The sequence below is a fragment of the Hydra viridissima genome, unplaced genomic scaffold, assembly GCF_058129835.1.
Source record: "Hydra viridissima isolate aposymbiotic clone 2 unplaced genomic scaffold, HvirCarnegie_v1 scaffold_10, whole genome shotgun sequence".
In the NCBI taxonomy this organism is placed as follows: Eukaryota; Metazoa; Cnidaria; class Hydrozoa; order Anthoathecata; family Hydridae; genus Hydra; species Hydra viridissima.
Genome location: NW_028324309.1, coordinates 12,019 through 84,107, shown reverse-complemented (window position 1 = coordinate 84,107; position 72,089 = coordinate 12,019). Strand labels below are relative to the sequence as shown.

The window sequence follows — 72,089 nt, the reverse complement described above, 5'->3', positions numbered from 1 at the left end:
TTACATTTTGAAACTTTTCATTGTGGAATAAAATGTTTTATAAAAAGTTTGTGTAAAGATCGTATAAATATTGTTGATTCTTGGTCAAAGTTTGAGGAAACACTACATTTTTTAAATGTTATGGAAATAGATCATAAGAAAAATACTATTCAGCAACAAATAGCTATGTAAATATTTACTAGCAACAAGTCATGATTATGTTCTTCTTGGTATGTTTACAAGTGACCACTTAGAAAAAGAAATTGGGAAATTGAGACAAGGTTCTGGGGGTGTCTACTTTATAAATGTTCAACAAATTATAGAGAAATCACACATCACTGTTGTTATCTTTAAATATTGACAAAATTCTTTTGATTTTAGTGCAGGTCATGAGTGTGCTTCTTGTACATATGTTTTATGTGAAGCAGTTAGTGAAATATTTGACAATTTAGAAAAACTAGAGTCATCAATTTTTGATACAACCAAATTCTTTGATTTATATTTCTGGTTATAAATGTAGAATTGAATATAATGAAAACAATTTGTTCAATCAAACATTACTTTATTATGAAAAGTTTGGTGAGTACCTCAAGTCTATAGATCTTGGTGGTCTTAAAATTCCACCAGACAATGTTTGCCAATGGGTGTTTTTTTTGCTTTGTCTTATTCCATTTGATATAAGATAAAGTTTGTTGTAAGTCCTTAAGTGACATCTTTTTGCTGGTTTCTGAATTTTACTATTTTGAAATTAATCAAAAACATTGCAACACACTTGCTAATATATTTTTAAAAATTTTTTTTGCACAAATTACACCAAGATCTAATAAAGAACCTGCATTAAAAGTTTTAAAGTTATTATAAATTTGTTTAGAAAAGAATGATTTAATCTGTTGTTGTTAAAATATATGCAAATATTTTCTTTGTTTTAATTTTTTTTTTAATTTAAAATTTAACTTTTTATTATTTTAATATAAATATTTCTAAATAAACTAATTAAACTCATTAACATTCATATTTTGACTCCAAAATATAATTTTATTGCAGAGTTGCTGATAATCCGTAAAAATAATAGGCTTACGGTTGCGAGATGAATAGGCCTTCAGTATAGAGCGCCATGATTTGAATCGATGCCAAAATGTAGCATTGGCGAATCTATGCCAAAATGTAGCATTGCTATCAATTTTTGTAGCAAATCTACGCATCAGTCTGATCCTCATCATCATCACCATCATTATCGTTTTCGTCCTCACCATCATCATCGTTATATATGTCATAATCAGGATCTGTATTGTTTCCCCGTCTTCCTAATCGCCTTCACTATCACCTATAAAGTCACCAATAACATATTTGCATCTTTTTAAGAAACATTAGATTTTTTCTTTGTTTTTAATAATTTGGTCTCCCGTTTATTAAAGATAACTATTCCGTCTTAGGAGGAGAGGCCCATAAGTAAGTTACTGAGTCAGTCCTCTCGCGCGAAGCAATACATTGCAAGAAGGAACTTCCAAACATATTCTTCAAAACAGGTATAACATAGGTTTCTTTTTTTTTTTGTCATTGTGATTATCTTCTTCGATACAAGTTTTTCTTTATTTTTCTTTAATAACGCGTTTTAAGAAGTATCTGCGTTTTCAAAGAAAAATGCGCTTATCATCATCATCATCATCTTTATCATCCATAACTTAATCATCATCAACATCTTTATCATTATCTTAATCATCATCAACATCTTCATTATTATCATTATCCTTCTATTCATTATAATCATCATGGTGATCATGATCTTCTTCATCATCATCGTCATCATCATCATCTTCATCATCATCATCATCATCTACATCATCGTCATCATCATCATCATCTTTATCATTATCATCAGTATCCTCATCATCATCATCAATGTAATTATTATCATCATCAACATCCTTATCGTCGTCAGCATCATTATTGTTTTCCTCATTTTCATTGTAATCATCATCTTAGTCATCATCATCTTCGTTAATTTTATTGCAATCATATAGGTGTTTTTTTTTTTTATTAATTTAACTTTCTGTTGTAATGGAAAATTTAATTTGTCTTAGAAAATTGTTTTCCGAAAAACAGTTTAGTTTAATTCGACAGTTGATGTTTTTTCCTAGGTAAAGCATACGCCTCAAGTAGAGACAGTTGAAGGTAAAACTGATATACTGGTAGTTAATATCTCATCATTTTTTTTCTTGTTGTGCTTGTAACTAATGGCTATCTTCGTTTTATTTTTCATTGTTTTTATTACAATTCTCATTACCATCATCATCATCTATTAAATATTCGTTTTCATCCTCATTTTTTTCGTCGTCATCATCTTCATCATCATCATCATCCTCATCATCATCATCATCATCATCATCATCATCATCATTATCATCATCATCATCATCATCATCATCATCATCATCATCATCATCATCATCATCATTATCTTCAATACCGTCAGCATCGACGTTATTATCATCATCATCATCATCATCATCATCATGCTCGTCGTAGTTTGTTCCATGGTCATTTTAATCTATTAAAATGACTTGAAACAAACATTTTATGTAAGAAGATCTCACCAGTTAATATTTCTTATGTTTTTCTTTTTCTAGACTCAACACTGATGGATGAGGGGGAAGAGGAGGTTCCTCCATTTAGTTGGCGTAAGGTAGCACAAGTAGTAATTCCCTTTATATTATGCCTCGGCTTGACTTTAACATGTATCTAACGCCTGGAAGGAGCATTGATGGTATAAAACGCTTTAAAATACGTGTATATACTTCACATTTTTCAATTTCAAAACGCTTTAAAATACGTGTATATACTTCATTTTCAATTCATATCTCTCTTGAGAAGAATCTTTACACTTTGGATGTTTAATAATTTTCACTAAATAATTTTCAGTACTTTCACAAAATTTTTCAAGAATCCTTGTTTTATGTGTAGAGGGGGCAAAATAATAATTCTCGGCTCGACATGTGGTTCGTGTGCAATATTGTTCTGTCCAGGAGCTAACTTTTTGCGGAGTGACCAGCTTTGTCGACAATAATGTGACTATTTGGCACAGTTGTCCTGTTCACAGATGAAACAAAAACGCTTGTTTTAGCTGAGCTGCTGTCTCAGTAACAGAGCAACGACATGCAGGACATAGATTCCAGTTGTATCTGCTATGCTGGATGTGGTTCCTTCATGTGTGCTGCGTAGCCAACAAGTACTGACTGATAAACGTTGCCGTTGTGTAGCAGAACAGCTTTGAGGCTAAGCATTAATGAATCAATGAAGAGACACCACTCTTCGTGATTAGGGATGGCACTTTTACTTATTTTAATGTAAAAAAAAAATTACTTTAAAAAAAAATTACTTTACATAACTTAGATTAAATTATGAAATATATTTACATTTTAAAGTGATTCATTTTTTAAAAAATAACATTATATTACATATAAAATTACTTACATAAAGTTAATTTTAAAAATGCGTAACTTATTAAAAACTTATTAAAAATGCGTTATTTTTTTATTACAAGTAAAAGTAGTTTACATAAGAGAGTTATTTACTTTTTGTAAATTACTTTTAAAAGTAAGCCGTGTGAAAGTAATTTACTTTAAAAAGTAATTTAGATTTATACTTATACAAATAGTTTGTATCGAAATGTAATTTACTTTTTACATGTAAAAGTAAATTATTTTTGAAAGTGATCTTACGTAAATATAAGATTTTAAAAAAGTCATATTTACTTTAAAAGGTAAGAGAATACAGCATCGTAATATGAAATTACTTTTATGCGTAAAAGTAACAAAATTTAATATAGGCAACTTACATAAAAACTATTTGAAAAAAAAACTAGTTACCATTACAAGTAAATGTAAATTTTTATTATTGAAATACTATACTATACTTAGTAAGTAAGTAAAAAGTAAGTTATTTTATTTACTTTTATCAAGTAACAAAGTCATTTTATGTTGTTTTAACATACTGATTGGTAAGAAAAACAGCGTATTAAGGAGAATTGCCTGCTTCTGGGAACTTCTGGGTTAATAACCCTAACCCTAACCCTAACCCTAACCTTCGACCTTAAAGTCGATTTTAGCCTTCTGTGTGGCTCTGTACCACTTTTGCGAGTGTGTACAGTTATTTTGATAACCATCGATCTTAAAGTCGATTTTAGCCTTCTGTGTGGCTCTGTACCACTTTTGCGAGTGTGTACAGTTATTTTGCATCGAAAGCCGACCGGTGGCCGAATGCGACTCTTCTTTTCACTCGAAAATCCGAACCTGGCCATCAGTCTTGTATCACCATCGAATGCCTAATGTTGTGATTTCTCGAAACAAAAAAAGCTTATAAAAGCTTAGAGTGCACATTCGAAAGAAGGAAATCCGTTTAAAAATAATTTCTTGAGACTACGCAATTAAAATATAAGTCTTGAAAAAACACCGGCTAAACAAAACCCTCAAATTTTTTCAAAAATTGGATTTTTTTTTTTTTTTCTTATAACTGTTGACCAAAATTTTATGTAGATTTTGAATCTGCTAAAAAAATTATATATTTTTTCATAAGCTTTTGTTTAATTTATGTTTTTTTGAACCCAAGTGAAAAATCATTGCATAGCAACGCGTTGCTATGGGGTTGAATCTTTTGTTGGTGAACTTCTTTTGTTGGTGAATCCTGGAGTACTGTTTCAAATATGTGTGTTGATTTACATCTTCTTTGCAAAATAATATTCTGTTCCTTATTATATTCAAACATAGACCATTTACAATTGCAATTTTATCAAGCTATCAAAGCTAATTTATCCAACAGCAGAAACAAAAAAATGTGATAAAATCCTTTGGATGTTTTGGATCATTTGGATGTTATTAGAAACATAAAAGTGAATGATAGAGTAAAGCAGAGAACAGAGTACCACAAAAAAAGAAGAGTATTTAATGTGCAGAAAAATAAAAATGCATGTAATATAAGTGGATGTGAGTTTAATGACAGTAATATTTTAGGCGCATCTGCTAAGAAAGTTAAATTCATTACAAATGTACCAAGTAAAAACATTAAAAAAATTAGTGGTTACAGAACAATAGAGTTCTTTGATTGTTAATGTGTCCTCAATGTGAAATCTGTGCACTGTACCTAGGTGATCATCATAAAAAAAAGAAAAGTCTAGCATCGTTGCTATATTTGAAGTGAACTACACTATCTTGTGATTATAAACATGGATTTTATACATCAGATAATTGTGATAAAGGGTTTGATATTAACAACAGGACAATATATGCAATGAGAGTATTAGGAAATGTTTATACTGGAATTGAAATATTTACTCAGCTCATGAATATGCCTAAATCCATGACACCCAAAAACTATACAAACCTGGACCAGGAATTCCTATTGATACTATTCACAAAATCAAGCCAATATATGGTGATTTAAGTAAAGATTCTGAATTAGTAAAGTGTCTGCATGGTAAAATCCATTGTAATGAGAGTTTTAATAATTTAATATGGAAAAGATTACCAAAAAGTAATTATGTTGGTTTAGCCAGTTTAGAGTTAGGAGTGTACGATGCTGTTGCCAATTATAGCATTGGTATGAAGTCTTTTATTTTGATTTACGAAAAACTAAATATGAAACCAGGACACTTTACTTTAGCTGGTTGCAGACTCACAAACAAAAAATGAATAAATCTATCATCATTTAAATCGAGTGAAAGTTTTAAGATTAAACGAAAGTTGTTATGACGTCAACGATTGTCAAAGAATGATCATCAAAAGTCAATAGAAAAGTCCAAGGAATATAATGAATCTGGTAGTTTTTAAAACATTCTTTTAAAAAGTAATTTTTTTAAAGATATATTTATGAAATGAACAATAATCTATGATTTTATTTTTTGTTTTGCGTTTTCTGAGAATTTGCTTTTTAAACACGCCGGTAAAAAAATCTTGAAAAGTATACATGCTATCATGATGAATTTTTCAGGGATTGTTCATTTTGCTAATATTTATGATATGATCGGAGTAGAATTTTTAATATGACTTAAGATTTTGAGTTATTAAGTTTTTTTCTTTGCATTTTGACCTTTTTTTGAAAAACCTAATTTGTCTGTAGCCTCTTAGGGAAAAAAAATATTTATTCAAAAATCTGCTTCGTTCTTATCAAAAATTTAGATATTTAGAAAAGTTCTGCAAACTTTCATTGACACACCTTTACTTACAAGCCTTTATTTTTTTACGGCGTAAACACAGTTTTTGTGGTATTTTCAGCTATTTTTTTGTTTACCATAGCAACAAGCTACTATTTTATGTGTTTTTGGTATTTTTAATGTCAGTATAATATTTCCTATGTGACTAAAGAGAAAGTTACGTTATATGTGTAGTTTTAAAATTTGAGTGTACTTTATATACACAGGCGCTTTAGGTCGTTTCTGTAACTAACTCTGAAATATTACTTAAAAGTTTAAATTGTAATAAATACTTGAACAGAAGAAAATCCTTTTCGTAACGTTAAAATGTAATAAGAACATTTCATCTTTATAAAAAGCGCTCGTAAAATTAGTTTCACAAAATATCTTTTTTAAAATATGCATTGAGATAAAAAAAAAAACAAAAAAAACAACACAAATCTCATAAAGATAAAATAAAGTAGAAGAGAAACATAAAAGAAAGAATAGGAAAAAGGAATAAGAACGACGCATAAAAAAAAAAAAATTCCATGCCAAACATAAAAGCTGTTGTCTAGAGAGAGCATTTTAAGTTCACTTCTTTGTCATTTATTTTAGTGCATCGTTGCTGGGTTTTTTTAGGTGCAATTATTTCTTAGTTGCTGTGTTTTTTTTTTAAGTAAAGGTAATCAGGGCCTTTTAGGCAGCTCCTGTTGCTTAATCTTCATCAAAAAATCCTGTTGTATATTTTTACATTAAAATAAATGAAACATTTAAGTAAAATAGAAAAATTAGAAAGTAACGCAAAACAAAAAGTGCCTTATTGGTTGGCTGAGGAAAAAAAGGCATGTTTAGAGACAACATTTTAAATTCGTGTACTATCTCTTTCGTTTAAGGTACCTTTTGAATAATTTTTCAAAGAAAAGTTCGCGTGGTTTTTTTATTTTTAAGTTCAGCTTATGTAGCTTGACATCGCAAAACTCAAAAAGGCAAGATGAAATGTAAGAGAGACTTAAAACAAAATATAGATGAAACAAAAGTTAGGTTGCATAAAAACAAAAACTGCATTGCCTAACATAATAACTGTTGTCTATAAAGAGCTCTTAAAGTTCGTTCTTTTTCTCTTATGATTTAGTGAATCGCGATTTGGATTTTCTTAGGCGCACATGTCTCTTTGTTGTTTTTTCTTAAGGAAAGGGCACCAGAGGTGATTACGCAGCTCCTGCAGTATAATCTTTAACAAAATGTTCTTTTGTAAATGTTAACATTGAAATAAACAAAAACCATTTGCGTAAATAGAGATAGATAAGACAGTAAATGTGCATAAAAAGCCTCGCTACTTTAATGAAGAAGAAATGAATGACTAGATGCAACATTTAAAATTCGACGGCTAACTCTATCGATTGAGGTACATTTTGAATATTTTTTCAAAGAAAAGTTAACGTAGTTTTCCCTTTTTAAATCAAGCAAATGTTTAAGGTACTTTTTGAATATTATTTCAACGAAAAGTAAGCATAGTTTTCCCCTTTTAAACGTAGCTTATGCTAAACATACTGTTAGAATATTATTTAAAAGAAGAGTTAGCGTACTTATCCTTTATTAAATCTAGCTTATGCTTAAGGTACTTTTAGAATATTTCTTCAAAGAAGAGTTAGCTTAGTTATCCTTTTTTAAATCTAGTTGATGCTTAAGGTTCTTTTAGAATATTTTTTCAAAGATAAGTTAGCATTATTTTCTCCTTTTAAATTTAGGTTAAGGTACTTTTAGAATATTTTCTTAATAGATGAGTTAGCGTAGTTACCCTTTTTTAAATCTAGCTTATGCTTAAGGTTCTATTAGAAAATTTTTTTAAAAGAAGTGTTAGCGTATTTATCCTTTTTTAAATCTAGATTAAGATACTATTAGAATATTTATTAAAAGAAGAGTTAGCGTAGTTATCCTTTTTTAAATCTAGCTTATGCTTAAGGTACTATTAAATTATTTATTAAAAGAAGAGTTAGCGTATTTATTCTTTTTTAAATATAGCTTACGCTTAAGGTACTATTAGAAAATTTTTTAAAAGAAGAGTTAGCGTATTTATCCTTTTTTATATCTAGCTTAAGATACTATTAGAATATTTATTAAAAGAAGAGTTAGCGTAGTTTTAATTTTTTTAAGTTTAGATTATGTAGCTTGACAACACAAAACGCAAAACTCAAAAAGTCAAGATAAAATATAAAATAAACGTATAATAAAATATAGATAAGGTAAATTTTAAGCTGTATAAAAACAAAAACTGCATTGCCTTAAATAAAAACTAATGCCTAGGAAGAGCTTTTAAAGTTCCTTCGTTATGTCTTTTAGTTTAGTGAATCGCGATTTGGATTTTCTTAGGCGCACATGGCTCTTTGTTGCTTTTTCTTAAGGAAAGGTCACCAGAGGTGATTACGCAGCTCCTGCAGCATAATCTTTAACAAAATATTCTTTTGTATATCATTACATAGAAATAAACAAAAACACTTTTCAAAGAATAGTTAGATATCATCGAAGAAAATTACGGCGGCCAGATGCGACTCTTAGTACTAACTCTACAAATATTAGTACGTTAATCATTCCAGTCGAGAGATCAGACGTTTTTTCGTCACCTAAGAGACCGGCCGAGGCGTTTGCGACGCTGCGGAAAGAAAGAAGATGGCAAACCACAGGGTTGTTATCGTAACAAACCTCCGTGAATACCTCCATCTGGAGCGGCTTTTGGGGAATGGTTCGTTTTAAACTCAAAGGGATGGTTGTTAAAGCTCACAAACGCCTGGTTAACGATTTTCTAACGGCAGAGACCGTGTTTACAATGGATACAGACCAATTAACTGAGCCCAAAGCGCAAGACCTACCGGAAAACTCCTCTTGGTTGATACAACGAGACGACTAGACACGTGCATCTAAAGGCACTTTACAATTGAAGGACGCCCGTCTTGGGCCCTAAGCCTAACCCTAACCCTTACCCTTAACTTAACCTATCAACTTATTAATAATAAGCAGATTTTTGATTCAGCCAGCATTTTACCACTTTGATTATTAATCTTTTCAATTTGATAAAGAGTGGCTTGTTCAGCTATTAGAAGTGGGACTGAGCGGTCAATAAAATCTTTCATCATAAAATATTTGCATGTATACCAGAGATGTAGAGGATTTTCAGGTTTACATAAGGTCGAAATAATTGAAATCAACTGTCTAATTTGTCTTAATACCGCCTTAGAAAGAGTATTCTGCCATTAAGTGTCATCTTGCAACAAACTTTTCAAAACACATGCTTCATTAAACGTTTCAAGGACAATACCATTAATAGTACGCACATTTTTTGTTTGTTTGTTTGATAAATTTGATTAATCATCCTTTTGTTTTGTTTTTTTTTTGTTTTGTTTTATACAACTTCAATAAATTTACACATCGTTACATTAAAACTACATGTCATCATATAATGCAACGTAAATAAAAAGAAGAATATAACATAATATTACCACGTATAACATCATAATAAAAAGTGGTTTAGCAAGTATTACACATCATAATAAAACGTGGTTTAACAAGTATATTAAAGTATAACGTAAATTAAGAGAGTTTCTTATCATAAAGACTATCAGTATTTTTTAAAAAAAATATAATAAAGATAAGAAGAAGGTAAAAAGACAAAAAATATTCTTGTTACTTCAAATATATATATATATATATAGGGGAGATGGGGGCGCATTGATCGCCGTAGCAGTGTTTTGAAAATTGCGCAGAACCAGAAAGAGATGTAAAAACTTATTAACTACGAAACACATGTAGAACTATCTGGCTTTTGGAATATATAAATATTTTGATTTAAAAAAATGATAAACATGAATAATTTTAACTTTTAAACAACCCTCTCAAAAGATCAATGTACCCCAAACTATGGGGTATTATGATCTCCGACTTGGGGCACATTGATCTTATATGCGTAATATTATCTAAACGTTTAACACTTCTATAACTAAATCTTGTAAATAATTTAGTCAAAGGGTAATATTGTATAACATATAAGACATCTAAATTTTTTAATTATTTTTTAAATATAGCAGTTAAACCCACTAGTCTAATTTTTAATTAAAAAATGTATAAATCACAGCACCTATAAGCTACCCGCTTTATATACGTTTAAAACTTTACAACAACTTGAAATTTATAAGAACTGAAATATAAAGACTGAAATAAGAATACAACTTTTAAGTTTACAAAACTTGTTAAAAGTACAATATTTTGATTAAGAATATTTCATCATTTGTGAAAGTCAAGTTGTGAAGCAGCTTTTGGTTTACATTGTTTTTTATTCCTAAGCAAGTAATTCTTAGTTTCTTTCTTATCTTTTGTGGAGACTTTTTGTTGATTTTTTGTTTGCTTCAAAATTTTCTTTTCTTTTGACAAACGAATTTCATTTCTGACAGGAGTATCAGTCAAGATCCTTGTTTTTAACTGCCTACTTTTAACATTTTTTTTTCTGGCAGATACTTTTGGGTAAGGTTTTAAAACCTCAGGTGAGATTATAGAAGCAACACTTGTTGACACTTTGTTTAAAATACTTGTTTCAATATTTACTATAGTTATTTCAGACTCTATGTGATTAACATGTGCTGGTATCATTTCAGATTCCATGTTGTTGACAGGAGTGATAGTAACTGTATCTGGAGCAGCTCTATCTGTAACTGATGATGGTAAATATTCGTCATCTTTGAAAATTTCAGAATTGAATGGCTCAATGCCAGCTACTCTAAATCCTGTCTGTATATTAGATGGTGAGAAAGCTTTTGTATACGGTTCTCGAACTATTGAAACAATATCATAAATGGTCATTGGTCTTGGGTTTGAAACCATCCAATTATCACATGCAGAATGGTAAAACCTTTTCAATGGTCCAAAAACAGTTCTATCTAATGGCTGCAATTTATGGCTGCAATGGGGAGGAAAACTTATCATTGTAATTTCGTGTTGAATTGCAAGCTCCAAGCCTTTAACAGAAATATGACTTTCATGACTGTCGAGAAGTAACAAAACTGGAGATTCCTGAGAACAGTTTGAATATTTAACAAAATGTTTAATCCATTCTATGAAAATTTCTAAGTTTATCCAACCAGAAGGATTTGCAAATCCCACACATCCAGGAGGTCCTTCCTTAATCATGTAATCATGAAACTTTACCCTAGGAAAAATAAATAATGGAGGAATGGAATTTCCAATAGCATTAGAGGCACAACATGCAGTTACCAATGTTCCTTGTTCTGCAGATGTGATTCTTCCAACTTGTTTGCTTCCTCTACCAGCTAAAACCTTTACCGGCTTTTGAACGGTTGTTAAACCAGTTTCATCAACATTATATATACAGTTAGGATTATATTTATATCGATTTCTTACCGTTTTAAGATTTTGAAAAAAATCTTAAAACATCTCTTACAGTGTGTTTGTTAAAAGCTGTTGATCGTGCAAAGCTCGTTGCTTCAGGTGTTCGTAGAGACAACTCTGGTTGTCTTTTCATAAAACCTCTTTTTACGACAATATCTTTTTAAAGTCGTTCTATCTATGTTAAACTGACGTGCTACAACATTCAGTTGTGTTCCTTCTAAAACTTTATTAACAGCTACTTTCATTGTTTCACTTGGTATAGCAACTTTATTTGTTTTTTTAATTCTATTTCTAACCATTTTAAGATCTGTAAAAAAATATATCAATAAAAACATATGTTTTTAATAAATGCTAATATTTAACATAATAATATTATGTTAAATATTTTTTAATTATTATGTTAAATATTATTCTTTTGATATTATAAAATAATAGTATTATTATTACTAGCTTATAACATAAGTAGATTTAAAAAATGAAATGCTAAAAGCTATTGTTTGTTTATATATAGTTTTTTTTTAAATTATAAATACAATTCCATTCGTTTAACTGTATTGCTTATAAACAAAAACATGGGGCACTTCGTCTTCTATGGGCCACTTTGATCCTCCGATCAATGGGCCCCGCATAGTCAAAGATCAATGTACCACAATAGGTATAGGTAACATTGATAGCAATATCTACTGTATAAATTGCAGCCAAATAAAAATTATATATTATATTATACACCTAACACTTACAAATTTAAAATAAAATTGTTGTTAACCCATACAGACATCTAAATAAAAATATATTTGAATTATAGTACGATTTAAAAAAATCACTTTTTATGACGAAAAACAATATTTTCTTTATTTTTTTTGACGCTGATAACCTTATGAAAAAATATTACGAATAATCAATTAGGGAAGCATAATGGTTAATTAAATTGCAACCTCACTTCTAGTAAGGCAAAAATGAACGAGTAAAAGCCAAAAGATCATACTGCACCGGCGATCATTGCGCCCCCATCTCCCCTATATATATATATATATATATATATATATATATATATATGTTGTTGTAAAGGAAAACTCCTAGAAGTCTATGAAGACTTATCATGGAGTACCTTTTCAAATTGTTAAATAAAGTCTATTTCATATTTATATATAGTCAAAATACAGTCAGTGATACATATAAATATTTCAGTATAGATTCTGTTGTTAAGTTTAATACATATCAATATAATTGTTGATATTAAGTATGAGGTGTTTTATTTTATTTTTTAAGTTGGGAGGATTATTTAATACTTTATGTTCTATATCTTTTGATATTATTTTGTTATACAGGTGCGGATCCCGGAAGGAAATAGAAAACCGTGATAATTTTGAAGTTCTTTTAGGCAGTGTGAAATTGCCTGTTGCTCTTGTTATATATCTATTAGAGTTAACTTGAAAGAAGTTATTTAATCCTTCAAAGATGTTGCTCCTTTTGCTTCTCCAGTTAGATTAACTTTTTACATTCTTATTATCACCTTATTACCATCCCTGTCTAACCTTCCATTTACAATGTTTATCATCAAATATCAAGTGCCATCCAGCATCACCCCTCGGAAGCCAACCAGCATCTCCCTTCGGAAAAAATAGAGGATAAACCATAGGATTAAAGTTGGCAGACAGACTTGATATAGTTTTAAGAGGATGACCTCTTGGGTAAATAACAACTTCCCTGGAAGCAGGTGGCGCACCATCTTCACCAAGAAATACAACTGCAACTTCATTATGTGAAGGGAGATTACAGCGACTTAAAGCAAATATAGCAATTTATGCTGGAAAATTATGATTCCAAAATATTTACTGCAAAATCCATACGGAGAAAAATATATAAAGAGTGTAAGCAGGGAGTAAAAGGAAAGTTTGATTTTATATTATCTCATGATTCAGACAAAGTGCTTGATGAGACGAAAACCTCTAGCTTTTTCTGTTTGTTCTAACTCAATAATAAATACGCCGCTAAATGTGAAGCTGCTTTTCAAATGACTGAAAAGGTAAATAACTTAAAATAATTTTAAGAATCAAAATAAGAAACGAAATAAGAAACTGGATAAGTAGGCAAACATAAGCAGTGATTCAAATGAGTGTTTACATTATGCATCTAAAATATCTATCGCTTTAAAGTTTCATAACACAGTGAGTGTTAAAAGTTGTTCAAGATTTACTGGAACGATTCCCGCTTTTTTTTAGAACTTTTACAGCAATGGAAAAGGGTGAACCTTACAAGCCTAGTTCAGGTAGGTTTGCTTCACCTAAGAATTAGTTATATTTTATCTATAACTTGAAACATTAGTGCTCAATATTTGTATAAGCTGTCGCTAACGTTTGAGAAGGTACTTTCTTCAAACTAATTTTTTAAAGATTTAGCGACAACGTGGTCTTGATAATTAGTAAATTGCGGTAGGTTTTATTTAAGACTAAGTTTAACAATTTCATGAAAATGGAAATAGGTAGGTTGTAGACCAAACTGTTAAGGTAAGGGTACAGACGTCCTGATTCCACTTTTTTGCGTCACTTTTTAAAACCCCGATACAAGGCTGGAACGCTTGCCAGAGGTTGTGGTTCCATTTAACTAAAAAACGAACAAATCAAACTTTTTTAAGTTAAAATGGTTATCCACTTTCCTCAAAAAATCTCCAAACCTACAACCTCAGCACCAAAATCTTTTAGGAAATTTGAAAAGAAGAAGGACAGAGCCACAGGGAAATTGAAAAATGAAGACTTAGAAACAAAAAGCTTGTGCGCACCAGGCGCTCAAATAAAAAACGAAAATTAAAAGCTTTCGACAGAAACCTTTCTGAGCAGACTTTTATTACCACAAAAAGAGTTGAATGAAATCTGAACCGCTATTTTTAAATATAACCAAAGAGCTGTTTTTTTATTATTTTTTTTTGCAGCAATCGGAAAAGATGGTTTGTACAAATCTTACTCAGGTAGTTTTGCGTCACCTAAAAACAAGCTCCGTATCTTTGGTTATAACTTGAGACACCACACTTTAACATCACACTTCCAGTACAAAGATGTTTTTTAAAAAATGCTCTTTTTCAAAGATTTTGCCACGTCGTGGTATTGATAGTTAATAAATTGCATTAGATTTCATTTATGACTTATTTTGGTAATTTAATGATATTGGAACAAGAAATAAGAATCAGACTTTAGATTAATAAACATCACTTTCTGCAACCATATAGACTCTATGTACGAGTGAACGCCGTTATCTTTCCCATACGTTGTACACGAGGATCGTATGCAAATGAATACATTTGTGGCTATAATATGAAAACTTAGAAATTAAAACCCTAACGGACTTAATACTTATTGACAGCAGTCTAGCCAAACGGAAAAGCTCATTTTTAACCCTTGTTTATAAAACCTTTTTAATCTTTACATACTTCGTTTGTTTTTTTGTGATAATTTGTGATAAGATAATATAATAAGATTTTAAAATGAACCTCTTATCTACAAGCCAATAAGCCATTTAACCATATCATTGATATTCAGCGAATAAAGTCTCGCTCCAAGCAGTAAACTTTGCAGTATCTGAAGCAAATCTATTAGCTATCTCTCTCCATATCTGCTTATCTCTAAAAAAGATAGCATCGTTCACTAACTTTCTAATGATATGCTTGAGCGATATCAGGGTAATAAAACGCTTCTTAATAAATCGTAAATCAGACTCTGAGATGTTTGGGATGCAAGAATAAGTCTTATTAATTTCATTATTTGTTGCTACTGCAAACAAAGCTTTTAATAATTTTTGTTGTAACCACCCAATAATTCCGACTTTATCTGAACTAAGCTAGAATCACGCCAAAGGCATGCTCATCTTTTGCAACTCTATATCAATAGGGAGAGGCTGGGCAACATATATTTTTCGATAAATAACTCCATGTTGTACAGCCTCTTTAGCGGTATTTTAAACTTTATACCTATTCTGAGGTTTTTTTTTAGCGGTTTTTTTTTCATAGCTATTCTGAGGGTTTTTTTTGCAAAGTCAAATGATTTCCAAACTTTTTTTAATGACTGGCGTGATAATTTACTTTGCTTTAGTTTCTCTCTCCCGCTAACTTCGGGGAAATTCTTTCCTTAACAAAACCATCAGGATTGACTTATGAAATATTTTCGAAACTGTCAAGTAGGTCGTCTTTATTCTCTCTTTTATAGTGTTACCAAATTTCTTCTTTAAACTTAACCTTACCGAATTGCTCTAATTTCTCTAACTTCTTGAATAAAATTTCAATCAGGTTTTCGATGATTTTTGCACCCTTAAACTTACAAAAGCAAACTAAAGGACCGTAAAATTTATTTAGATCTTTTTCTCTAATCTTTAGCAAATAGGGAGAAATAGCTATTCTGTTAATGTATTTTTTCATTAATTTCCTTGAGAAGTTTCTGAAGAATTGCTTGTAAAGTACTCCTATTTCTTCAATTGGCTCATTTTTTCTTATTCTTTGGTAATAGTAGTTGTTGGTACCTTACAAACTGGCATTTTAGTAAAGTTTAATCATTATCATACGTTCCTATCAACTAATTTATTGCTTATTGACTGTTTAATGGCAAATGTTGTTTGCATTCTCTAAAATATTGGATCTTGAATTGGGTTTACGTACTGCTTATACACCTATTAAGCTCTTTACCAGCATAAGGTTCGATCTTACATATTCCAACGAGTTTGTTTACCTCGTCATTAATTTCACTTATAGATAAATCTTGAGTTAACAAATCAGTTTCAGCAAATTATCATTAGCAAATCAGCTTGCTCAAGCATTTTTAATAATCTATTGCAACGAAATGTATATCTTCAATCTTATTAGGCTAGTAACTTTGCAAATCAAAGAACCTTGCAAATTTAATTTTACAGGCATGTACTAACATAGTATCCTCCTTTTCTAAACAACTAATTCCTCTTTGTGGAAAAGACCAACTATCTGCTAACTCATTTTAGTCCAATATTGTTTAAAAGGTTCAGTATTAAAAACCTCTTATACAAGTTTTTTTGAGTATACTGGCATAAAGTTTAGAAAAAAAGTTTGCAGAAATGCTAGAATGAATTCAAATTTACCAAATAAAACTAGCCAATATTCAACTATCCATTGACAAACTAGTTATTAATCTTACTGGATCGTAAATAAGAAATAGTTCATTACATTTTATAGATATATTCAAGTATGCGGCTGGGATACGCATTTAAAACTCTGAACAAAATACTTTCAAGGATTTATAAACTAATGCTATATCTAGTTCATTCTATAGTTAACTTAATTTGTTTATATGTAACCTTTTGAACAAGTTTCATAAAAAGAATTGTGTGTGCAATATTAATCATAACTTATAATCGAAACTCAATCTATAACATTTTGGCCTCAATCGTAAGTAAATTTACAGTTTCATCACGAAAGTGTTCCATAGAAACAGGTTTTTCTAGTATGGAGAAGTATAGCTAATCTTGGAAGGTATGTAGTGACCTATAATATTTGTACGCAAATTTGCTTTTAGGTCTTGCCAGCAAAGATGATAAAAAGCTATCAACATTAGTAGAAGAGTTAAAAACTTTGAATAAATCAAATTCTGAATTTATGCAACTCATTGATAAACTCGCATGCCAAGTTGATGAAATATGTGATGTTCATTCAAAATCTTCAAAATTGATCTCAAATCCGATACTTGATAGTAAACCGATTAATGTTTGGAAAAAAGAAGAAATTCAGAAGTGGTCTGCTGAAATGCGCAGAGGAGAAGTAACCATTGGTGAGGAATCTTTATCGGAAGTGTTAGCGGTAATTAAACAAGCCGTTAGGTACAGCGAAGGTTTTTTGCCAAGAGACGTTCAAATGTTTTCTTTACTGTCTTTGCTATCCAAAAAGAAGACACATGGTAGACTTGCACAAATTTATACTGGAGAAGGTAAATCTACCACAATATCGATGCTTGCTGTCGTACAAGCACTAAGAGGTCATAGAGTAGATATTGTGACTAGTTCTGAAGTGCTAGCACGAAGAGATGCAGAAGAAAAGTCCAAGTTTTATTCTTTGTTTGGATTCAATGCACGAGATAATTGTGACCCCCATGAAGTTTCTTTTAAACAATGTTATAAAGCAGACATAGTTTATGGTGACACACTAAATTTTGAAGGCGATATTTTATATGATGAATATAAACAGTATGACACCCGTTGTAAAAGACCATTTAATACAGTAATCGTCGATGAAGTTGATTGCATGTTGATCGATGAGAGGTTGAGCATGACTCTTCTTTCGACTCCTATTCCTGGTATGAGTGCTTTAACTCCGGTTTTAGAAGCTATTTGGTTTATTGTAAACTCTATCATGTCTTCTGTCACAACATATACAACCAAGAGATTACAAAATGTAGACCCAGCAGTTCTTGTTAAACTTCATCTTAAAGATGAGATAGATAAACTAAAAAATTTTGCACAGTCAGCAACTCCAAAATACTTGAAAGACTATGCAGTCAGTCAAGTAATAAATTGGTGTTTTAATGCTGTATCTGCGCTTCTATTGTATAGAGAAAACGAACATTATGTAATAAACAAGAGAGATATTGTTCCGGTGGATTATATGCGTACAGGAGTATTTCAAGAAAATATGCACTGGGGTGAAGGGCTTCATCAATTTTTACAAATGAAACATGATTTGCGTGTAACACAAATAAATTTAACGACAAATTTTTTATCGAACGTGAGTTATTTTAGACGGTATGGCACTAATATTTTTGGCCTAACTGGGACACTTGGATCAATAAGTGAACAATTGTAATTGGCGGATCTTTATTCTTTAGATACTTTACATATTCCCTCTTTTAAAGTAAGAAAATTAAAAGAAATTCCTGGAATGATATGTAAAAATCATATCGAATGGTCAAGCGCTATTAAAAGTAGCATAATAGAGAAAACAGGTGAAGGAAGAGCTGTTTTGGTAATGTGCGAAACAATTGCAAAAGCTTGGAAATTTGAAAAGATTTTGAAAGATATAGAATATGATAAAACACACATTCATCTGTACGTTGAAGGTAGCCCAGAAGAGCAACAGATAACTAAAAGCAAATTATTACCAGGACAAGTCATTTTAGCTACCAATTTGGCTGGTCGTGGTACAGACCTCAAAATTTCCAATGAAGTTGAACGAAACGGTGGCTTACATGTTTGCGTAACATTTTTACCAGAAAATTTAAGAGTACAAGAGCAAGCTTTTGGTAGAGCAGGGAGGCAAGGTAACTTAGGTACTGCACAGTTAATTATTGACATTAATGACGAGAGTTTGCAGCATGCATATGCAGGATGCCAAACAATAGATGAAATTAAAAACATCAGGAATAAAAAAGAGGAAAGATCTCTTGACGTGGCAATCAGTGAGACTAAAAAGGTGGTTAATAAAGACATGTTGTTTACTGAGTTTTGTCAATTGACACAACGTCTTTCACGAGAAACAAATAGTAAGGACGTTATTGCAGCATTAGAAGAAAGATGGGCTCTATGGTTGTTAACTTTGAGTGATGAACAATTATCAAAACCTGAGCATAAGTTACTATTTTCTGAATTTAAAGAGGAAATCTTAAGAGACCATGAAAAAGATGAGATTATTAAAAACCCCAAGTATTATCTCAGACAAGGACATAAGTTATTTGAAGATGGAAAATACGAGAATGCTTCACAAGCTTATGAGATAGCATCTATAATGAATCCATCTGATTGTTATCCTATATATTATCAGGCTATTACAAATACTAAATTGCAAGAAGGTAATAGTGATAAATTACTGAAGAGTGTAGAGCAACTTAAAGAAGCAACTAAATTGTGTGCAGATGGTATAGCACTATATGAAAGTGTTGTAGAACGTCATCGATTGCAACGTACCGTAGTAGATAAGGAGAATGAAATTACAGCATCAACTTCATCGTTAGGTAGATCTGTGCAACAGATTGAAGTTGTAGGAACTAAAACATCTCGACTTGAAAGATACGATGACCTCAAAAGAATTAATTGTAGTGTTCTTGAGAGATTAAGTAAACTAACTAGTGACGCTGAATCTTTACATGCTAAGGGTGTCAAGGTAGTTTTTGAAGTTAAAGAAATTAGAGAAGTTTATAATGCTAAAGGTGATCAAAAGACAATAGAAGCCATGCGCATTGATGGGCTTACGAAAATAGCGTTTTTAGAGAAAGAAAGACCTTGGATTGGTATTGCAGTTACAGGAATACTTGGTGTTATTGAAATAATATCAGGGGCTGTATTTTGTGCTTCTTTCATAGGTGCGATTTGGGGATATGGGTTTATTATTGAAGGGGTATCAGACATTCTTACGGCGGGAGTAGCATACGGCACAAAAGATTTTAATTGGAAGGTTTACATTGGTGCAAAAGCTGTAAGTTTAGCTTTAACTGCTACTGGCTGTAAATTTTTATCGCTTGGAGTTAGAGTAGGGGTAGATGTATTAAAAGTTGGAGCAGTTGGAGTAGGAAGAGCTATTACGACTTGGAAGTTAAATAAATATGAAGCTGAACAGCAAGCAAAGCAACAATTGGAATGCATTATAAGTAATAGTGGACTAAAAGCAAAGTTAGAGCGTATTAAACAACTAACAGAGCAATTTAGCGGCCCTGCATATGAAAAAGAATATGATCAGTTTGAAGCATTATGTAGTGACGAAATCATGAAACACTTAAAGGATCAGTTAAGTGATATTTTAAACTTTGGGGTTTGCGTTCCTGACTTTGTTAAGATAATGCTGAGTACATATAAAAAGGTCAATGATGATATATTAGAAGGGCTGCTTAATAATGCTTTATTATCTCCTGTCCCAAATGCTAGTATTGTTGGAGCTGGTGAAAGAGCTTTTGCAACATTAAAGGAAAGTCAGGTTATTGAAAATATTGTAAGTAGGTTGTCACTGGAATTAAGAAAACCTGATATAAATTTCTATACTGATGAAGATCTGGTATACACAGTCGCAAAAATATTACTTGAAAAAGAATGTGACGAACTTCAGACTAAAATTATAGAAAAAGTAGGAAAGGGCATAGGAGCAGCATCAGAGAAATTAGAAGCTTTACAAGCTCAGAAAGCTGAATTTACATCAAAGATATCAAAAGAGCAAGAGGAAACAAAAGTCAAAGAACTAAAGGCTCAATCGTATGATAAACAAGTAGAAATAGACGAGATTATAGAATTACAAAATGCAATTATCACTTTTAATGTTAAAGCTAAAAGCATCAAAGATATGGACAAACATATTATTACTGAGTCTATATCATTTTTAAGGACTAATATTTTTAAGAGCGGCGCATGGTTTGAAATTGCAAACACGAATGCAGATCAAGCTAAAATGATCATCACTAATATACCTGTTACAGATATTGAGTTAAAGCCATTGTTTGTTGCAGTTTTCATTCACATGTATAAATCTTTAACTAATAAGGAACAGATTGTATCAGAGTGCTTAGCTGGTATAACAACCCAAACAAAAGCTGGTAATGGATCACTTATTCAATCGTTCTTTGAGGAATATATTAATAAAATAGCTACTGCAAACGGTTTAGAGGTAAGAAAAACTATTGACTTAAAAAGAGTAGAAGAGTTGCAGTAGTAACAAATCAACATAACGAGAACGCAGTTAACAAAAAAAGTGTACCAGGTTATTAACGTCAACCAACTGATATACTCAAACACAATTAATAGTAAGCTAATAGTAATATCAGTTGTGAAATAAAATTGGGGAGATAAAAGGAAGCATTGAAATGTTAGTAGAAGCTTTGGAAACTGCTTATAGACCAACTATTGGAGTATATCGTTTAGGAATCACTGGATATCACTTGCAGCATACAAAAACGGTTTATCAGTAGTTGCGTTTTACAAAGATTCTTATGGCAGGGGAAATAAATCTTTACAAGAGTATTGTGAAAGAAATGGTTATGCGTTCTTTTTTCACTACCATTGTGAACAAATATCAAGATTTGGTTCTTTAAAATTTGTTTGAAAATATTTAAATGTTTGCTCAAAGATTACAAAAAGATAAGAATAAACTTTATACATGCTTTAGTTCTGGAAACTTTCTTTAAATTGTTAGGTTTAGGGTTAGGTTTTGGGTAACAAGGGTTTAAATAAAATTTCTAAATACAGGGTAATCAGACTAAGTGTATATAAAGTTTTATTTTACTAACTTCGCAAAAATAATTTTGAATACTGTAAGTTTTAGATTAATTTGTAGTTTGGCTTGCATCGTACCATATGTAGTTTGTTGCAAAAGCCAATTATCTAAAGCTTCTCTTTGGATTTCTTCTGAATATTTTTTTAGTGTTCTTGGTAAGCTTAGATGATCTAGTTTCTAGGCTGGTGATCTAGTTTTTCAATTTTGGTTGGTTCTTACTTTTAGAAGAGCAGGTACAGTTTCTCTGAGACGTTTTAAGATTTTATAAACACCAGATCGACTAACTCGAAGCTACAAAGTCTTAAAAATCTCACTAGGCGTTTTCCTATTTGAAACAGGTCAGAAACTGTCACACTTATTCTCTCCATCGTGAATTATCTTTTATAAATTAGATCTACAAAACGTACACAATTTTTAAACATGAGTATGAAGTTTTATTTTAACTCAAAAATATAAATAAAAACTCTACCAGAGTTAAATAACCAACTTTACAAAATTGTCTACCCTTTGTCTGATCACCCTGCATTTCATGAAAATACTATTCTGAAAAATTTAATATAAGTTTGACAATTTACTTTGAAAATTTTTCAAAGTTTGTTAAAGTTTTATGGAAAAATACTTAACTGCACATCCTTTGAGTTAAATTTATTAGTTAAATTATTATATTTGCAAGAGTTTTATAATTGTTCTTGTTTCTTAAAATATCTAGTTCTCTTAACTTCAGTTTTGTTATTATATTTTAGACAAACATTGATCTTTGTAATTGTTTTCAATTGAGTTCAGTAACATTTAATAGAAATAAGTAAAAATCTATGATAGTAGTAATTTAGTAATTTTGGTGTAATTATTCCTAATGAAGAGTAGGGAGTAGCCAAGCTTTTTGTAAGAATGGTGGCCTATAAAAGTTGTGAATTCAAATGAAAATGTATAATTTTACGTTCTCAATTTGGGTCACATTTGGATTCTAAATTAAAGCCACATTTCTCTAATTCTGTTTCAATCTTAACACAAATTTTAACTGAAACTTTTTTTTGACTTTGTTTTTTTCATTTCATATTAAATCTAGATATGTCTAGCTTTATGTCTCAAAAAAATAGAGCGGGAGTGTATTCTGAGACTTAATTGCTTTATGAGGTATAAGGGAAAAAACAGAGCTAAATATTTGTTAACAAACTAAAATTATTCATTAATGTGTTATTTACATTCTTTTTTCTCAAACAACATAAAGAATGAATATTGCATAACATCAAACGTGCAGCTATTTTGCATAAAACAAACTTTCATTTGAACAGTCTCTATAAAATATTAAAGTACAAAGATCGGTAGAATGTTTTTACATCATTGGCTTAACCCTCAAGTCAATAATGACTAATACTTGTGAAAGTAAAAGTTTGCTTATTTTTTACAGTCAGGTATTTTTGCGGTAATCACTGAAAAGACTTGCGGTAGGTTTGCAGTAATCACGATTTTTAGGCTTGAGGTTATCACGGTTTTTAGGTTGGCGGTAATCACTAAAAACTTGCAATAAACAATGATGTTGTTACTTATCTTTGGTCAACTTTTTTTTTGAAATCTTTAAGAGGAATCTTTCTCTTGTCCTCATATTCACAACTGCCGACCCTTTCAAAATACTCTGTGCTTGCGTGTAAACTTTATTTCCCTCCCAAAAACACATAAATCAACCCTCAGGTTGAACTTTACCCTACTTAAAAAAAAAAATGCCATCAAATAGATATTTATTAGAATATTAAAAATTTAACATCTTAAAAACCCAAGTGTGCATTTTTAGACTAGGGGGGGGTCTAAAATCCTATTGAAAATATTATTAATAGGAGGGAAGAGGGTTCTCGGCCCCCAACTTGCCAAATTTTTAATATAAAATATAAATCTAGCATAAAATATGCAAATATATTTAAATTTTTTGGTGCGAAATGCTTCAAAAATTTAAAGATTGGTTTATAAAATTTTCTAAATCTTAAAAAAATTGTATTATAATACTTATGGCATTGTTATAATTTTAGCAAATAAAAAATGAATGTAAGTAGCTGTGTTTGCTGGGAAACAAAAACTAAAAAGAGTCTTATTGCAGTCCAAGGTACTATTGAAAAACTGGAGCAGACGTATGTATACTCTGGATACATGAAAGAAATTGCAGCCTATCCTTCTTCTATATGTGGAAATTGCAAAACTAATTTGTACATGCTTGCAAAAAGAAAGAAACCACCAACCAGATGGACACAGAAGATAGAAAAGCATTCTATTGCAATCTTGCAATAGAATGCTTTCCTTTGTCCCAATGTCAAGCATTCTATTGCAAGATTGAAAGACTCATACAATTACCTAATAGAGTTTTCAAAAGGCTATAATTACACCATACCCATAACAAGGAAGGTCCAAATCATGTTAGCGCATATTGTTCTTTTTTGTGAAGAAAATCAATGTGGTCTAGCCAGATTTGCAGAACAAACTGGAGAAGCTATTCATTCTAAGTTGAAATCAACTTGGGCAAGATACAGAAGAAATGTAAGTCACAAAGAACACAGAGAGAACTTGCATTTGGCAGTTTCAGACTTCTCATCAAGACGAAGATAATAACTTAAAGACAATATTAATTAACTTTATAAATACTATGCAGTAACTTAATTAAATAAAGATCTGTAAAAGTATTTAGCTTTATATAATTTTCAATAATTATAAATATTATCATTATTAATTATTATTTTCTATAATTATAAATATTATTATTATTATTCGAGAGAGTCCTACAATGCTCCATAAAATACGAGTTTTGTTACAGTGCATGCAAGGATTGCAGTGCATGGTTTTTTATGGGGAAGATGGACGGCAGAGTGACGTAAGCAAAAAATTTAAATAAATTTTCATGTTTTATACTAGATTTATATTTTATATTAAAAATTTGGCAAGTTGGGGGCCAAGAACCCTCTGCCCTCCTATTATTAACATTTTCAATAGGATTTTGGACCGCCTCAGTCTAAAAATGCATCCTTGGATTTTTAAAATGTTAAACTTTTATTATTCTAATAAATATCTATTTGATGGCATATTTTTTTTTAAGTAGGGTAAAGTAGGTTAAAAAAAAAAAGCAAAAAAAAAAGTTCAACCTGAGGGTCGATTTATGACACAGTGAACACAACACCAGGGTTTTAATTAAGAAAAATGCATCAAAATCCTCCTCATAATATTATATTTCATCAGCACCCGTCATCAACAACACTTTTCGAGTAATTTCTTGCTGGAGCAGAGCTTAGGTCGAAGTCAGATTTTTATTTGTGTTGTATTTGCTGGATTTCAGTAGTATTTACATCCTGGCAACATTTTTCTGGTTGGAATATTAATTTTTTAATAGATAATGCACAAATAAGTAGCATAAATACATAACGTTGCTTAAAATTTCAAATGAACTTTTTTGTATCCAAATATTTTAATATATATATGTTAAATTTATTTTTAAAAACCGTTAAACCTACATTCATTTGGGTAAAGTAGGGAAACTTCGGCAGGCAGATAATTTCGGCACCCCTTCAAAAGACACCTAAAAATATTCATTTATTAGAATATTAAAATCATAGTTGGGTATTGTAGCAAGGTACGTTAATTTATGGTTGTTAGCTTTTTCTTAACATTTTAAACCAGTTTGAAAATGTAGGATAAAGGAATTTTTCTCGGAAACTTTTACCAAAAGTGTTATTTATTTTATTCAAAAATATAAACTGAATAAAATGTGAGCAACAATAAGATGAAACTCAAAGTATGTTGCAAGATATAAAAGTTTCCCCAACGGCTGCTCTAAGGAGATAATTTCGGCATATAAATAGTTTTTAACTTCGGCAGTGCCGAATTTGCCGACCTGTGCTTTCTCTGAAACCAAAATGGAAATAAGCGTTTGAAATATTATGTATAGAAGAAGTTGATTTTAGTAATTCAGATAGTAATAAGATAATAACCAGTTTGTAAAAAATTGAATTCGTTAGTGTCTCTGTGAAACTTAATAGAATAATAGTTACCCACAATATAAAATAAATTTATGTCATATATATTAAGATATATATAATAAATTAATAAGTTGTTATATACAATTATATATATATATATATATATATATATATATATATATATATATATATATATATATATATATATATATATATATATATAGGGCTGTCCAAAAAAATTTTTTTTTCAGATTTGATTGCATAGTTGTTTATTTTGTGCCATTTGACATAGTAATTAACTGTGCAAAAAATCTTTCCAATCAGATGTTTAGGGGGTGCTCAATGACCATAAAGTTTTACGAAAAATGTGAAAAACATGGAAAAAGTAACAAAGTTCCACAAATTTCTAAAACCCGGTTAATTAGATTTTTCAGATTTGATCAGTTTTAATTATCTCTAAATATTAAATTCTGAATACAAATTACAATCCACATCCACTTTAGACTGGTTTATTAGCAGAGAAATTAATGAAATAAAATATTGCAATACGACTAAAGTTCTGCGGTTTTTGTTATATCAGAATTTTTCCAAAATAAAACACTAGGATTTTTGACTCTTTGTCATTGATTAAAATACGAATTATAAACAAAAAAACATATGAGCAATTAACATTTAATTATCGTAATGTTATAGTTCGTGCAATGTTAATTCTAGCGAGGACTATAACTCTTCAGAGTACACTTTCTGGCATCTGGCACTCGCTTTCTGTGATCCTCAACCACCTGAATTAACCTCTGCATTTCAGATTCATTCCTTGTAATCGATTCATTAAACATCGACATTAAAGCCACAGATCGTTCGGCAGCATCATTTACTACTTTCAATGAATATACTAAATTTTTTCCTTCTTGGTATTCTGGGGAATCATTCCAGGTAGCTGGATCGTTGTTGAACAGAAAATCAATATCAACCTTCATTGACCGCAACGCACTTGCTGAAACTGATGTCACCAGCATGTCCAGAGATTTCTTCTCTAGACTTTCAATGTTCTTTAATTTGATCAACCTTTCAGACCAGTTCTCACCGTGAAATTTCATGTTGGAAATCATTTTTCGCTTCTCTTCCGTTTGAAGTTTGTTTGAAAACAAAGCTAGTGAGACCAATTCTGGTGAAAGGTACCACAAATGGTTTTGAAAGTTCTTGACTGCTGCTTCGGAAATCGTTTTATTCACAACTGCAAACTGCTTAAGTTGCTGAAACAGAAACAAGTCATTAACTGGAGCATCGCTGGCATTTGTGCATGATATCCAAGATTTTACATAAACCAGACTAGCAAATAAGCAAAATTCACAGAGATTTTTTTCCTCTTTTGTGGTCAACTTGAACTCTTCAAGAAATAAATAAATCTTAAAACAATAAATAACCTTGGCCATCCAGCGAGCCATGTGTTAAGCACCAGGGATCTTGAAATGATAATTTTTCTCTTCTTGATCAGGCAGTTTTCCAAGTATTAACAGACAGAGATCCATGATTTCTTTGTAGTCGTCCCTTGGCATTTTAACATGCAGGTTTTCTTTGAGGAATGCAATCACTTAATTTTGTAGTTCTTGCACCAGGAGTATTTTCATTCGAATGTCATCCAGAGGTTTAAAATTTCCTTGATTAACTTTGGGCCAATATTGCTGAAATCTCTGGAAAAGAGGTATGTTGGGACCAGATGATGGTCCAAATAGTGATCCAAACACTCCTGCTACTAGGATCTCATGAACATGGTGTCTGCAAGCGAAATATAACAAATTTCTACCTATATGTTTCTCTAGAACTACACATGCACCATTTTTGGAGCCAGTGTTAGAGGCTGTAGTATCAAAACTCATTCCAATAACATCACCAATTATGTCCCAGAAATTAAGCAGATGAATAACTGCTTTTGCTTGGGCTTATCCAGTTCCAGCTGACAGTTTTGCTATTCCAAGTATTTTGTCAACATTGTGACCTGTCACACCTACAGATAGCCGGTCAACATTTGCTTTAGGGGCTGCAGAATTTGTACGATCTATCATCAGTTTGCCATCCCAGTGGACGATTAATGGTGGTTTTTCCAAATCGCAGAATTCAGTTCGAACAGTGGCTTCAATATTTGATCGATGATAGGTTCGTTTTCTACGGACTGTAGAACGTGACAATGATCCATCATCGAGGTTCTGTCCACCAGCCCTTGCAATTGCTGCTGCTAGTATAGTAAATTTTGTGTCAGATAGATTAATTCTGTCTAATGCTGATGAAACATCAGGCGAGTCAAGAATTGTATCTAAGATACATTGTCGTTTTGGAGTACTTTCTAAACTTGAGTCAGCTGACCCTGAAGAACTTGCTTTACTGACTTGTTGTCTGTAATAAACAGGGATTTCTATCTCAAAATCTCTATCAACCATTTTGTCATTATCAACAGCATCGTTATCGTTGTCATCACTATAACTTTCGTCATGTAAAGGTTCAATAACAGGAACTATTGCACTCGCACCAGATTGTCTTTGCTCTTCTTTTAACTTTCGTTCTCTCTCTGCTTGTTTCCTTGCTTCATTTCTTTCTTCTAATTTTGAAAGTTCTTTGTCCTCTCCAAACATCACCATTTTTCTCTGACATCTCTGATCCAATAAAAATTCTTTATCTTCTTCAATTCTGATCATGGTTTCAGCATCCTTGTGGGCAATGTCAAAAAGTAGGCCAATGGTGTCTGTAAATGATTTCTCTCTCGATTTCTGAGAATCTGACAATCTGGATTTATTTTTTTTTATTAATTTAAATTCCTGGACTAAAGTTTTCAACTTTAAGACTACATTCGGATGAAATGCTGTCGGAATACGGGCTTTATTCCAAATAATAATCAGTTCATCAACAGTTGTTTTAAGACTTTCAGGCACTGACTTTTTGGTTGAATTAAGATGATAAGAAAATGTTTTTAAAACAGCAGATGTTAAGGGAAGAACTTTATCTGGAAGATTTGGCTCTGGTTGTCCAATTAAAAAGATTTTGGTTTGAAGTCGTGTAGAGATAGCAACACGAGATGATGCTGCCATTTCAATGATAACTGAAATATTATGAGAAAATCAAAACTCAATACCATATTATACAAACTTATCATTCAGTTGTTGGTTTATGCAGCTGCAGCAATATATTATAATAATTATTACTAAAGAAATTAAATAAATATTTTCAAATTAGAAATTATTATTATCTGCACTTAATAACAAACAATACACTACCAGACTACCATGCTAGTTTTCTGTAATAGGTTACTAAGGTTAGGTACTATCAAAATATTAATACATTTGTTGTCAAACTGAAATTCCAAATAAAAATAATATTTATACTTGTAAACCTTTTTATTCTGTTTGAACAAATTCTAAATTGAGTTAAATAATAGTATTAAAATTATGAATACAAATTTTAACAAAATGATATAAACACAGTTGTTTTAAACACTAGCAGACATTTTTTAGTCTGGTGCCCTGATGACAGTTAATCTGCTGCACTTTAATTAATCTATATAGCACGCAATCAGACAATATTTCAGTGGAAAAATCTAACTAACCAGGTTGTAGAAATTTTTGGAACTTTGGAACTTTTTACACGTTTTTGACGTTTTTCGTAAAACTTTATGGTCATTGAGCACCCCCTAAACATTATCTGATTGGAAAGTATATATCAACCTAAATTGAGATGTATATATCAACCTAAATTGAGAAAAGATTGGATGTATATGTCAACCTAAATTGGATGTATATATCAACCTAAATTGAGAAAAGCTTGCCTAATTTAATGTAAGTCCCAGGTGCTTAATACAAGGTTGGGATGGGGATAAAAATCCAAATGTCAGGATTAGGGTAAGCACCTGAGAGTATTGTAATTTATTAGGAACTGCTTACATCAATGGGGAATGCTTGTCTTGACAAAATAAATATAAAAAAGCAATAATTGTTGAAACAAGCACTAAAAGTGAGTTCTTTGCCAATAATGTAATTATTTTTATATGTAGCTATGAAAATAGCTGTTTTGACAGGATTATAGTCACTGTCTGGGACTTTAGAAAAGTTAATTTGTTATTTTGTCAGTTTTCTTTTTCTCTTTGGCAATAGTGAATCATCTATCTCATTAAATTTATGTCTTTGACATCGAACATTACCAACAATAGATCGTACAGAATATTGTGACTTAATAGTATTGTCATTATAGCTAGCATCTCTGACAGAGGGATTATCACGTCTGGTGCCAATAGCACGTTGCCTTCCAAAGTAGTTTTCTAAATCATCTTGACAAAATCTTTCTGAAAGAATGTAAGGAACACCATTTTCTAAGAGAAACTTACAAACTTCTTTGAATGAATGAACAGTTATCTGGATACCTTCATATGTTTGCAGAGAAATAAACATATTTGCCTTAGCATTAGCATCTGTATCTCAGCAAATAAATATCGATCAACACTTTCAAGTCGTTTGGCACTAGGATGTTTTTGAGTCCGTTCTTGTATGCTGTTTTGCAGCGCTCTTGCACAATGCAACATCCACACTCACTCTTCTCAGCACCCATGTAGTATCTAATGCTTAAAAGAGCAATGTTAGATTTTCTTAAATTGTTAATTACAGTGACAGAGAGCAGAAGATGTTTTCGTATAGACACAGCATTGTCTCTCTTTGGTGTAGGAGACGGCTTTCTAATCAATTCCACTAACTCTCTTATATATGCATACTTACCATATTCAGTTAGCAAACTGACAATGATGATGTTGATGCCTTTTTTGCTTTTCACGAGACTTCTCTTCACAGTTTGAAAGGGCCTCAGCGCTTTTTGCAACTCCTCCACCTTAGAGTACAACCGTCAGATGGCCTCATGAGAAAGCCCAAAATAGACGTTTCTGGCTTCACTGAAACAGATCTTTGCTTGTTACAAAGTGTTGTTATTGCCAACACAAGTCACTTTTCAAAATCTCTGAAGAGTTCATCTGCTGACTGGTAATAAAAATGAAAGCCATCTTTGTCCACCTGAAAAAAGATTCTCTAACCTTCAGTCAAGACAGAGGAGTTGGAAACCTAGTGCTTTAAGGAATTAAAATCAGACTCTAGGACGGATTCGGTTTAGCTACTGGCTTGATTACCGACCCACACGCTGCAACTCTGTTTTTGAGCTTTAAGTCTCCCTGTTCTGGTAACTGCTTTCTTTTTTTTTTTTTTTGCTTATGAGTTCGGAGAACGGGCAACAACATTGTTTTCTTGTGAAGAAGACATGTTCAGTTAATTGTCGTTGCACGATTTATGCTAAAAAATCTTTATGTTAAAATATTAAAATAATTTATGTTAAAAATCGTTGCACGATTTATGCTAAAAAAGAAAACAGTTAGTGATTGTTTTTTTATCTTTTAGCTGCATCAAATCCTGAAATGTTGCATGCATTGATAAGAAACACAATTACAGTGAAGAGCTGTGTTTTTTTTTAATCCTCTGTAAAAGAGCAAGAAGAAAGTAACGAGTGCAACAAGAAGAAACAAAGCTCGCACTAGCAAAAGAAGAAGAATGAGAACAATTAGCATTATATATATGGTGGCAACAGTGATTACTATTGTAAGATGGAGAATAAGAAAACAAATAAATAAATGGTTAAGAAGTTGGAGTTTGAGAGGATCTCCCAACCATATTACTCAAAGAAAGAGACTGTGTTGAAAAAAGGCAAGAGAGGGCAATTAGAAGTTCCTAACAAGGCAAATAACAAGCATATTTACAACAGTAACAACTCTCATTGCAAGCATTATAACAACAACAGCAGCAGCATCGGCAACAGCATCACTGACTCAGAGAGTATTGATGAAATAAAATAAATTAAAAAAGAAGCAAAGCGACTCTCATTGCATGCATAACAACAACAACAGCAACAGCATCACTGACTCAGAGGGTGTTGATAAAAAAACAAAAAACAAACAAAACAAGCAAAGTTTCTGAAAGTAACAACAGTAATTGTATTTATGATAACAACAGCAACAAGTTCACTGACTAAGAAGATGTTGATAAAATAAAATAGATTAAAAACAAGCAAAGTGGATGAACGGTAACCACTCTCATTGCACGCATAATAACAACAATAGCAACAGCAACAGCATCACAGACTCAGAGAGTATTGATAACAAAATAAAAAAAACAGAAAACAAAAATACAAGCCAAGTGGCTGATTATTAAAAGCGTTAACAGCAGCAACAACAGTATTTTTAACAACAACGAACAAGTGCAACAGCAACAACTGTTTTTTAGAGTATAACAATAACAACAACAGCAGCAACATCACTGACACAAGTGTCAATTGCACTTGTGTCAGTGATGTTGCTGCTGTTGTTGTTATTGTTATACTCTAAATAAAAATCAGAGAAAAACCTATAGGCAAAAGGAGACGTGCTCGTTTTGAGAGCTGCATTGAGACAAAATTAATTGCAAAGAGGGTCTTCCTTTGGACAGAGGAGCAACTGCATTGGAGGGACAGAGGGCCTTTTGTTGCTGTTGCGCAGAAACCAACAAACCATTGTTTCTGAGCGAACCAAACGTTTTGTTTGCTTTTATTTTGTGCCATCATGAAGGGAGAACAAAACAAAACAAAACAAAGCAAACAAAAGAAACAAACAAACAAAAACAAATAAGCAAAACAAAAAATACCGTACCGAATCGTCGCCATTCACGTGGGAAAGACCCACGTGAATGATCGAATTTCTTTTTTGAGACGCTGGATCAGCTCAAGCTGAGAAATTTTCCACATTCACGTGTCCTCACCCCAGCCACCTGTTTGGCCAACGAGTTTGCACACTTTTAGGACTAGAACCTCCCTTCATTAAAAGCAGCTATCAACAAAAACAACATCAACAACAACAGCAAATAAACAAATACAAAACTCACAAGTCTCAAAAGGAAACAATTTTCAAAAAGCAAACAAAGCAACTCTCTTTTCAAATCCTTTACATTTCAATCAAAGACAAAGAAAAAAAAAAAACAAAAATAAAACAGAACAGGAGAAAGAGTGAGTAAGTCGACTGATTTCGCTCAACTGCCAGCAACGAGAAGTCATAAACGTTTTGGTTGTGCTAGCAAGTTTTAAATCTACAAATATCATTAGAAATATATGTAATGTATTTTTAAGGCATTTATGATTAGCATAAGGATAAAATTTTTCCCAAACAAGATCATCACAACTAAATGTTTGTTTTTTTGAAATTCACTAAATGTGAAGATAAATGCTCACTGAATTTATATCAATTAAATCAAATAAATAAAGTTCAAATCTTGTTTAAGAAAAATTAAAATACAATCTCTTTGACTGCATTTTAATTTTTCATAAACATGATTTGATTACTTATTTTAGTACCTTTTATTGACACCTTTTGCAACAAAAGCAAGTTGCATAATTGCAATAATTGGAAGAAAACTGATTAAACTGCTTATTTTTATCTAAAAAATTGTCAATTGTTCTATTGGCTGGATTCTTCTTTTCTGCAAATTAAGCCGAAATGCTTGTAATTTAAATTGCATTTTTTTGAGAATCTGTAATCACAACTTTGTACTATTGTCTTTCAGAATAAAGTCACGCAGAAGGGAATTTCGTTCTTCCTTTGTAAGTTTTCGCCATTTTTCAAATAGTTCCAGTTTCGTAATAGAATACACTCGATCTGAAAAAAATTATACAAAAATTAAAAGGGCCGACCAGGGCAGTGAAATTTTTATATCTGAACACCTTAGGATTGTGGAAATTTCATGTAAAAAGGTTTGCCTGGATATGGATGGATAAAATGAGTTAGATGCTTTGAAAATTAAAAGATGAGAAATAAACTGTAATTTTTATATAGTGTTTTTAAAATCTGCAGGTCACTAGTTATGCCACTTATTTGAATTAAACTTTCAATAAAGTACAAAGTAAATACCTTCTAAAGTAAAGTTCATCGAAGTGTCGTAATTATTATTCACAATAAATTTTCTTTAAATTATTGCTCTACTGAAATATTGTAACTACCTTGATTGCCACCAACAAGACTTCAGGACATGTGTGTACCTGAAACATCATAAAGAATTTAAAATTTACAATTACTTGTGTGATGATCTATGTTATTGTAAAGATGTGACTGGTTTATTTTCATATCTTAGACTCGAGCATGATCCTGCACAATGGCTACTGCTCATAGCTAGCTCAAAACGGAATCTCAAAGCAGTGTTGTTCCTCAATGGAAATAAATACCAATATTTGTCTCTTGCACACTCGGTACTGAAGAAAGAAGACTATATTAATGTCAAAGAACTTCTTAACAAAATTAGTTATTCTAAATTTAAATGGGAGGTTTACGGTGACTTTAAGATGCTTGCTTTCTTTGCTTTGTGTGCATTTCGGGATGTAGTTTGTGAATTCCTAGGAAAGGACCCTAATTACAAACAACTAATTGCAAACCTTTTCGAAACATTCTAGGTTGTAATATGCCCATAAAGATTCATATGTTGCATTCACACCTAGATTTCTTCCCCAAGAACATGGGTGATGTTATTGAGGAGCATGGTGAGAGATTTCATCAGGACATTGCAAAAATAAAATACAGATATCAAGGACAATCGGATACTGCTATGATGGGAGATTATATTTGGTCTCTACTCAGAAAAGATGAAAGTTACTCTCAAGAAAATCTCGATTATTAAAGCACTTCTAACTTTGAGGAAAGGGTTTATAGTAAAGAATTGTATTGCTTCTTTTTGTTTTCACTAAATCGTACTTCCTAAATACCTTTCAATATATGAAAAAGTGCTATATGCTTTGTTATTTTCCTAATAATCTTAGAATAGAATGATATAACATATTGACTAAATAGAGAAAATTTGCTCTTATTTATGAAAAGAAAATAAGAAATTAAGCAGAGATAAAAAAAAAAAAAAAACTATCATTATTACGTCAAAACGAATGAGGTTTTCGAATTGAGTGGCAAAAAATACATTAGCAAACATTGAAAAATCTAAGTGGGCAAAACCTTTGTTACATTGTGTAAGCTGTTTTGTTACATTGTGTAAGCTGTTAAGTTGTGTAAGTATTGACATTCATAAAATAATATACTCAAAATAAATTCTAATAAAAATCAACATAGGTATAAAATATCCCACCTTTGTTAAACGAAAAATCGAGTAAATATTGGCACAGGCTTTATTGACATTAATTAGAATGTTCTTTAAGTATATTATTTTATCAAAATCATCTTATATGTGTATACCTATATCACTCACATGTGTTATTCTAATTAAAATAAGGTCATTTGTTCTTAAGATTATTTAAAGCGATATCCGATAGACAATGGGACAACTACTTACATATATTGATTATTTATCACAGTTTAGTTGTAACTAGCAATAATAAGTATTAATTATTACTCTTCAATAATTCATCTGAATATAACTACACGAGCTAAAATTTACGATATTGGTATGTAATATTTTTACAAACTGTGCTAATAATAAATCTTTTAATAATACACGTTTAATGAACTAGACTTAACTGAACTGAACTGCACATACAAAATCACATACACAATATCTATATGCTTATATTAACTAATAGGACACAAAGAACGGAGAAAGAATAACCTCGGTGCGTTGATTTAAGATCAAAGCCCCAATTATACTTATTTTCGGACCGTCTGTTTTTTTTTAGATAGTACACTGTGTAGGAAAAAGTACGGAGGAAAAGGTAGCCACGTGATATTTTGGGAAAAGTTATTTTTGATCTTTTTTTAACAAAATCTTTCTTCTTTTTCAGTCACAAAAATTTAAAAGTCAAAAATATATACACAGTTTTTTTCCATGTTTATCATAAACTTCGCCCAGTAATAGTTTTACACTTCATTCACCATCATCACTTAGTCTAAATTTCTACATCACATTAATGATCTATCTATTATCATGCCACCATATTTTAAGCAGCTTAATTATTATGATGTCATTAAAAAAGACAAGAGCGTTTTTTCCAGAGCTTTTTAATACTAGTTTTGAAACACTGTTAAGAAAAAAAAGTTTAGATTCTTTTTATTTTAAATATTTTTATTCTAAGTTACTTTTATATTGTTCTTTATTATCATTATTATCTTATTATTATTATATTATATAGTTTTTCATATATTTCGATCCTTCTGTTTGATTAAGTTTTTAAGTAATCGACATCCATTTGGTTCATCGCAGATCTCGTTTGGTCGTTTTTCATTCTACAAAACCTATTCAAACTTTTTATTGATTAGCGTTTTTGTTTTGTTTCTTGCTTTTATGGTTTGCTGTTGCACGATTCAGCTTTTTTCTATTTTTATTGTTGAGATTAAAAAGTTTCAATTTTAAATTCTTTAAAATACTGGTTTATGTAAGTCCAGAAAAAGAAAAAAAGCTGTAACCTAACACACCTATGAATAATGGAGACGCTATACATGATGATCCCATCAACAATGAGAAACTCGATCTTTCCAATAGTGATAGATCTGATATACATGATATACCTGAAATACCTGTAACTAAGGAAGAACATATCCAGAATCGAAGAACTACACGGTCGACGGGGGGACGAAAGCCGATACGTTTCCGGGATGTGAAGCCGTAGAGCTTAATTATATGCGGACGAGCAGGAATAAGGTTTATGTACATACGTGGCGTTTTTGGAGTTTAGTTTTTGCATGTAAAGATGGCTTACTTATAATATATATGTATTTCATTACAAATTCTGGTCTTTATTAACGATACAACAATACAACAAAAGCTGTAGAAACCAAACACTGTTTTGTCCATCGTAAAGATCGCAGAAAAGAATATTTGTCTTAATGAAAATGGAGATGTTAGAGCATGGTATGAACCGGTACGTAACTATTTTTGTTCTACTTGTGCTACTTGTTACTTAATTTATTAATAATTTTAATTTCATAGTTAGAAAAACGGGTAAAAGAAGAAGAAAAAATGATTTTGTGACTGAATATCATAACTTAAACTTGAGAGGTTTAAAACCAGAAGCTTAGGGTGGAATGCAAGAACCGAACTTAAGTCAAGTTTAAAAAGGCTTTTTAAGTTAGACTTAGTTAAGAAAGACTTCAAAAATCAGCTTGAGTGAATAAGTAAACTAAACCTCACATTTTCAACTGCTTGCTGGAGAAAGTGAAACTTGAAAAATAATTGAGGCCATGAATTCAGGGCGTTTATCGGAAAAAGTACTTAGCAATCAATAGCGGCATAGCATTTTTTTAGAGGAAAAATATTTTGCTGAAACAAATTCATATAATGAAATTTGCTTAATATGCAATTAAAAAAAAACTCAATAATATGGTAAAAATATACAATTTCTTTTTTAATTATTTGTCATTACAAAAATAAATTCATCTTTGTACTCTCAGTTGAAATTGTAATTTATATTGTGATAATAAAAACTAAAATTCCACTGCAGGTAATAGTTAATTTTGTCAAATAACACTTTAACTATTTTAAGCTGTCAAAATAAAAAGATTACAAATAAATATGCTATTGTCGGCTGTTTTTTATTGACTGCCTATTCGGTTTCTTTTTAATAAAACGTAACTTTTCCACTTAAATATTAATGATTGGAAGTGGTTGTAATAAAAAAATATTAATTTCTAAATAGATATCCACCAAAGACCTTTCGCTGATTTTTTAAATATTTGTAAGTGAATTTTAAAAGACGAATATTTAGTCACCAAAAAAAATCACTTCTAATCAATATAATGAAATATTATAAAAATTGAAGAAAAAGAAGACTGATAGTGTCTCCCTAAAAAAATATAGAAATCTGTGTGGGAAGAAATAACAATTATTCAACAATCAAGGCATCGGAGTTAAAAGAGATCAAAAAGAACTAAAGAAATGCTGGATGAACTCAAAACAAGTAGAAGAAAGATTTATTGATTTGTAAGTAACAAAAAAAGAAAATCCCAAGATTAATTTCAAAGACCACCCAGTAAACATGTAAAAGACGTCTTGCGTTCACTTAGCAAATGTTATTTATACTGAAAAACGTTATTATATCATATATAGTAGAACTATAAATATCTGGTCTACATTGTATGTTTGTCAGTAAAATATATCCAGAGCGGGACTTCTCACTAACAGTTTGTTACTATAATCTTTCTTGTTAATATTATTTTTAAGTAAATAATATGAACAATCGAGTTTAGTAAAAGAAAAGATCTAAACAAAACTGGCGGAGGTCCTAGTCAAACTCCTGTTCCATCACAGGAAATTGAAAGCGTTCCGCAGATATTACCATCAAAGTCATTACATCTTATTTAGACACCATTTTGGGGATGATGCTATATACAATGTATTTTTATTTATCTTTAATCTAACATTTTAATGAAAACAAAGGTCTTTTTACTAATACTGATAAAGCTATTTCTTTTGAACAAACTTGGTTTTCTCTATGCTAATAATATTAACAATAATGATAATATTAATAATAATAATAATAACAATAACAATAATAATATTAATAATAATAATAATAATAATAATAATAATAATAATAACAATAATAATAATAATAATAAAAATAATAGTAATAATAATAGTAATAATAATAATAATAATAGTAATAATAATAATAGTAATAATAATAATAGTAATAGTAATAATAATAGTAATAGCAATAATAATAGTAATAGTAATAATAATAGTAAAAATAATAATAATAATAATAATAATAATAATGATAATAACAATAACAATAAGAATTATAATAATAATAACAATAATAATTATAATAATAATGAAATAATAAAGATAATAATAATATTAATAACGCTAATAGTGATAATAATAATAATAATAATAATAATAATAATAATAATAATAATAATAATAATAATAATAATAATAATAATAATAATAATAATAATAATAATAATAAAGATGATGATGATGATGATGATTATGGTTACCTGTTTTATCAATTAGATCACTTATGGAGGTCTAATGAAAGTATCGGTTCACTTATAGAAACATAAAAGAAAATTTTTACGGAACCATAGTTAGTATCTTGTACATTAAAACATGAAAAAGAGCAATGTTCAACCTTAAAAAAAAATATCGTCCTCTAAACAAAATGCAAAAAAACAATCTTGTTGTATAACTTGTTGTATAACTAATGCAAAAACAAATAGAGTTAGCTAATATAAAAATCAACTCACAAGAGCAAAAGCATTAAAACAAACAAAAAGGACATGAAATAAAGATAGAAACTTACCAAAAAAATTTGCCGCTGTAAATAGTTTAAAAAAAGCAAGACATCATTGAGTTTTATTCTATTTCAGGATTATTATTTTCTTACATGTAATTTTTATGTCTTTTAAACAATATCAGATTAAGTTACTTTTTTTCAGAAAAATTTGACTTTTTACTTTATTTTTGCAGTATAATTGTTTTTTGATATTTAAAAGTACTACTTTGAAATGTAAAATGTAGTTCATCTGAAATACTATGCAGTATAAACGTTTCAAAATATTTTTTTTATTATTAGACTTTTATTGTTGCTTTTATCTGCAGTGTCCTCACTAAAAAATGGGAGAGCATGATTTTTTTAAAAAATGCAAAAACTTTATTTAAATTATGTTAAGTAATAACTTCTTTTACACAATATTTGTCATTAAAAATAAAAAATCAATAAAACAGTTAGACTTAAAACAAACTATCGAATTAGTAAAAATCAACTAAAACAGGAAAGTTCAAATTTTTAAAAAAAGAATGGTAAAATTGAGTATGTTTTCTAATTTTTTACATGTTTAATATAGAATGCTTAATGCAATTACATTTTGTATATATCTTTTTTTTTTTTCTTTGCTGCATCCTTTGGGTCATTGTTTTGTTGAAATATACAGTTTCCATCTAGATATAGATGTGTAATGCTAGTTTTTAATTGGTGAACTAAAATATAATGGTATTTATGTTGATCCATAACTCCTTAAACTCTCTACAGGTTTCACACTCCTTGAGCAGCAAATGCACCCCATGATTTTTTTGTCATGTTTTACTGTGCCACGTGTGCACTCTGATTTATGATTCACCTTTTTTTTCCAGATTCTTTCTCGATTGCAATATTGCAGTACAAAAGGTAATTTATCTGTCCTTGCGACACGTTTTCATTGCTCTGTCCAGCTTAAATGATCTTTGCATCATTTTAATCTCTTAACACGATTTATAAAAGGCTTTTTTGTTTGCCACCCTGAAATAAACTTTTCACCTTTCTTTATTCTCGCGACAATTGTATTACTACATAAGTGTTCAAGGTTAAAATTTTGCTTCATTTGACTTACTGATTTCCTACGATTCCTAATCACTTTCATAACAAGCAATCAATCTTCTCTTTCTGTCGTTTTTCGCTTTCTTCCTGACCCTGACTTTCTGCTGATTGAATTTCGAGAAATATATCTGGACACAAAACTTTGAACTGTAGATTTACCACATCTATCTTGTTTGGAAGTTTTACGAAAAGACCAATCTGAATTGAGGATTTGAATTATTCAACCTTTATCAAAGTCTCACACGTACATTTTCCTGAATTGGTAAATGTGAATTTTAACTGATAAACAAATGATATAGTTCAAACTAAATACATAAGTATGAGTGTCTTATACCTATTTAATGGTTGAATTTTTGTATAAGAAAAATCAAAAGGATCAAACTTTGCCATTGTTGCGATTTAATTATATTTTCAAACTATGTAAAATTGCCAAAAAAAATTAATTTAAATAAAATATTATAAATTTTTTTGAATCAAAATGTTATTTGGAAAAGTTAAAAACATTTTTACTTAGGAAAAAAACAATATAAACTCACGTGTAACACTTTATAATAAGGAAAACTTTAATGGGAAATATAAAACATAACGTTAAAGATATCCTTTTTTACCTGTTGTTAATTCAAGGGCCCATCTCCTTTTTTTTTCAATTTCTTTTCATTTTAAATAATAAAAAAGTGTAAATATATTAAATATATAATATTGAAAACCAAAACTTTTTCAACAATTTTTTGGTACAATTAACTTTACTTTATTATAAAAAAATGTACACAACTTTTTTATTTAAGTTAGTTTTCTAACAATTCTGCAGTTTAGATAAATTTCACAAGTTTAATCAATTATTTTTGTTTTTTTATTAAATAGCATAGTTCACTATTTGTTCTAATTTAATAATTAAGAAAAAATTTTTTTGAATAAATGATACAACATTGATTTTTATGACTTTTTACATAAAAGTCATGCTGTCCCATTTTTTTTGACGACACTTTATAACCGTACACTTGCAAAAAGTTTATCAAATTATTGGCCCACAATTAGATATTCTTCTCTTTCTTCAAAAATATCTTTTTTGAATGCTTCAGCACCATCTTCTTCATTGCCATTTTATACTTAATTGCCTTGCCAATGATCATTTTGTAAAAGGGCAATGTTGTGAAGCATAAAACAGAAAATTATTATAACTATGGATTTTTGTAGGTTTGTTTGCAAGAGAATATCAAGGCACGGAAATCGTTTTTTTTTTTTGAATATCAAGTTAATATTTAACTGACATGCGATACAAACTGTAATTATATCGGATTTCACTTAAATTGGTTAGGTAAAAAAAAAGGTGTCATTAAATTTTGTTTGCAAGGATAGCCTATATCACCTATACTCTGAACGTGTTGACGAGCTTCTAAAACTTGTTTAATAGTTGAGTTAGCATAAATTTGTATATTGTGAGCATATCCAGGCCATTTAACACAAGCAGATAAAATTTCTTTAGAAGGATCTGCAATGCACTGGCAGTTCAAAGAAAATATCCCATTCTGTTATGATAAATTTTTACGCTTTCTCCACGACGACTTATTATAGGAATATATGTTCTATTAACTACTTTAATACAACCTGAGAATCTTTGAATTTGGTAAAATCATAATGATGGTTGAAAAATATATATATATATATATATATATATATATATATATATATATATATATATATATATATATATATATATATATATATATATATATTTCCTTTATCAAAGAAAATTTCAAAGTTTGTAGGAAATAGCAATATACGAAATTCCATGAAAGCTTATAACTAGAGATATGCCGATTCCAAAACATACCGGTTTCGATTACGATTCCGATTCTCAGTTGCGATTCCAATTCTTTACCGATTCCAATTCTTTTGTGTTTTTTATTGTTTTAATTCAACTGATAGTGCTTATAGTTAATTAAGTACTTACTCGTACTTTAAAAATAAAAACATTGAAGTCAGTTATATGTACAGGTGAAACAGGGTTAATAACACCGAGGCTATATGGAGCACGCCCTCCCCACTCCTTTTTATCGATAACGTTTTTTTTTTTTTAACTGACCTCGAAAATGAGGGATTTTTTTACAAAATAAGGGAGTGTGCCCTTCCCCCTCCCCTACTTTAAAAACTGTGTTAGCCTTGTGTAATAACAGCAACTTAACTAATATCATGTTAATAAATAACAAATAATATAGTGAATGTTTGTATAATCTTATTATTAATAATAAGAAATAAGTAATATAGTCATAAGTAATGGATAGTGATCAGATAAACAGAATGTTGTATCTTCAGCATTTACATAAGTCACAACCATTAGTGCTGATAGATCAGAAATGGCATGTTTTTGTTCAAAAACACAAGCATTTGCACTAGTTCCGGAGTTAACGAGCTTCTTTTCTGGTCGCAGATAAGCCCCGCGGTACTAAATAACCGCTCCGAAAACACTGTACTTAGAGGTGTCCCTAAATATTTCTGTGCTAGTTTTTTCATATTAAGAAATTTGGATTTTCTCCAGTAATCAAACACGTCTATGTGACTTACGAGTAGAGGTTCTTTCAAGTACACTGCTACTTCGTCTGACATAGTGCAATACGCAGTATGTCTCTAAAATATTTTAAAAAGTTAATTTTTTTCATATTTTTTACCTCCTAAAGGCCGAGGGGGCCACTTCAGTTGAGGAGGCTGCTCATTTTTTTTAAATTGCTCTGTGTTCTTAATTGTGGTAATAGCCTTCTCTCAATTCTTTAAATCCGAAACACGGACGTTGACGAACAAGGTTGCTTCGCGGAGAAATATAGTCAAATATTTTGTAATATTTAAAGTAAAATAATATTATAGAAGTACATACAATACTTACCAGAGAATTTGGATTAATTATTTGGTTATATAATGACCAGACAGCACCTGGAGCAGGTGTGGTTCGTTCTTGATTTTCAGCAACTTTAGTTTCAAGACCTTCGTCTATTTCTAGTGCATTCAACTCACCGATCAATAAAGTAATAGCTTTCTCAGCCATCGTCCTGATCCTAAAAATCTTCTTTTGAAATCTGGGAACTAGTATTGTTGCAAAAGCATATATAGATTTGTTCTCGCAGTCTCCGTAGCGACGATGCAAAGACTCTCCAAAAACATTTCCGTTGTCCTTGATGCGATCAAGTAACATGTTAACTGCATTTATTATTGGGATAACTTCTGATGTGGTTACTTTTGATGAACTTGCAGTAAGTCTTAAAAAACTTTTAAAGTAGCAACGAGAGAAACTAAATTGTCCCATTCTTCGGTTGACAATTCTTTGTTTTGTCGAGCAGCTTTTGGGAAATGTGGCGTTACCAACAGAATTGCATCTTTTTGTTCAATTAAACGGTTTAGCATGTGGAAGATGCTATTCCATCTAGTTGTTTAAAGTGTCCTACTATTCTTCTATATGTAGCAGTTAGTAAAGAAATGCGTTTAATGTCAAGACAGCCATCTTTTACAACCAACTGAATTGTATGGGCAAGACAAGGAATGTTTGAAAACTTCCCTACTTCCATAGCAGAGACAATTTTTCTGGCATTATCTCTCACTACTACGTTGAGTTTTTCAAGTAGTCCCCAACGCTCAAGTGATTCATTCATAAATTTAACAAGATTATCTGCAGTGTGGGACTCCTAAGGAAATGGTACCACGTCAAGACAAATGTGACTTTGTATCATATCTTCGGTGAGGAACTGTGCTGTTAGGCTCATGTAATCAACATTAGCTGTGGAGCTCCACATGTCGGTAGATATACTAACATGATCAGCTTTCTTTGCCAAGAAACGAATTTTACTTGATACCTTCTGATAAATGTTAGGAATTTCAATAGTCGAGAAATATTTTCTGCTTGGTATTGTATATCTTGGCTCCAAAAACTGCAGTAACCTTTTGAAACCAGGATTTTCTACTACACTAACAGGTTGGTTATCTGTGCATATTATTTCTGCAACAAGCCATGTAAGTTTTATTGACTTCGGATCTGTAGATGTGAAAGGCCTGGTCTTAGCAAACACTTGGTATATTGTCTGCTGTTTAGGAAATGAAGATCTAGGCTTCATTTTTACAGAACTAAGTGTAGAAGAAGAGCTTCTAGTATTAATCTCCGCATCCTCAGACTTAGGCTCGAGACCTGTGAATACGGATGTGAGTGCAGTAGATCGAGGCTCCCTTGCCATGGTTGTAGGAGTATCACAAGCAGGGTTAGGAATGGATTTAAACGATGGTCCTGCAGTAGAGCTATCCGCACATATATCAAAATCGATAATACTAGCTTTATCCTGTTTCTGATATTTTATATCAGATTTATGAAAAGCATTTAAATGCTTTAGCATGTTCGATGTTGTGTATGACTTAGAAATTCCGTCACCACCCCTGAATATAACTGTTTTGCAAAAGCTGCATATTGCAAAGTTAGTGTTATTTAAATCGATCGCAAAATAGTCCCATACCTGGCTTTTTTTACGTTTTAGCATGATAATGATACTACATTCTAAAATAAAAACACCATTTGTAATAATAAATAGTAATAATACAAACAATAATAATTATAATAAAACTTATTATAATAGTACTTATCGCCGGTTTAAATATCAATTGAAATTTTGTGGCAGTATTTTGCATATTTGCAACATTTACTTTTGTCAAGGTTTTCCTTCACAGTTTACTTAACTTCAACAATGATATAAAACGCAACAGTGAAAATTTAAAGTAAATTAAATAAAAGAAAGTCACAACGGCAAACAGTGAATTTTTTTTTTCAAAACTATCAAGGGAATGTTATTAAAAGAAGTGAAGTCGTTAAAAAGTCATTTTAGAAAGAATTGGAATCGTTAAAAAAAAGTAGAGAATCGCGATTTTTATGATTTCTAGAGAATCGTTGGAATCGGGAGAATCGGAATCGGAATCGGCCCATCTCTACTTTTAACAAGCTATGCTGAATTATCAAAGGATAAACTTCTGTTGGAAACTTTGTGTATTAATGTCTTTTGTTAGCAAATTGGATTGAAATGTTCTAAATCGTTTGACAAGCAGTTGATTGATACGCTTTCAGCTCCTCCGAATCTCCTAATACTCTCTAAAAGATTATAATTAATTAAATTAAGTTGTACAAATTTAAACAAAAAGTACATTATTGTTACTTTAATATATTATTATATTATTTGTAATAATATGATACTATTTAAAAACATAATATTAAATCTATAATAAGAATATACAATTTTCTGATACCATTTCTTGAATATCTACTCACTTGAAATGAATCAGCAGCATTAAACCAAATTGAAATTACCAGTTTTTGTACATTTGAAATACGGCAACCTCAGTTGTTTACATTTTAGTTAATAATGACATTAGCTATTTTAACAAAAGTGTCTTTTGTAAATCTCTATCGCCTTTTAAATTCTATTTTGTTGAAGTCTTCTAAAGGATTTGCACCGTCAATAATAAACTTCGGTATGTGATTTGGCATATTTCTTCTTCTAAAATGCAACTCATAAAAATTCATATTTGAATGTTTTAAAACAAGTTTTTTTAATATATGATATTATTATAACTACTTCTTCTCATAAACTCTCTTATACTACTTTTAGGCTTTTCACTTCTTTGTAAAACTGTAACTTTTTATTATTAAATAGAATTTATTTTTATGCTAAGACATGCTTATATAATAAAGCTAGAAATTTTAAGTCTGCTTCTTGTATTCGGAAAATATTTTTGCTTTATCAAGTCTGGTTTGAAGTCAGACTTTAAAAGCGGTATACTTTTATCGGTTTTCAAGTCAGACTTACGTTGAAGTTCGCTTTATACATCAGCTCAAGTCACACTTCAGGTTTAAATTAGGACTTCAAATTTGAAGTTCACTTCTTGCCTTCCACCCTAATTATCAGACAACAGTTTCAGAGAAAGATTCTTTTACCGTATGAAATAGGCTTCAAAATCTGTTGAATAATGAAAGATTATATTCCGTTAGTCAACTCATCTTATTGGGTACTAGCATTCCCAAAATATCTTGTGACATATAGCAATCTATTCCTCGCCTCGTGGGTTTTGTTCTTGAAAAATTAATTGTTTGCAGAAGCATACTGAGTGACTTCATGAAGTTTTAATGAAGTTATTTGTTAAAGTTGGAATGTTAAAAAAAAAAAAGATTCTTTGATTTAGAATTAAAACTTATCTTAAGAAAAGAAACGAAAATTTGTTTATAGAAGTTGAATTTATTTTGAAAGGAAAATTTCCATTAATAGACTAATTAAATTGCGGAAACCATGATCATATGTAAAGAAAAAAAGGTCGCGCTGAAAAATGAGCTTTGAATAGAATAACTTAAGATGCGGTTGAAATAATTATCTGATGTTGAGGAAAAAAGTGGAGCTGAAAAATGCCACACATTCAAAAAAGAAAAAAATTTTGAAAAAGAGTCAAAATTTTCAAAAAATACCTTAAGTTCTGAATGTTTTTTAAAACTTAGTTGGAAATATGAAGCAACTTTTCAGAAATCCCATAACCGACATTTTCATAGAAATTACCTTTTTTGAAGAAATAAATTCTTTAGGAGACCGACACAACTTTAACAATAGACAATGTAAATCAGGTTCGTAATTGCCTAACTAATTCCTTAAAAACATACTTTTTTTAAAAAAAAAAAACCCTTCAGCCAGTTTTTTTTAAAAAAAAAAACCCTTCAGCCAGTAACTCAAGAGGTTTCTGCTGAAAAATAACATTTTTGTTTCGGGAATTGTTACAATTTTACTTAATGCTGCTTCTTTAATCAAAACTTGGCAAGAAAACGAGTTTAGACGAAGTAGTATTAATACCAGTGCTTACAAAATGACAAAAACTGGCAAAATGTAAGCAATCAAATAATTCAAAAAACTAAAACATTGATATTAAAAACTGATTTACCATGTAAACTTAAAGGATATTCCACTATTCAAACTTCCTTGGGCACCATGGGAATTAAAAATAACTAATTTTCAATACTACCCAACGCATGCTGGTATATCAACGTCTTTCCAAAAAACAAGAATGATTTAAAATGTCAAGATTTGTGATCATAACATGAAATTGATATTTGATTAAATTGCATATGATTAGTAAATTTAAAAAGGTTTCATTAACGGAAAAAACGGCTAAATGGATTTTTTTGACAAACTATTCTTTAGCTGTTTAGATTTTGTTGTAAAAAGTTTTATTTTAAAAAAGTTATTTGATTCTACCCAAATAAATGCAGCGATAATGTTTTTACATATCTACAAACTAATTTACATTTTTATACTTGATATTGGTTTAAAATATATTAAGTTGTTTACAATGCGCGTTTTTTTAAGCTTTTTTAGGTTTTTATCAAAAATTTTCATAGTTGGAAATCTAAAAATTAAATATGGGATTTTGGCTTTCTTTCTACCAATATTTTGGTTAAAAATGAGGTTCGAGGCATATATAACAATTTCTGACCACTGTGCTGTGTAGCTAAATACCATGAATAAATATTTTGTACATTTTAAAGAATAATCGCACCACCCCAAACTGCTTAAAACGTATTTTTAACATCAAACAGCATTGATAGTAGATTTTGCTTTTTTATATAGCTTACTAATGAATTTTAAAATATTTTAAATAAAAAAAATGACGAGGTCGTCCAAATATTTTTAGGGTTCTAGGAAATGAAGCTAGTGTTTTTATAAGTTTATCCAAATACCAAAGTCCTGCATTACGTTCGTTCAATTACGTCTGATTACGTTAATTACGTTAAACGTAATTAACATAATTGACGAACAAAACGAACTCAGCCTTACGTTTGTTTCGTTAAAAAATTAAACGGAATTTTTCAAGTTACGTTTCGTACGTAGTTAAACGAAATTAACGGAATTGTAAAGAATTTATTAAAATTTAAGTTTATTACATAAAATACTGCATTATGGTTGCTCAATTCTGTTAATTAAGTAATAACTGAATAATATTTGGATAAGGATCTGTATCATCCCCAGTGCTATAAAAATAATGGTAATGAAATTACAATAATCTCTTCTTTTGACTGTAATGAAATTAAGTTTATTTTGTTAATTATATATAATTAAATTTATTTTGTTAATTTCATTATAGAATGTTAAACATAACTAATATAAATAACAAAACTCAGTTCGTCTTGCAGTATTACAATACCAAGTAAATAAACCTTACAATTCATCATCAATATAATTATTTTGGCATTATTATTTTAGTAATGCAAGCAGATAAAAATTTTATGCCCAAACATATTTTATCCAAAAATGTAACATAATAAGTTCCCAAATATAATCTATTAAAACTAAACAAAAAATGAACCTTGCTTAAAAGAAATATTTTGCATTATTTATTACAAATTAATTTTTTATTACACAAAAGTACTGAAGGAATACTTTGATTACCAAAAATTAGTAAAACATGAAATATCCTACTTGTGATTCTGACACGTTGTAATGAAACTGAAGGCTTCCTTTCATTTTATCAACATTCATTTTGGCAACAATAAACAACTATGATTAAGTCAACATAAAAATAAAACTATACTTTCGTTGACATAAAAATAAAACTATTACTTTGTCAACATAAAGATATAAAAACTAAACTGTTGAGTTATGTAACAATGTATATAGGTCAACTCTGGCATTAAGGGTCTGTGTGAAATTCCAAAAAAATGAGATGTTAAAATTGACCCAAAATACAGTCTTTACTAGCGTAAGTGACTCATTGTCAGTATTCCTGATAACTATAGGCTACATCAATGCCATATTTAAAGACTTATTTTTTGAAAGATTCTGAAAATACTAGAAAAATACCAAAAGTTTAGAAAAAATATACAATGTTAAAAAAATGCTTAAAATTGACATTTTTTAAGGTCACTTTTCTGCAGCCATTCTTAAGCATTGCTCTTCTTCAGTCTCAAGAACTTTGATCTGTTTCAATTTGTCCAAATTTTCTCTAATGAACACAATCATGTGAACATTTTCTGAATCGAGGTTAGATCTTCTGTCACTGATAATTCTTCCAGAGGCTGAAAAAACACGTTCTGAAGTTGCAGATGTAGCAGGGATGTGGTAGATTTTACGCACAAGTTTGCTAAGATGAGGAAAATGTATTTCATTTTTTTTCCACCATTTCAAAGGTTCTTTCTCACAAGCATCTGTCAATGGCATAGCCAAGAATTTTTCAATCTCCTGTGACACATCACTGCATTTTTTGGTTGCGTTGTGGATATCAGAAGAGATCTCAAAAACAAGCTGCTGGGCTTCATTCATTTCATCAAAATTTGGTGGAAGTTCTTTTGCTTTATCTCTACTGATATTTGTTTCCTCGGAGAATAATTCAGTTGCATTTTTCACTGTTTGATCAAAAGTCTTCAACTTTTTTAAAATTGCTCCTTTGTAGTAGGGATCCAGAAGATGAGCCAAGCAATATAGTTTGTTATCTGTTCCACCAGAAGGAATTTTCTTTTCTAGCTGTTCAAGTAAAGCAGTAGCAAGTTTGCAGGCTTCTGACAAAAATTTTCGACCTTTTAATTCTTTTTCTGTCTTTATCTTGATGAGCCTCTCTCGAATAATGAAAATTTGTACAAGAACTTCGTGAATGGTAGGAACTTTGTCTGACTCAAACTTTTTAGATGCTTCAAAGAACATGTTCAACAAAAATTGAACATCAGCCATTAGCTCAAATTCCTGTTCATTCGGAATTTTCTCTGAAAAATCAGCCTCAGAATTCTTGAGATGGAGAAGTGGTGTTTTCAACTGCAGGATTGAATCCAACATGAGACAATTAGAGTTCCATCTAGTGACAACTGGTGGAATTATTTTTCGGTAAGTAACATCAAGCTGCTTACATGCTTTGGAGATTGCCTCATCTGTTTTTGTAGACTGATGAACAAAAGATGACAGATTGGTTGCACATTTGATGAGTTCTTTGGTAGTTTTGAGTGAATCGACTGCTTTAGATAATACAAGATTTAAAATGTGGTCAATGCAAAGTAATGATTCGTTGATTTGATCTGCTTTTGATGATCCTGATTTCATGTTGGCAGCATAGTCATGTACCACTACACGCAAGCAGTCTTGTGAAAGTGCAAGTTCAGTGATTGAATCATCGAGCTTTTTACCAATAGCTTGTCCAGTGTGAGGAAATGGAAATGGCTTACAAGCTAAAATGATCCTCTGGAGCTCAAAATTCTCATCAATGAAATGAAGTGAAATGCTGATGTAGGCTTCATTATTTCTAGATGTCCACAAGTCTGTTGTAAAGGATACTCCAGAAGTTGTTGGTAAAATGTTAGCAAGTTGAGATGAAAGATGTTTCTTCACTTCTTCATAGAGTAGTGGGAGTTTCTGTCTTGAAAAGGTTGTTGCTGATTTCAGTTGATGACGTGGAAGATACTTTGAACAAAAGGATTGGAAACCCTTAGACTGAACAAATGTGAATGGAAGATCACATTCTACCAACAGCTTCATTAGGTCCAAGTCAAACTCTAGTTGTCTCTGGTCAAACAAGGAATACTTAGAACGAAAAAAATTTATGCTTGAGTGGCATGGGACAGGATGAAACTTATTAAGGCTTTTGGCAAGTTTTGGCTTTTTTGGATCAGGTGGAAGAAATCCTTCACTTTGTAAAGAGGTTGTAGAATTTTTTGACGTTGAAACTTCTGCTTCTAAATCTTCAGCTTCTTTAGTGGCTTCACATAAATTAGCTTCGTCATTTAGTTCTTCCATTTTTCGTTGAGTCTGTTGTTTTATCATTTCTGTAAACTTGCTTTGATGCTGAGTTCGTAGATGAGTCCTCATGGCAGCTGTAGAACCATTTTTTCTTCTGAAAATTGCATTTGGACAGTGCTTACATTTCACTCTTGGAATACCGTCACTGTCAGCACTGTATATTTCAAAGTGGTCCCAGAGGACCACATTTCTCTTGTTTTTCGGTCCTTTGTTCATTTTGAAGGAGTGATAAATTCGCAAATTAAAAATTTAAATCACAGCACATTTTTATCTCTGAAGTAAATAAAGTTTAACATTTATATCTGTGAATATTTGTTTATTGAAAAATTTCTCTTTATATCTGTGAATATTTGTTTATAGAAAAATCACTCAACCTCTCCTCTGTTAGTTTTGTTAGTTACGTCAATTACGTTAAGTTACGTTCGTGGACAAAATTAACGAAACCAAAATTTAATTACGTTTCGATACGTTCGTACAATGAACGTAATTTCAATGATTACGTACCGTTACGTTCGTTTAGTTACGTTAGAGATAATGCAGGACTTTACCAAATACACTTAATTCGCATACATATAATCATTCGAAATATAATTTTGTCATGAAACAGTTTTTCTTTAAAAAATGCACCCTTTTTGAAAAACCTCTGGCATTTTAAACCGTTTTAAATATACTTTAAAAAAAAAAGAAAACATCTTAAGTTTGACTTAGATCCCTTTTGAAAAAATGCTCCTTTAAATGAGCTTACAATTGCATGTTAGACTTAATATTATTTAAGAATTTAAACATTTACATCGTATAATTTTGTTTCATAATACATTATAAAGAATTTTGTAATAATGATTTTTAGCATCTCTTAAATTTATTCAGTATTATTATATTGACCGATAGATATATAACCTATACAAAATGTTGAATCCAACATGAAATTAGAAATGAATAGTAATAATGATAACAATATTGATAATAATAATAATGATAAAACTAATAATAATAATGATATAATAATAATAATAATAATAATAATAATAATAATAATAATAATAATAATAATAATAATAATAATAATAATAATAACAATAATAATAATAATAATAATAACAATAATAATAATAATAATAATTATAATAATAATAATAGCAATAATAATAATAATAATAATGATAATAATATAAATAATAATAATAATAATAATAATAATAATAATAATAATAATAATAATAATAATAATAATAATAATAACAATAATAATAATAATAATAGTAATAATAATAATATAAATAATAATAATAATAATGACAATAATAATATAAATAATAATAATAATAATAACAGTAATAATAATAATAATAATAATAATAATAATAATAACAATAATAATGATAGTAATAGCTATAATAATAATAATAATAATAATAATAATAATAATAATAATACTATTAATAATAATGATAATAATAATAATAATAATAATAATAATAATAAAATAATAATAATAATAATAATAATAATAATAATAATGATAATAATAATATAAATAATAATAATAATGACAATAATAATATAAATAATAATAATAATAATAATAACAGTAATAATAATAATAATAATAATAATAATAATTATAGTAATAGCCATAATAATACTACTACTACTACTACTACTACTACTGCTTCTAATAATAATAATAATAATAATAATAATAATAATAATAATAATAATAATAATAATAATAATAATAATAATAATAATAATAAAAATATAAATAATGATAATAATAATAATAATAATAACAATATTAATAATAATAATAATAATAATAATAATAATAATAATAGCAATAATAATAATAATACTATTAATAATATTACTACTAATAATAATAATACTAATAATAATAATAACAGCAATACTAATGATAATAATAATTATTATAAATACATATGTAGAGAGATAAAGTTTTATAACAGACGGTTTTTTTCAAAAGCTACGAAGGGTTTCATCCTCGGGAAAAAATAAAAAACCATTTGAAAACCCTTAAAAGAACCCTTTTTATTTTCAGCGTACTTTTTTTTATTATATAATTGGAAAACGGGAGAAGATTGTCCAAATGATTTATATAAAGTTTTGAATGAAAACGGCTATAAAGTTTGGATTAATAAAATGAACATGGTTGTTGATTAAGGAAGTAAAATCCTAAAAGGTATAGCAAACTCTGATATTATTTCATTGCTAATTTCAGAAGAATATGAGAAATCACATAGATGCGAAAAAGAATACCAGCACGCGGATCAGTTCAAGAAAATAATCATACTTATATAAGTAGAAAATTACCTGCCTCCCGCTTCTTCTTAACTAGCTTTTATTACTTCAAGGAATATATATCATAAACTATATAAAGATTAAGGAAAAATGAAGAGGAGCTTAAAAGATTTTAGGAATGGGCGCGGACAAAGATACTCGACTGAAGGTATGTTAATATATTTTTAAAAGAAACTTTATAAAATTCTTTTGGAGTTTAACTTATTCCGTTACTATAAACTAATTTCATTATTTTTTCTCCAAATTTGAAAGAAACTGAATCGATTTCTCGGTTTTATGTAGAACATGCCTTCTTTCAATAAGTTGTATTTAGATGATGAGATGTGTAAGCGAGCGCGCTCTCCTACGTGTTTGTTTTGATTTTCTTTGTCGCTTTCACCTCTCTTTATCTCGTAAAATTCAGTTTTAAAGCGAACGAATTAAGAGCAGTAGAAAACGAAGAACATTCTTTTGTTTTTATATTTATACGTATTGAGATAACAATTATCATACAAAAAGTGACTTGGTCTAATGTCTTATTGTATATAATATTGATCAGATTACTATTTGTTTAATAGTGGATAAAGTTTCCTCGGCCTCAGTTCAACAAGGAGAAAGACTTTATGAAGAAAGCCAAAAACACCAAGAAAAACAAACCATTAGAAAAAAAAAATCTTCGAGTTTATCAAACATTGATGGCATAGATGATCTATTAGATTTTCATACTAATTATTCCACAGTTTTTAGTGATAAAGATTTAATTAGTCTTTATTACTTTAAAAAAGAAGATAAAAAATTCGTACATAAGAAGTTAAATAATTTGTCTGCAGCAAATATAACTCTGCATTTATTTGAAAAACAAGAATTGCAAGAATTAAGACATATAGCCCGGAGACATGGCATGACTTCTGCACTTTTAGCAAGTATAATAGAAGAGTTACTAAGTGAGGCGGTAGATCAGCAAACTAAACTAATACTTGCTCAGACTATCAAGCATTCAGTAAAAAAAAGTAACAATTGTTCTTGTGTTACTATCCCTATTCTTTTAAATATTTTAAAAATGAATAATAACCTTCTTGTCCTTTCTGAAATTGCGTGGTCTTTAGGATTTGTGATGAAAAATAATTCAACCACAATTGTTTCGCAAGATATTGTAGTAGAGATTAAAAAAAAAAATACAAGGAGTAAATCCTGAAGCTAAATTTTTTTTAATACAACAAATAGAAAAACAACAAAACAATGATAATGAAATAGTTAATATCAGCTATGGTAAAATAAAAGTATCAACAACTTATTTGCGTAAACCACCGCCGGCAATTGTTACTAAAACACAGCAAGCAATAACTGTTTATTTTAAAAGTAGTCAGTCAGAAGAAAAAAACATTAATACAATAAGTTTAAAAGAAGCGCTAAAAAGTAGAAACAAAAAAATTCAAACAAATTATAATGCTGAAATTTTACCGACTATTGAAGATGATGAAAAAGAGGGTGATGACAGGACGTGGTATGAGACTACTTACAAAACTGTTAAAAAACTTTACAGTCTAGCAAACTCAAAAGATTATAATCTCAAAAAAGGAGATAAGGACAAGTATCTTATTGACACATATATAGGTTGGGGACCCAAATATTTTGGAAATGCGCTAAAGAATTTTATAATAGACAGAATGATTGCCGCAACTTTTTTAGCTATATCAAGAAAACAGATCTTAACCGATAAAGCAATAAACAAGTTAATGATCTGTTTAGATGAGTTAGAAACTGTTAAAAGTAAGATATTTGACAATAGTTCAGATAAAGAGATTGCAAATTACATATTTAACAGATCGTTACCAAAAAAAGACTTAAATGACCTTGAACAAATTATTATTAATAAAATTTCTAAGATCAAAGAAACGTACAAAGTTTATGAAAAAAACGAAACGGAAATAGTAAAAGAGTTTCTATCTGAAATTAATGAAATAAGATTAAGTTGCATAGCAGCCATCTATAATTGTATTTTGTTTAGCAGAGGAACTATTTTAACCAAAAAACTTCTTGTAAAAATCGGCAAATGCTTAAAGGATAATGATACAAGGTTTAAAGCATTTGCATTAAAAATTTTACATTATGCGGAACATACAGATTCTAAATCAATAGATTATTCTATGCTTTTTACTGGATATTTAGAACAGCTTGAAAGTAATATTGAGACTGAAGAAGCTATTCAATATATCAATTCGCAAGCAAAAGATAAAACTAGATGTGCAGAATTATTTAATGAAAACACGTTGTTAAGAATTAGTAATATTATAAATAATGTGGGTTTTGATGAAAATGAAAGAATACTTTGCTGCGAGATTATCAATAATTATCTTGAGCATGATGATAAACGCGGTTTGAGTGATAACGTATTAAAAAATTATGTTCAGATTTTTGAAGATGTAAGTGTTGCACGTGAATTAAAATCTGAAGTTTTGAGATCTATCTTAATTACCATTGAAAAAAGTAAAAACTTACCAGATTTTGTACTTCAATCTGTAATGAGAAATATTGAAAACTTTGATCAAAAGTCTGCAAACTTTACAATAGTGGTCTGGGGAATATTTGCGGAGAAATTCGAATACCTAACCTTTGGAAATTAGCCAACAAATTGTTAGATAATAGCATAATTGTAAGAGAAGGAACTGAGATTACATTTGAAAACCCAAATGCAAGTAAAGAAAATGATAACCAAACCTCTATTTGTTCAACAGCGGGAAAGATTTTTTTGACCTCAGTTCAACAAGGAGAAAGACCTGATGAAGAAAGTTTAGAATATCTTGCTAAATGTCTTGATGGTAAAGATAGACAAGCTCGTATTTTAGCTGCAAAAACTTTATACTTCGCGTCTATAAAACAAGAAATTAATAATGATCTTTTAATCAAGTTTAGGGATTATCTAAGTGATAAAGTTGTTGACGTTAGAACTTACATAACAGCTGCATATGCAAAGGGGTTACATAACTTATCGGAAGGCAAAGCAGACATTTTACAAAATTATATTGAGTTTCTGCCTCAAATTTATGCCTTTGAAGATTTAGTTTTAGGTGAAGAAAACTTTACAGATAGAGTAAATGAAATCGTTTTGCTTGTCCTTTCAAATGAAGCATCAAAAGATAAGCGATTTGACAGTAACGTGTTTGAATTACTAGATTATATTTTATTCTATGGTGGTAAAGACCGAGATGATACAATTAATATACTTCATATATACACCCAAAATAAACATTGCGTTCCTGAAAATACTATTCTTGCCATTGAAAATGCCTATGGAATATCTGACTTATCGGATAAAGCATTAAATGTACTTAAATTTGTTATTACAAATGGTCAGTCTGTATCAGATAAGATACTTAAAGTTTTTATAGGTGATTTTTATCTATCAGATGATGAAACCATTCGTACCGAATCCTTTAAGTTATTAGACATTGCTAATCAGAATCAAGATATCCCAGATGAAATATTTGATATTTTGGAAATGGAAAGAGCAGGACAGGTCATAGATAAACTAAAAAATCATCTTACTGATAAGCAAAGAGAAGAAGAACTTGAATATCTTAAAGATTGTGTATGCAATGGAAAAAAATTGTCCATTAGTAATTTTAAAATATTGAACCAAGTTATAGTAGAATCTAAGCAAACGCTTTCTAAAAAAGAGGTATGTTTGATATATAAAGCCAAAGACAAACAAAGCATTTTTCAAAGCGTGGTGTCAATCTTGATTTATGCTGCAGAACACAAGCAACATATCCCTGATTATTTAGTTGATACTTTAACTTATGAGTTTAAAGTTAGGAAAGACAAAATTTCATTACTTCGCATATTTAGTTCTCTTGTAAAAAATAATCAAATAATATCAAGAGATCTTTTACAAATATTAGAAAAAACACTTGAAAACTACAGTGAAATATATGATCAAGTCCTATCGATTTTTGTATTTCAAGGACAAAAAGGCGAGAAGCTTTCGCATAATATTATAACTAAAATTTTTAACAAATATTTGATTCAACTTCAAGATATAACTTTACAGCATGAATACCTATCATCTATTATTTCTATTATTGAAAACAATGAAGTTTTTGATCGAAAACTTGCCAGTCAAATACTTATAAAAGGTGTTTTGAGTGACAATAAACATTTAGTCCAAAATGCTATTAATGGACTTAAAACTTTTGTTGATAAGGAGCCTTTGGATGATAACTTAATAAAATGTTTAGTTAATAAAGTAACTGATTGTGATGAAGAACTAAAACAAAACATTTTATCAATCATAGAAACTGGCAAGCTTCAACAAGATGAGCAAAATAAGATTATACTTGTAAAATTATCGAGTCTTTCAAATAGTGAAGCTTTAGATAAAATGATTGACTTAGCAAGAAACGGTACAAAGTTACTAAAGCAAAGTTTCATTCAAATTAATGCGATCATAGAAAAATCGCCTGAACTGCAGAATAAAGCTTTAAAAATTTTGCTTCTTATTTCCAATAAAAAAGATATTATTGACGAGTTATTAGATAGTATTTCGGTATTAACGATGAATACTAACTCAAAAGAATTAAAGAACTCTTACCATTTATTCATAAAAGAAATTGTACGAGAAAAGAAAACTGTAACTCCTAAAGTTACATTAGCTTTTTATAAATTAATGATAGATTCAAACGAAAAGGAAGTAAGACCATTTCTCGAAACCTTTACCGTGATTGCTAAAAATCAAGAAATTTCTACTGATATACAATTAGTATTACGAATATATAATTTATTATCAGAGAGAAGCCCACAAAAACTTCAACAACTACTTGAGGATATCAAAGAAGAGCTGAAGGCAGGTTTCAAGTTACCAAATCAAATAGTTGATGAGTTAATTAAATCATCCAGATATTCTAGAGCAAATCCTGATCTTATTGAAGGTTTTGCTGATATTTTATCTACTTTATTAATTCAAGGTCGGAAACTACCTAATGATATTACTCTGGCTATAATAGAAAAAGCAATACTTGAAAAAAAGTTAAATAAAAACATTATTGATGGTTATAAATGTTTAATTAAATCTAAAAGTTATAAAGATTTAAGTGCTTCTCTTAATACCTTAAGTGATTTGATAGAAGATAATAACCCTTATCAAACAAAAGTTGCAATACTTGAATGTATTAATCAAGCTACACGAGTAACAGATCAAATCCCTAGAAAAGCTATGTTAATATTAGAAAATAATCTCGTAAATCCGTATTCTAATATTAAAAGTTTGTCATTTCGAAGTTTGAGAATATTAAATGAAGCTGGCTATAAATCAGTTATTTTTAGAACTTGGTGCGAGGATCAGTTCAATAATTTAATACAATCAGGATTACCTATAGATTGTAACCTTGATGAGGAAAATTTAGAATTACTTGATACGTTATCATTATTGGATTATGTGGACTTAATAAGCTTGGATAAAGACGCTCAACATCGACAAGAATGGAATGGAGATCTTTTAATCTCAGACTTGTTAGAAAAATTTGATAAGTTAAGCACCGCTGAAAGATTTAAGTTTTATGAAAGCTGGCTTGAAATAGAGTCTTTACCAGAGTATCAAGATCGAAGAGCTGTTATAATGCTTAAGTTAATTTCATATGCACAAAATAATTATAAATACTCGTTTAATCAAATTTTTGAAGTTTCAGATGATTTAAAGCAAATTAGCTTTAAAAATGCCTGTGATATTTTATCTGAAGCTGGAAATAATTGTCAATTAAAATTAAAACAGCAGTGGCTAATAGATCTAATTTCTGCAAAATCTAAAACACTGCAAACAAGTAATGAATATATTAGTGGTGCTGTAGCACGTCTAACCTCAGAAAGCTTGTCTATTATTACAACATGTTTAAATAATGTCAAAGCTATAGACAGTTTGAGTGTTTTAGACCGCTTTATAGAATTTATTTGTCAACATAAAGTCAAAGAAATAAATCTTCCAGAGCAAGTAAATACAATACAAGACATACAGAAACTTTTAGAAATCCAAGTTCTAAGTAGTGGGTTTTATAAACAAACAAAATCACTACAATTCGAAAAGACACTTATGAGCCTTTTTAACAAAAAATGGGATTTTGACCGTTTAAATTTTCTAATTTCTAAACTTGGTGTTCCCAAATCCATGACTCAAGACAAGTTACAAAATCTCAATCAAGTACTTGAAATAATAGATCAATATAACGTTCCAGTTACTGAACACTCTAGACTACTTAGCATATTAGATAAAGAATCATACCACTGGTTGAAAGAAGTAAATCTAATCGCTGTTGAGACAAACTTTCATGTTGTTGGTAAAATCAAAAATTTATCAGAACTTATCAGAGAGTTTGGTGATGTAAATGCAAGTAATCCGGAAATATTAAAGTTAATAGAAGATAACCTAAAAGATAAAATAGAGCAAGTTAAAGATTCAGGACTCGAAAGCAAAATATTAAAGTTTTCTGATGTAATAGAATCACTTGAAAACACTTTGGTCATTTCTAAATGGAATAAGGATCATATAGAGTTATGGGCTAAGAAGGTAAAATCAGATTCTAAATGCTTTGACGATCTTCATTTTTTTACAGAAGTATTAGCCGTAATCAAGCAAGCTAATTTATTAACTACAGGATTTCATTTAACTGACGCCCAAATTTTAAGTTGTTTTGCTGCTTTGCACACAAAACAGTATCGAGGAAGATTATTACAAGTAGCTACAGGTGAAGGTAAATCAACTATTGTAAGTATATTAGCTATAGCTCATGCATTAAAAGGTCAAAATGTAGACATTATAACAAGCTCTCCTGTTTTAACAGAAAGAGATGCTAAAGAAAATGCTAAATTATATAAAATGTTTGCTTTAAGCACTGGTAGTAATAGTGACAAATCCATCTACATTAAAGGAGCAAAAACTTGCTATAAAAATGATGTGGTTTATGGAGATGCTGCTCAGTTTCAATTTGATACTTTAAGAGAGGAGTATAGTTGCCTCGGTACTTTATCGACAAGAAAGTGTGAGGTTGCAATAGTTGATGAAGTAGATTGCATGTTAATTGATGATAGTTCTAAGATTGCCAGACTTCCAAGTACTATGGCTGGCATGGATCAGTTACAACCCATATATCACTTTTTATGGCAAAGACTTACCTCCTTACAAGATCGATTAATCAATATTAATGGCAAGGAATATATAGTATATGGAAAAATAAAATTTAATCAAGATAAAATAGTTTTGGAATATGCTGATGATAAAGGAGATATGTTTCAAATTTCCGATTTAAAAAAATTTATTGACTCTGGTGGTTCCTTAAATGGTATTGGTGAGGAGATTAAAGGTGACCCTAATGTATATCTTAACCAACATCTACAGCACTACTTAACTGCTTTAACATCAGATGAAAATATCAGCTCAGAAAACGTCATACGTTTTGGTATTAAACCAGAAGGTAAAATTAAAATACCAAACAACCTTAAGGAGTTTGTTAAAACACAAATTCACAAATGGGCTAGAAATGCTATTGAAGCGTTTAACTATCAAGAAACAGTCCATTACGTTGTGCATGAAGGCATGATTATGCCCGTAGACTTTAACACCACCGGTGTTGTGCAAAACTCCACTAACTGGAGCGATGGCTTGCATCAGTTTTTACAAATCAAGCATAACTTGAGAATGACTTCTGAGACTCTTACTACCAACTTTCTATCAAATATCGGATATTTTAAAAGATATCAAAATAATCTTTTTGGTCTTACCGGAACGCTTGGATCTGTAAAAGCTAGAGAAGTACTATCAAGAGTTTACAACGTGGATCTAGTAAATATTCCTCCTTTACATCAAAAGCAATTTATACAACTTCCGGATATAATTGCACTAAATTATGAGCTATGGCTTCATGAAATTACCAATTCTGCTATTCGTGAAGTAAATAAGGTTAGGGGAACATTAATTATTTGCAACACTATTGAGCATGCACGAATTTTTTCTCAAAGCCTTAAGAAAAAATATAGAGCAGAAGCAATCAAGCTTTATGACATGAATAATATGAATCAAGAGAAAGATATAGAAAAGGTTAGCCCTGGAGAGATTATAGTTGCAACAAACTTAGCTGGGCGTGGTACAGATATTAAAACTGATGATATTGAAGAAAATGGAGGGTTACATGTTATCATAACATTTATGCCTCCTAATCAACGAGTTGAGGAACAAGCTTTCGGCAGAACCTCAAGGCAAGGCAAACGTGGCACTGGTCAAATGATATTAAATACCCAAAATATAGCACATACTTCAAAGGAAGCTAGAGATAAAGATGAAGTAGAAAGTCTTGAAATATTTACAAATTTAGAACTTAAAACAATAGAAACAAAAGATAAGCTGTTTAATGAATTTTGCAATTTATTAATGGATAAAAGAGCTGAGATTAGAAAAGAAAAAAGTCCTATAACTAAAGTATGGGAAAATATCAAGGACCTATTCATCAACGTGATGCCATCAGTCTATGAAGTTAACGTGCTCTCTGCTATTGAAGAACAGTGGGCAATGTTTTTAAGAAAAATTGGTGATGGGACAATAAAAATTGAACAAGCCGATTGTGAGTATAAAGATTTCGCTATACAAGTTACAAGTGATTACAAAAGTGGGACTATAATAAAGAATCCTTATTATCACATAGCTATAGCAAACGATTTTATGTTAAGTAACAGTAGCAAATATGAAGAAGCTAAGGATCATTACGAAAAAGCTATTGAACTTGATGAGAATTTTAGTAGTGCAGCTTTTGTAGGTAAAGCGTGGTACTTTCTTTAAGGCAAAAAAAGTTGGCTTGCTGAGGGAGACATCAAGGGACATAAGCATGTTGATAATTATAAACATAAAAGTATTGATAACCTTAATAAAGCTCTATATATTTTAGGTAAAGAGATGGGTACTTTTAATTTTATCCTATCTTATTTGTATCATCAAACGAGCGATATTCAAACTGATTTATCTAAGCAAATAATTCAAAAAACAAGTCTTTTAGGTTCCTATATTAAAAGCATTCAGAAAGCTATATCTGTTATCAAAAAATCTCAAAGGTTAGTTGATATTAAAGGGATTAAAGAAAACCAAAGTATATCTTACTTTGAGCTAGAAAGAAATAAAAATAGTCTCATGATTCAAAAACTTAGTGATCTTGCAAATTATGATCATTTTGAAGTTACATTTAATGATTTAACTGTAAGAAATGACAGTGGTAAAAAAGATCAAGCTATTGAAACTATAAATGTAGCATTTAAAGGTTATAATGGTCCGAGTGATAACATTGTAGAAAAGGCAGTTAAGACTTTAAGTACATCTTGTATACTAAATAAAGAATACAACGATGTTTATATCACTACTAACCATATAAATGCTGAAATGCTACGTGCTCTACTAAATCCTGATATTGAAGTTGCAGAAACAACCAAGGAAGTTGCAATAAACCACCTAAAAAGTGTTTTTTTTGGAAGGTATTTTCCATCACAGCATGTTAACTTAACTATTATTGGCGAAGATAATTTAAGAGACATTAAGAATTCTTTACCAATAGCATTAGCAAGAGATATTATCAGAGCAGAGAGTGATAAATATCGCTTCAGTTTAAGTTTTGTAAATCCTGGTAAAATATCTGACAATGAAGTTATGGAAGAAGTAACGAAAGAAATGGCGCTAAAGCAGCTAAAAAACCGTATTACCATTTTTCAAAGTTATTCATTACCTACTTCTCTGGTTAACTTAACTATTACTTCAGAAGACGGAACAAATCCACAGGTAGCAGAAAATATCGAAAGAAACAAAGCAATAGATATTATCAACAAAGAGATTGGTAAATGTCGTTTTAATTTAACATTTATAAATGAAAACGAAACAGCTGCTACTATTCAAAAGCATAAAGTTAGTTTTGACTTGAATTTTTTTCAACTACCCTTAAGCATTGCTCTTGAAAAAATTGAAAGGACAGAATTTGAATCTGTTACACTTGAAATGCAGGGTACCCCAGAACACCTGCTTGAAGCTGTTAGGTCTTCAAATAAACATGTTCAGGTTTTAAGCACCAAAGAAGAAGGTTTTATTTATAATACATTAGATTCGAAAAGTGCTCTAAAAAAGATACAAAAAGAAAAAGTTAAATCTATTAAACTTGATAGTTTAAACAAAGAAGAAGCGCAGCAAATTGTTAAATTATGTCCAGAATCTAAATTTGATATTATTCTGGTTTCAGTAAATCAGAAATCTGCAATTAATGCTCTAAAAAATTTTGAAGGCAATGGATATGTTCATGCTACTTTTAAAAAACTGGATAATGTTAAAGCAAGAGAACTTATTTCCAAATTTAGAGAAGCAAATCAAGAGTTTTCTAATACATTTAAAAATTTAAAACACTCGCAAGCGAAGCAATTAATACAAAAAGCTTCAATAGAACAAGAAGAAATAGAAATCACTAAAATTAAAAATTTAAGTGAACTTACTTTGGAAGAACATAAACCTGTTCTTGAACTTCAAGAATATGCCGCAAGGGGAATTGAAAACTTATTAGAAATTAATGAAAAAAGATTCATTCCTTGGAGGAGTATAGCTATTGTAAGTGTTCTTGCAGCTATTCAAACAACAGTAGGTGTAGCACTAATTGCGTCGGGCTTTGGTGCCACTGTAGGATTAGGATTAATTGCTGAAGGAGCTGCTGATTTATTTACAGCATATAGAGCCTATAATACAAGGCAGTTTAGTTGGATGGATTATGGGGCACAAAAAGCAGTAAGTCTTTTTATATCAGCAATTTCAATGGGATGGGGAGCAATAAAAAGTGCTGGAAAAGGAGCAGTAGTTCTTGCAGAGGAGATAGGAACAGAGGCAGTTGAACAAGCAGCAACACAAGCTATAACAAATATAGAAACTATTAGGCAAACAATGGTACAAACAGGACAAAATCTAAAAGCCTTAGCTTTAAAGCAGTTTGGAGTAACTTTGGGAGAAACGGTATTAAGAGAAGGTTTGACAATTGCAGTAAATTCTCTGTCACACTTAGTGTTGGAACAATTTAAACCAGAAATTTCTAGAAACATCCAAATCAAAGTACAAGCCAAATTTTGTGGGCCGTTATTAAAAATGGTGCGTATGATGTATGCAGCAGATATACTTATTAAGCATGCTAATTTTAAAACAAAAATTGATAACTTGGTAGCGAATATAGTCAATCATAAGAATAACACCGTTTTACGTAAGCTATGGGATTCTATAGGTATTATTGGATGCAACTATATTGTATCAAAAGCTTTTAAAGTAAATGGCGCACTTAGTGCAAGCATTATCAGTACGTTAACTGAGATAAATGAACTTGTGATAATAATAGATCAAGTATTTGATAATCTAATGAAAAACCTTACTCGGCTTGAGAAGGAATCTCTGCTGATACCGCATTTAATCATTCACAAATGCGAAGTAAGTATGTCAGATGCAAAAGAAATTTGTGCGTTACTTAAAGGACAATGTGTGATAGGAAAAGATGGCCATTTAAACCCTTCAGCTTTTGAGAATATTTCAACCTCTCAGAAAACAAAGAAACATAGCCAAAGCTCTGCTCTGCTTAACTCATCAGAAACATTTGAATTTCAAGACTCAGCAAAAAAAGTTACTCAAATAGACAAGATTGATCTTAATGATAAGTATAATTCTCATAAATCTAATGTGATTGATTCTCTAAAGTCATTTTATCAATGTAAATTGCGTTTTGAAATAAGCGATTTTAGTGTAATTATGAAGTCCATTTCAGATGTAATTACTGATCAGATTTTAGTAGTTGTAGAATCACGCTTGATTTCCCCTTGGAGTAGTTATGGCATAGGTGCACTGACAAATACTATATCAACAGAAATTCAAAGTAGCATTATAAAAAGTCAGCTCGATTGCGAAATAAAATCTTCTGAGGAAAATCGTGAGAAGTTAGAGCAAAAACAAAATAAAACATCTGAAGACTTAAGTGAAATAGAAAAATTAAAAGCTAACCTTGCAGAAAATAGACATTTGAACAGAACAAATAACACTGTTGCTACCTTGATTGGTCTTGAAGCGAAAAAATATATTGCTGCATACGAGGTAAGAAAATATGCACAAAAAGTAAAAAATGGTAAACCTTTAGATCTTGCTCAGCTATTTACTATGGCTACTGCAAACTGCATAAATATCAAAGTAGTAGATTATCCAGATTATCAAGTAACTGAAGAAGATAGGAGTAAGGATATTAAAATTCTAGCCTGTATTAAAGGTGAGGGAAATTCAACTGACTTTTTTCAGATGATTGACTCAAATGGTAATATTTTAAGTCAACTTGGTGATGGCTATTCTGTTTTTGAAAGCTTAACAGGCAAATCTGTAGAGCAGCTTCGGAATGAAATGGCGCTTGCTTTAGAGAATAATTTTGAAAATTTTGTAAAATCAATAAAAGCACAAAAATGGGTAAAAATTCACCACCCAGTAAAACTACAACAATGGATTAACAATTATCATATCGACAAAGCAAAACAAGTTAACAAAACTTATTTTCCACAAGGCACTTCTGTTTTTTCTGGTCTCAAAGTTTTACGAGAGGTAATTGAAATGGCACCAGGAGAGGTAAAAACGCATCTAGAAAAAATGAAGGAAGAAATGGCTAAAACTGAAAAGGCTATAAGCGAAGAAAAAACCGTTTTTTAAAAAGAGGTATTTAGGAAAGGTAAGATTTTGGATAACAAAGATTCAGAAATTTTAAAAACTATTTTTCAAGATGGCAAAAATTTAGACATCATGCAAGTCATAACTCTTGAAACAAAGATGTTTTCAATGTTAGATCCTACTAACATGAACAAAGTTATTATCAAATCTTTAGAGTTGCCAACTAATGAACATTTAAAACAGCATTTTTTATTTAAAGACTTAGTTATTCAAGACTTTGTAAAAGAACAGTCGCAAATTAAGGGATACTTAACCCAATAAAGCATCAATCCAAAACTTTTAGATCATTTGCCAGTTATTTTAACAAAATTACCTGATTTTGGTGATATTTATGCTAGTCCACAAAAGGATGGTTTGTTTGTTTGGGTAAGAAACCATTAGAGATGCTCGTAAAAGACTCAGAACTAATGAAAATTTTAGTAGAAAATCTTTTATTTATTCCAGATTCAGCCAATAGAGTAATAGGTACCATTCCATCTGTACAGAAATTAAGGGTCAATTTTCAATACCATAGTAAAATTCTTGATATTTTAGTTAATATGCTATTAAACCGGAAACTTCAGAAAAAATACAGTGAGCGATTTAAATGAAATTGATTTTTTAAAACTAACGGAAACCTTACTCAATACACTGAATGAACCAGTTAAAGTTTTAATAAAGTTTTAGAAGTGCGTTCTGAAGAAGGCTAATGTAATAATTTTGTTATTGGAATGATTGAGCAAAATTATAAAATAATCGTAATAATCAGAATGGTGATATTTCTAACAGCTATAAACGCCAATTAGAAAATTATGGAATAACTATTAAAGACTTATCACAAATTGCTTATATTTTTCCTGCTCTAACAGAAAATACTGATATATTAAGAAAAGTATTAAATCAATTTATTGAAATGATTAAAGAGTTAATTTCTATGGTTGAACATTACTTGTATATCCTTAGAATATTATTTGTAAACTGTGGAAATTTATTTGTTAACCGTAGAAATTTATTAGTAAATCTAAATCTAAACTACAGAATTGTATTTGTAAACTACAGAATTGTATTTGTAAACTACAGAATTGTATTTGTAAAATTGTATTTGTATTTGTATGCCTTTTTCAGCAGTCTTTATCATGTATTTTACAGGATAAAGTTTTAAAACCACTAAATCTTTCTGGTGATCTGGCTCATATTGTTCCTGCTTTATTAAAGCACTCAAATGAGCATCATCGCTGTCATTTATCTTAGTAAAAGGACAAATATGATGATGTGGGGACATTTTTTCTTAACTTAATTTAAGAAAATTTTGAGATTAAAACATACAGTAAAAAAAACACTACCAAGTTTAAAGACATAACCAGTAAATTGGCTGGTGTATAATGATATGAAATTGGTGATGAAACTGCAGAAGCCTTTAATAGTTTGTTATTGAGTAAGAAAAATATAAAACCTGTAGAAAAATTGTTAGATTTGTAAAAAAAAAGCTCAATGGTAAGTTTATCAAAATGTGCTTGTAAATTTATTGAAAAAAATGTTGACTTAGAGCAATATTTGAAAAATAATGAAGAGAACTTTGTTAAAATAGTAAAAGCTGTGGTTGATAAAGTTCCTACGCTCCAACACTACCTTAATGGGCTAGATGTAGGAAAATTAGTTGACAAAATTTTGTATATTATATTTTAAAAGATCCAAAGGGTATTAGAGAACTAATTGAAAGTTATAAAAAAAAAGGTAATGTTGCACTAAGTAAAAAAATTCTTGCATGTTTATATAACGATTCTGGATTTACAAAAGCTTTGTACATTGCTGCAACCAATTTTTGTTTAGTGCAGGAAAATCCACACAGCAAAAACTAGTGAATAGACTGGTTACCCAGTTATCAAAGTTAGCACTAGATTCGTTCCGACAGATAACAGTGTTTGATTCTGTACAAGATGAATTACAAAACATCACCTCTTTAAATGAACAAGACCAGAGCAAACTTAATGAATTAATGACTAGAAATATTTTATTTGATGGAATTGCTATTAGACCTGCTCAATCAGATAACTTAGAGCTTAAGGGTAATAGCTTTGTTAAGTCTACAATTTCTAATACATCGTTTAAAAATACAGCTTTCAAAAATATATCATTCATTGTTGCCACATTATACAACCTCAATTTTAATGATGCTGAAACTGATGCGTCTACTTTATCAAGTAAGATAGATTCTTTAAGAAAAAATGGAGCTAGCTTGACAGAAACCAAAGTTATTGGTGATACATCAGGCGTTGACTTATCAGGTGTTATTTTAAAAGGTGCGGATTTGACTAAAGTTACTTCTATGAAAAATGCAAATCTTGATAGCACTAATTTGTTGTAACTGATTTACTGATCGATACATATAACCTTGAGAAGTCTAAATTTAGTAAAGGTATTGTAACTGAGGAAATTATAGCACAACAAAAAGTTAGAGTGGTTGTAGAAATTTTAGATAGAATTGCTGAAGAAAACAGAAAGCTCAGCTTATTAAAGCAATAAAAGAACTGAACCAAGATATTTCTATAGCAGGCACATTTCTTAGGGAAACTTTAGAAGTAACTCCAAGTGACATAAATAAAAGCTTCCCTATCAAACTGGAGGAATTAAAGCATGTTTCTGATTACCTAAGAAAGACTTACTCTATTATAACCATTTTATATGAAAATAGAAATAATCCCCAAGCACTACCAATTGCTATGACTGCTAATTTGATGGTTAATAACATTAATGCAAAGTTATTTGGTAAATGGAATAACACAGGTAAAGATGGCTATATAATAAAACAATTGATGAAACGGGTGATGAATAAATTTTTCCAAGAAAACTTCGGGACTGGGCCGAACAGCTTATTAAAAAATCTTAAATATGAACAATTACTAATTCACATAGCCGATTAACAAAAATCTAGATCAAAATATACAACCGTTGGAATAATTCAGCAAGTTGTAACTATCAACTATACAGAAGGAGGTATTTATCTGCCTACTAATGTATTTAATGACGTTTTGATAAATAAATTAAATGTAAAAATTAGTTGCAAATTAGGGGAAAATAAGCTTAATGAACAAGTATTAAATCCATAGCTGATCAAATAGGAATAAATCTATTTGGCGAAGGAGCAAAGGCTGCTAGAAAAATTGAGGTTAATCTTATTTAGGAAAACTTAAGAGATGCTTTTTATAAGATTAAAGCAGAGAATAATGAAACGGATTATCTGAGATGATAAATTAAAGATTAAATGTAATAGTTGGTAATGTACTGAAAGCTTGGTAAAGCATTTACACAAGGAAAGGATTAACAGAACTATATTATAATCACTCAACATTAACTAAGAGTGGTTTGGGGCATGCTTATGGAGGCATATATCTTGAAGAAGCTAAGAAAAGAGAGATTTTGTTAATTTAGAAAAGAAATTAGTTAAACAATTTGGATGCATTAAGGGTTTGCTTAAGATAGATAATATTACTTGAGAATTGGAAGAAAATCAATCAATCAGGATTAAATTGTTTAACAACATTACTGTGATACCATGAAATTTAAAAATTGTTCAAAATCCAGCATATTATCTTAATTCTTTAAATTTGAAGCCAACCACAGCATTTAGTGTACATAAAACTATTAACAAAGCTATAGAAGATACTAAAGTTCAAAGTACATTTTAGGATGATCGCATTTTTGCTGAAGATGGTAACAATTGTTATTAATATTATAGTGAGGGAGATGGCTGTAGGTTTCTTTTAATGACTACGTATGAGTTATTTAAACAATAATAATATACATGCTACTGTTAGTGAAGAACATATTGCTTTTTGAGAAAATAATAGTTTGGTTTAGATCTTTATTACAGGAACCTTTTTGATCAATACATAACTATGATATGGCCAGAATAAGTGAAGTTATTGAAATACTAATAGATCAAGAAAGGCTAGATAAGATAAAACAGCAACTTAAAAATACTTGGCAAGTTCAAACTCAAAAAGTAAAGGAGTGAGACTTGGGGATAAAAATTGCTAGTTAAAATTCATTGTATATAAATATGTTGTTTGAAGTATTAAATAAAGTGTTAGGGAATATACAAAGGAAGAGTTAAATTATGCATATCAATTTATACCAGAAAACGTTAAATAGTAAAATATATATTAGTTGTATAGATTCATTGAGAATGTTTCAAAATAATTTTGGTACAACAGAAATATAGATTAAGATTTATTCAGCTTTGTCGATCAACCATGTTAAGTATTAAAAACAAACAAGTTAAAGTTTCAATTTGTATTGATAGCAATTCAGTTGAAAGGTCACGTAGGTTGGCAATAGCAACGACAATAATCTTGCTCATTAAAGCAGTATTTAGAAACTAAAATAAGATATTAAAATTAGAAACTTAATTGTGAAATTAAAATTACTAATTGAAGTTACAATTCAATAATACAAATCAAAATTATGAAACAAATTTACAAATTAATATCAAAAATTAAAATTACTAATTTATATTAGAATGTTAAATTTGAAATTTGAATAAGATAAAAAAAATAAAAGGTTATATTAGATATGTAAATTAGAAATCTGTGTTAGAAAATTAAATAAGAAATTAAAATGATGAAAAATAATTAAAAATTTAAAGTCGTTAATTTCGTAATTTTAATTAAAAACTTAAGGAATTCTAAATTAGAAATGTAAATTAGAAATTCTAATTAAAAATCTTAATAAGAATATTAAATTTGAAACTGAAATTAGAACATTTAGTAAGAAGTTTAATAAGAGACTTCAATTAAAAAAATTAAATAAAAAATAATTAGAAAATTAAAATTGAAGTCTAAATTAGAAATTTAATTTAGAAATTCATAATAGAAATTTCTATTGGAAATTTAAATTATGAAAACTAATTTAAATTTGTAATTTAAATTAGAAGCTTACAGAAACTGAAAGTAGAAACTTTAATTTCAAGACAACCCACTTTCCTCCCCAATGGACGTTTTGTTGCGTTATATTAAATTCGTTCAAAACATATTGATGGAGTTCAAAAAAAGTACATTTTTCTTCAAAAAAGATTTTCTTGTTTTAAAGTAAAGACCATTTAAAGTTAATTTAGGTGGTAAATGGGGAGTTGGAATTTTAAAATTTGGTTAGTAATCGAAAATCTGTTGCTGAATTTTAATATAATTTATGAAAGAACAAAAAAACAAAGTTACTATTTTAAGAGACGTTCAAGGCTGGAGGCAATTATAGGTCGAGGCGGGTTGGGTAAGCTCCAATTACCCTATTTTTTTGCAAAACATCATTGTTCAACACCTCTACAACAAACTAGAAACTTGAGCCAGCCTCATGCCTCTTAATTACTTCATTTATTAGCTCATCTTAGTTATCTTGAACAACAAAATTCCTGGGCACTCCATTAAAATATGTGATGCCTCCACAGGCCCCAAAGAAAAAAGGTCTCTTTATATTTTTGGAATGAGAAAATGTTTTCTAATGCTAATTTAAAGAAATAACTTTTGGAGAGGTGTTGTAAGGTGTCAGAGTCTGTTTCTATGCACCGTACTTAGTAGACTTAGTTGTTTGATTTAACAACTCTAAACTTATGAGCAAACTTCTTATCGGACCTTAGAAAAATATAATGTAAAAAGTATTTTAATCGTTAAAAAAAATTAAATACTTAAGTGAAAATTAAGTTGCAGTTAACAATATTTTTCATATTTAACAAGATAAACTCAAATTGCAAAAGTATTACGATCAAAGCAAAATCTTAGTCATTCGATGGTTTTTGAACAATGTTGATTATAAACATATTTTTAACATTGCAAAATGTTTACAGACAACAAGCGCACGTATTACAAAGTAGGGATAATTTTAGAAGTCCGTTCCTTTACTTCGTCACTATGCTATCGCAATCATCACTTGAAGGTTCGTTGAATTTCGTAAACCCTCCATTTGAATAATCGCACAAGTCGATAGATTGCTTGGCTAAAAGAAACAAAAACAGCAAGCTAAAATACAAAATCAGAACACTTTCTTTAAAAAAAAAAAAAAAATCTCTCACCAGGTTTTATTGAAAAATTCAGGGTCAGCTAGAGGCTTCTGCTATTTACTTTTATCATTATAGCAATATTTAGCTTTTGGCTTCCATCAACATTTCCTTTTAACATTTTAGAGGCATTTTTTACATCAAATGTTCAAAGAAAACCATCAAGAAAAGCATTTGATGCAGTAAGCAGTTATCGTTTCGATGCACCGGCTTCAAACCATTTGT

General features: G+C 29.9%; 2 protein-coding genes and 2 pseudogenes across 2 annotated transcripts; 2 read left to right on the top strand and 2 right to left on the bottom strand.

Annotated features, from left to right (window-relative positions):
• Positions 1–13,656: 13,656 nt before the first annotated feature.
• LOC149882459 (uncharacterized) lies at positions 13,657–18,895 on the top strand. The gene is made up of 2 exons (XM_090065611.1): positions 13,657–13,808; positions 17,068–18,895. Exons 1-2 carry the CDS (start codon positions 13,775–13,777, stop codon positions 18,345–18,347), a joined length of 1,314 nt encoding a protein of 437 aa, XP_089921737.1. The 5' UTR covers positions 13,657–13,774; the 3' UTR covers positions 18,348–18,895.
• A 20,770-nt stretch (positions 18,896–39,665) lies between these two features.
• Positions 39,666–40,417, bottom strand: LOC149882458 (uncharacterized; annotated as a pseudogene).
• Positions 40,418–41,322: 905 nt separating this feature from the next.
• LOC149882457 (zinc finger BED domain-containing protein 4-like) lies at positions 41,323–44,535 on the bottom strand (annotated as a pseudogene).
• Positions 44,536–53,211: 8,676 nt separating this feature from the next.
• Positions 53,212–66,892, top strand: LOC149882456 (uncharacterized). The gene is given in 4 exon segments (XM_090099979.1): positions 53,212–53,269; positions 53,679–54,265; positions 54,267–55,671; positions 55,674–66,892. Coding segments are annotated over 4 exon segments (12,198 nt in total). The 3' UTR covers positions 65,822–66,892.
• Positions 66,893–72,089: the final 5,197 nt, after the last annotated feature.

Coding starts and splice junctions, on each gene's coding strand:
- LOC149882459 (XM_090065611.1), top strand. CDS start 13,775: ATGGAAAAGGGTGAACCTTACAAGCCTAGTTCAG. Junction 13,809..17,067: donor ACCTTACAAGCCTAGTTCAG/GTAGGTTTGCTT, acceptor ATTTGCTTTTAG/GTCTTGCCAGCAAAGATGAT.